The sequence below is a fragment of the Argopecten irradians genome, chromosome 1 (assembly GCF_041381155.1).
Source record: "Argopecten irradians isolate NY chromosome 1, Ai_NY, whole genome shotgun sequence".
NCBI classification, from domain to species: Eukaryota; Metazoa; Mollusca; class Bivalvia; order Pectinida; family Pectinidae; genus Argopecten; species Argopecten irradians.
Genome location: NC_091134.1, coordinates 21,263,617 through 21,327,662, shown reverse-complemented (window position 1 = coordinate 21,327,662; position 64,046 = coordinate 21,263,617). Strand labels below are relative to the sequence as shown.

At 35.3% G+C, this 64,046-nt stretch overlaps 3 protein-coding genes across 3 annotated transcripts; all 3 read right to left on the bottom strand.

The window, feature by feature from the left end:
- Positions 1-21,111: 21,111 nt before the first annotated feature.
- Positions 21,112-23,862, bottom strand: LOC138320588 (uncharacterized). The gene is made up of 5 exons (XM_069263670.1): positions 23,686-23,862; positions 23,388-23,457; positions 23,009-23,141; positions 22,285-22,393; positions 21,112-21,970 (listed from the first exon to the last, which is right to left on the bottom strand). Exons 1-5 carry the CDS (start codon positions 23,824-23,826, stop codon positions 21,845-21,847), a joined length of 579 nt encoding a protein of 192 aa, XP_069119771.1. The 5' UTR covers positions 23,827-23,862; the 3' UTR covers positions 21,112-21,844.
- Positions 23,863-32,238: 8,376 nt separating this feature from the next.
- LOC138320564 (nose resistant to fluoxetine protein 6-like) lies at positions 32,239-46,068 on the bottom strand. The gene is made up of 15 exons (XM_069263622.1): positions 45,588-46,068; positions 45,055-45,227; positions 43,061-43,139; positions 42,018-42,108; positions 41,047-41,249; positions 40,469-40,639; positions 39,713-39,809; positions 39,171-39,260; positions 38,397-38,565; positions 37,774-37,853; positions 36,817-36,939; positions 36,379-36,502; positions 34,922-35,108; positions 33,722-33,864; positions 32,239-32,727 (listed from the first exon to the last, which is right to left on the bottom strand). Exons 1-15 carry the CDS (start codon positions 45,931-45,933, stop codon positions 32,611-32,613), a joined length of 2,193 nt encoding a protein of 730 aa, XP_069119723.1. The 5' UTR covers positions 45,934-46,068; the 3' UTR covers positions 32,239-32,610.
- A 2,098-nt stretch (positions 46,069-48,166) lies between these two features.
- On the bottom strand, positions 48,167-51,946 carry LOC138317512 (DNA ligase 1-like). Its single transcript, XM_069259279.1, has 5 exons — positions 51,547-51,946; positions 49,940-50,419; positions 49,100-49,410; positions 48,523-48,810; positions 48,167-48,298 (listed from the first exon to the last, which is right to left on the bottom strand). Exons 1-5 carry the CDS (start codon positions 51,944-51,946, stop codon positions 48,167-48,169), a joined length of 1,611 nt encoding a protein of 536 aa, XP_069115380.1.
- Between the last annotated feature and the right edge of the window lie 12,100 nt (positions 51,947-64,046).

Genomic DNA, 64,046 nt, shown 5'->3' with positions numbered 1-64,046 from the left:
TTCTGTAGTAGGGTGTACTACCATATCATCCTGTGATAGTTCATACCTAGCAGTAGGTGGTGGTTCTCTAGTTTTTCGTAAGTGTTTCCTGTTTCGTCTGTACTCCCGACCATCCTCCGTACGCACATTATATGAGCGAATATCACACTGATTCTCAACAACTGCTTTCTCCCATTGCTTATGATGTCCATGTGGCTTAATACGGACTGTGTCACCACATTTCAAAGATGGAAGTTCCTTTGAACCTCTGTCAAAGTAGTAAGCTTGTTTAGCCTTATTACGCACTAGCTGATCTCGTACGTTATGTGGAACTTGAGGCTCCAATAGCTGGGAGGCTGTAGGTAGCTGTGTTTTTGTTCTCCTGCTGAACAATCGTTGAACTGGAGAGCTGTTTGTACCTTCTGAAGGTGTGTTTCTCCAGTTTAATAAAGCCAAATATGGATCTCCTTCATCCGCGATGGTTTTAGTCATTATACGTTTTGCCGTATGGACTGCCTTCTCCACTTTTCCATTTGACTGAGGATAAAGCGGGGAGCTGGTTAGGTGCTCAAAACCATATTTCTCTGCGAACATGCTGAATTCAGCTGATCCAAATGGTTGTCCATTATCAGTCATGACAGAATCTGGTATGCCATGTCTTGCCAGGTGAGGTTTTAACTTTCCAATGACTTCTCTCGCAGTTTTATCATGAAGACGATCAACCTCAAAATAGTTGGAAAAATAGTCAACAGTGATAAGAAAATCTCGTTGATTAAGCGTGAAGATATCTATTCCTATCTTTTGCCATGGTCTGTTTGTGATTTCGTGACTAATCAAAGGTTCCTTTTGCTGAGAAGCTCCATGAGAATTACAAATATCACATTTGTTTACAAACTGTTCAATATCATTGTACATTCCTGGCCAGTACAAACATTCGCGTATCCGACGAATACAACCTTGGATACCGATATGGGAATGCGAGGTTTCAATGAGATCCATCCTCTCAGATTCAGGAACGACAACTCTATCGCCCTTGTAGATAAGCCCATTTTGAACAGTTAATTCATCTCGAAACGTGAAGTATGTATGCAAGTACTTTGGTACTTGGTCTCGCTGATCTGGCCATCCTCTCAGAATCACTGTCTTAAGTTCTCGTAGAACATCATCCTGTTCAGTGTAAGCTCTTAGCCGCTTGTACCTAGTTTCTGTGATAGGGAGGATCACATTCACATATTCCAAATTGCTCCTCTGTTACTGATCTGGAATTTTCAATGTAAGCTCGACTAAGCGTGTCAGCCATGTACAGTTGCGTCCCAGGTGTATATACAACTTCAATATCAAACTTCTGAAGTCTTAGAAGCATACGTTGCAGACGTTTTGGAGCAGAGAGAAGATTCTTGCGACAAATTATCTCTAAAGGTTTGTGATCAGATTCTACAACAACTTTCCTACCATATGTATAGGTTTCAAACTTTTCCATTCCAAACACAACAGCTAATAGTTCTTTTTCTATTTGTGCATATCTTTCTTCTGTCTGTGTAAGTGCACGCGATGCATAGCATACAGGGTGTCCTTCCTGTAACAAACACGCTCCCAATCCAGTTTGTGAAGCATCACATTGCAAGACAGTGTCTTTAGTAGGGTCAAAATAGCTAAGTACAGGTGCGTTGGTTAGAAGATGTTTTACCTCCTCAAATGCCTGATCATGTTCCTCATTCCATATGAACTCTACATCCTGTTTGATGAGCTGACGTAGTGGTGTAGTAATACTCGACATCACTGCGAATTTCTGTACGAAATTGACCATACCTAACAGTCGTTTAACTTCAGATTTTGATGTAGGTGTTTTCATTTCAGTGATAGCTCTTGTTCGTTCCGGATCCAATTCCAATCCATTTCTCGTAATGTTATGTCCCATATATGTCACACTGGTCCTTCTCAACTTTAATTTCTCCTTGTTGAGTTTAATGTTCTTTTCCACACATCTCTGTAGAAATGCACGAAGGTTAGCCTCGTGATCCACCAAAGCTTCCTCATCTGTATCTCCAGATCCATATATCAAAATGTCATCATGTATAGCTTTAACACCTTTCAAGCCTTCTAAGCTCTCATCAATACGACGTTGAAACTCTTCCGGAGCAGGTGAGATTCCGAATGGCATTCGTTTCCATTTAAAACGCCCCCATGGTGTACCAAATGTTGTGAGTACGCTACTCTCCTCATCCAAAGACACGTGCCAAAATCCATTTTTAGCATCCGCTACAGTAAATATTTTTGCCTTACTTAGGTCTGGCAATACGTCATCAAGGGTTGGCATAGTGTAGTTGTTTCTCTTCAAAGCCTTATTCAGGGGTTTAGGATCTATACAAAGCCTGATCTTCCCAGATGGCTTGGTCACAACAACCATAGAAGAGATCCAGTCCGTTGGAGTTTTCACCGCTTCTATCACATCCTTACTAATAAGACGTTCCAACTCTTCCTTTACTTTAGGTTTCACAGAAATAGGAAGTTTCCTGACTGGTAACTTCACTGGAGTTACGGAATTATCTGTTTCCAAATGTAGTTTCCCTTCTAGTGAACCTTCTCCTTTGAAAACACCCATTTTCTCCATGTCTGTTAGAGTTATTTCCCTTGTTTCAACAATGTTTATTGTTTCAGTCTCAGCTGTTTTCTCCTGTATGTTTTCAGTTTGTACTCTGATCAAGTCCATTCTTTGAATGTCTGAAGATCCTAAGATAGGGTGTACATCTCCCTTTACAATGACAAACTCCACATCATAAGCCTGGTTTGTCCTAGGATTTTTCACTGTTAGAGTTCTCTTCCCTATGGGTTTACTTTCACTCTTGTTGAACATAATTAGTCTCTTGTTGGTGTGTTGTAACTTCAAGAACTTTCTGTCATAGCATGCACGAGCATACACACTAGCTGGTAATACATTTACAGAAGACCCACAATCTAATTGAAAGTCAATGTTTTTCTTGTGGACTTTCATAACTGCGTTTATACGTTTTGAACCTAAGGAATTTACCTCTTCAACAGAAAACATGAATTCTTCATCTTCAGATGTATCACTGATGTTGTGAACATTTTGTTTTTCTCTGTTTTCCTTTACTAGCTATAGGTTTCCCTTTGGTGTTTTCCTTTCTTTTATGTCTGATGTCTGTTCTGCATTTTTTTTCAAAATGTCCAGTCTTTCCACACTTGTGACATCTTTTACCAACAGCTGGGCATACTTGTTTGTTTCTCTCATGTCTGAGGCCACAAAAGCTACAGTCTATTTCATGATCAGTTTTCCTATCTGAGGGTTTGAACTTCTTCTTAACAAAATGCACTTCCTCTGTGCCTTGTATTTCCTTCATCTGTACAGTTGTTTTCTCATACGTACGACAGATGTCTATACATTTCTTCAAATCAAGTTTTCTTTCCTGTAGAAGTTTCTTTCTTGTATTGTTGTCTACTAGTCCCATAACAATTCTGTCTCTGATAAGTTCGTTTTCCAACGCTCCGTATTTACATGTTTTTGCTAACGATCTTAAGGCAGCAACATACTCATCAATGGTTTCTCCTTTAGCCTGATCTCTTTTGTTGAACATGAAACGCTCATAAATTTCGTTGGTTTGGCCAATGCAGAATACTTTGAATTTCTCCAGGACTTTGTCTATATCCTTCTTATCAACATCTGTATCGAAGGTGAGGCCGTCATATATTTCTAACGCTTCGGAACCGATACATGTTAACAACGTTGCTGTTCTGAGTTCTTTTGGCTTACTCTGTAGGCCTGTAGCCACTTCATAATTTTCCCAAACACGTTCGAACTTTTTTCCAATTGACAGACAGGTTTCCCTTCATGTCTAACTTTGTAGGGAACGGCAAATTGGAAGGAACATGTACCAACATGGGTTGAACTTGTACTTGGGGTGGAGTACTCATGATGATTAAATGTGATAAACAGTTAGTTATCCTCACGTAAATCACTCATCACATAAATTGGCTACACTGGTAAAATGGCGGGAACCGCATGGTCAAAGCATGTTTACACCTCGTCTGGGAAAAAAGTTCATTTTCTTGCCCGTTTGCGTAAATTTACATAATTTCAATGAATGTTTGTGAATTTCAATCTTCTTACCACTCATTGAACCGCTTCTGACACCATGTTACGTGGGTTAATGGCTTCTATAGCACACACAATGCAGCAGCTAGACAACAACCATGTATATCGAACAGCCATGTTTTATTCAACAAGTTACTCAACACAAGCATATCAGTTATACAGTAAGTAGTGCTACTAGTACTTTACACAAGTAAGCGAACCTAACTGATAGATACATTACAATAGCAAACACATATTTTAATGTTTAACAAATTTACTTCATAGGAGGACAATACACAACAAAGACCAAACGTGAGTTGTAGAGCAGGGTCGGGAACCATACAGAGGCTTTGCAGTTGTTTGCCAGAAGTGTTTTCAGATTAAAAGTAGTGTTATTAATAACTAATTAGTGTTGATGCGGTTTCTTCTGTAACATTGTTAGAGTGAATATTAATCTGAAACGAAGACATTTAGGGAGAAAGAGGAAGGTGTTTGAATTTTCATTCAATAATATCTATCTTGCACCGTGTCAACCGATCAAGAGATTTTAGGATGGTGTCTGCACATCTGACGATTTTATCCAATGGTTTAGAACACAATTATCAGAAAATAGTGAAGTCGTTATTACAAGATGTATCCAATACCAACTTCCAACAAATATATATATAATGTTATGTGTTCTGTCTTTTCTGGTTTATGAGAATAAAGTATTGCCATCTTAATTATCGTTGTACTGCTACATAGGCATCCGAAGATACATCATGAAGTTGGACATAACCAAGCCAACGGAAGTACATACACAATGCTAATTGTAAAGGAGGATGCCTCTTTGGGGAGTTCTACGGCCACTCAGTGATAAGCAAAATATTTTGCATGAAAGTAACATATTGCATATTGTATGCTATTCCAAATATTCGATTTTTTTCTAGGCTAATGGTAATTTCATATGTCAAAGGATGAAAATTCACATTAGTCAATAGTATTTTTGCAGATTTTGTCTGCAGATCTTTGGTTTGGGAAGTTTTGTTCAGAAAACTGATGAAATATTGAATAATTTGGTCATTTTTTTTTTTCATAATGTGCTGAAAACATGATTTTTAGCGATTTTATAGCTTGAGATTGATGTTTATTTAATACTGCATGTGGATGTTGACATGACCTGCTTATGATGGTTACATCCTAGAATCACATTGGTTGGGTCACATACACAAATCAGGTCATATTTAATGAATGGTATCATCTGTCCACTAGACATCCTCTATTTTCCTCTGTTTTCCCATGTTTAAAGATAGTTTCAAAAAATATTTAAACTGGTTTTATGAATGAGCTAATGTCAAGCAACACCTTCAATGAAGGTAGGATGTTAGAATTATGTTTGCTGCCCCACTACATGATCGTAGAAGGCAACTTCAGTTGGAATCTTAATTTCTTAGCTACATAGATCAAAATACTTTATTTAATCATTTTAAAGCGTTATAGTGGTGTCAAACACTTTATTTGGATTTGTCACGATCTAGTAAGATGATTTCGTCCTAGGTCACATTTGTTAAGTCACATGCAGAAATTATGTCACATTCAATGAATGGTATAGTCTCTCAACTAAGTATCTTCTGGAATTTTCTATATCTAAAGCAAATATTCAATCTATTTAAGCTTGTTTGATAAGAAAATTTTAGGCATTAACTGCATTGCAAGTATGAGAGATTAGAATTGTGCGTGCTGTCCACTGCATGATCGTAAAAGGCTACTTAATATGGGATATCAATTATAGTGGCTACCTAGATAAAAAAATATATCGGATTTCCGTCTTAGACATCACAGAAAAGATTTCTTTTTCAGGAAGACTTTTCTGTCACTATAAACCAGTTATTTTCAAGATAATATTCTCTCACAGTCAACACTAGATTTTAAATACATGTACATGATATTGTTTGCTAGAGCCAAGGTTCCATATTTAGTCGCCATATACGACCATGCAATGGGCAGCAGGCACAATTTAAACATCATACTTGCAATGTAGATGTTGCTTGAGGTTATTTCATAAAACAAACTTAATTAGCTTTAACACTTGCTTAAAACATGGAAACCCCAGAAGATGCATACTTTGGAAGACGATACCATTCGTTGAATACGACCTAATTCATCCCTGTCACCCAACCAATGTGATCCTTACATGCCATCATTTAAGCCTATCATGGAAAATCCAAATAAGCTCTACACATCACTCTAAAACTATGAAATGGTTGAAAAATTTTCATCGAGGTAGCCACGAAATTAATATTTTAAATTAAGTCGCCTTTTAAAAGCACGCAGTGGGGCAGCAGGCACAATTCTAACATCCTATCTTTAGTGTAGATGTTGCTGATGATTAGCTCATAAAACACACTTTAAAAAGGTAAAAACCTGCTTTAAACATGTGTAAACAGAGGATGCTTAGTGGATAGATGATACCATTTATTAAATAATATTATTATATGACCTAATTTGTGCACGTGACCCAGTCAATGTGACACTAGAATGTAATCATCTTAAGCAAGTTATGTCCAGATCCACATGCAGTACTTAACATCAAACCAAGCTATCAAATCGTTAGAAATAATGTATTCAGCAAAATTAAGAAAGTTTCAATGCTTAAACAGAACAGTTTTAATGCTAAAATCGATTAAATGCTTAACTAGATCACTGTGACCTGCATACAAAGTATGTATTTATCATTATTATTTCCCTCGGTTTTCTTAACTGAACTTCACAAACCCGATATTTATAGGTAAAAACTGCAAAATATTTTTTTTTAATTAATTAAGACTTTAACAATGAAAACGCTAATTTTCACCCTTTGACCTCTAAAAATACCATGAGCCCAAAAAACAGGATGTTCTCAATATAGCATATATTTCTGCCATCGAGTTGTCGACTTACGACTTATAATATTATGGTGGCATATTTATGCCATCGTGTTATATTAGGTCGAGTTATGTAACGTAACTTTGCCGAGATAATTATGTCGACCTGTCGAGTTATATCATGACTTGTTGAGATATTTATGTCGGCAAGTCGACTTACATCACGGAAAGTCGACTTATATCCTGGAAAATTGACTTGCCTTATTACGACGATAGTCAGTCGCGATAGTGTAACGCGACTTTCCAATATGGATATGTGGGCTTGTCGTGTTAAAACTCATCTCACCGACATCAATATCTCAACAAGTCATGTTATGACTCGACTGGTCAACATAAGTATATCAAAAAGTCATGTTATAACTCGACTTGCCGACATAACTATCTGGTCAAAGTTGAGTTACCCTAAGTCGACCTAAACTAACTCGATGGCAGAAATATGCCACCATAACAGTGCTTTATGAAAGGGTGGCCTTTGATTTCCACTTTCAAGACCAGCAGATGTCGACACCAATAACTGACAAGTCGGTGTCATAAACACGATTAATCGCCGAGTTACCGACTTTCTACATAATTATCTTGGAATCATAATGTGGGCAGGCAAGTACAGGCGGTAAGTCGACATATTTTTCTGTTTATGTCGACATCTTCCTGTATTATGTCGACATAATTAATGCATTATTATGGTGGCATATGTCTGCCATCGATTTGCCGATTTACGACTTAATAAGGTCGACATAATTAAGGCATTAAGTCGACATCATATCGGAAAATGTCGACATAAACAGAAGAATATGTCGACTTACCACATGTACATGCCCACATAATGATTCCAAGATATTTATGTAGACAGTCGGTAACTCGGCGATTAATGTGTTTATGCTCGGGTGTGACACCGACTTGTCAGTTATTGATGTCGACATCTAAACTAAAAGATGTCGACATCTGGTCTTGAAAGTGGAAATCAAAGGCCACCCTTTCATAGAGCACTGTGTATATGCAGCAAAAGCCATACAGCAGAGATCGACGTTGATTTTGTTAATTCAAGTTTTTATTTATTTGATTTCAAAATTTAAAAAAAAATGTGATCCTGCACATCCCGGTCATGAAACTGTAGCCTGCGTGTACGTAGCTGTTAGCCCGAGCTAAGGAAGTGTAAAACGAATTATTAATATATATAACCGTGGGTTGAAAATTCGTTTCAAAGCTGTGTGTGTGTTTTGTTGATTGGCATTCGTACCAAGTCCATGTAGTACATACCGTACTATACTATATTCAAAGAATGAATGAAAAAAAAAAAATAAAAAAATAGAATAAAAAAGATTTTTTATGTTGTATTTTCTTGTGAATCCCGAAAAATACCAGTTACATAATTTAAAAGCCAAAAAGGTCACAGTACAGGTACACAATACACATTGGGAAACCAGCTTTACTTGTTAGCTTGGCCTGTCCATATATATACATAAATATTTACATCCCTCGATACACTTTTATAAAGGCACAACGAATATTTGTTACGGTCTTAATGGCCAGATTCAACCTTTGGGCTAAAAATCCTCCAGGGACGCGGATGTATCGCGAGTTGGGAGTTTAAATCTGCATCTATTTTTCGTAGCAAAAACATGCGTTCTTTGTAGTCAAACGTAGTAAAAAAAAGTCACGTGCTTATACCTCATTCATGCCATTGGCCGGAATATACAATTGTGTTATGGGTAACTAGTGATCACGTGATTTTGTGTTTACTTCCAAATATGGTGATAGTTTGCTTGCCATTTCTTCGGAGAAATTGATTTATTTGAAAATATTCAGACTCCAAAATGTTATTAATATTGCATGCATATCATTTTGACTTGCACATATGCACTGTTTTACTATAAATAATGAACTGAATGAGTTGTAAAACTGCCATTTTCACGTTTTGTAAATAAATGATATAATACGAATTGACCAATTCAATAGGTCTAACCGTCTAATCTAAAATCAGCGAAGATCGGCTACTCCCGGCTAAATTCGTAGAATTCTAAATTTATATTTATATATATCATTACCTGCTTTAGGGTTCAGAACATATACATATAACACAGAGAAAATAAGGCCAAATTATGTATAAATACCAGGTCAGATAAATCACTCTATTTGGAAGTAAACACACACTCATGTGATCACTAGTTACCCACTAATACAATTCCATATTTATTTCGGCCAATGGCATGAATGAGGTATAATCACGTGACTTGTTTTACTACGTTTTACTACAAAGAACGCGTGCTCTGTACCATTATGGGAGAAATCCTCCGCGGATCGTGGTTTCATTTCCACCATTTGAAATTGTTAGCAATACTATCATATCATAGTTTATTTTCCATATTATTTCCAAAAAAAATAGTTATAAGTTTCTGCATAGCCCACTTAGCTTTTTGGGAATCTAATACATACATGTATGTACACTTATACTAAGAAACACGGGCTTATGTGCTTACATGGCAGCTTCTGTTCCCGCCTGGTAAATTGGGACCTAGGACCTAACTCATTATGCTTCCGTACGAAAATGTATCATTTTGTTTCTTCATAGATTGAAAGGTCTCAAGGCCGTCTACCAATATTGTGAATTTCATGGCCCTGGGGTCTCGGGAATTTTCCCCAGGGGATAGGGTCTTTACCATAGTTTATATATGGAAACACATTTATGAGCATTATTTGCTCAATTTTCTTAAGAAACAGATGTAATGGAATCAAATACTCTTCATATATTAAAAGGTTAAATGGATATCATCACTGGCTGATTTCATGGGCGTGATAGGCCAATCTATGGTGCTTATATACAGTGTATGTATTTGTTTCATTCTGTATCCGAACTCGGGTGACCAATCAGAAAAAAAAACATGCATGGCTGACAGGTGGCTATGTGTTTTTGTTATTCCTGCTATATAGACTTCATTTTTAGTTTTCCCATGTTATAAAACATTTCCAAGAGGAAAGAAAAAGGTAAAAAATTACAGAAATAGAGAAAAGATCCATCTTTTATTGGCATGATTTACATCAGTCAGTAGTGGGTACCAAGTTCATTAAACTTTTTAAATGTGCAACTGCAGGGGCGTAGGAAGAAAAGGGTCCCCCTGCACATTTTTCGTACTTCATTTTAGAAAATTTTGCCGCTTTGCGGCGCATTTCCTAAAAGTTCAAGCACGTAATGTTCAAACCTTTAATAATAAAAATTCAATACACATGAACTAGACTAAAATGTCCATCAAGGGATTCTACTATTCAAAAAATGTTTCTTAAAATATTAAATTGTTTATATGTCTAAGCAAGACAATTAAATCAATTCATTATTTTTTTTAGTTAAACAACAATGTGCTGATGGTGTGAAGTCGTATGTTCAGATCGAGCAGGGTTGCATAATGATATGACGACATTCACAATTATAATTTCTAAATGCAGGTAAATGTAAATCGAAAAATTACCACGTTAAGAACGCATTAAAATCCTCAAAATACACCGTAAAACTCATCTTGGCCATTCCAAATCGTAATATTTTTCGCGGGGGAGACCCCCGGACCGCCAGAACACCAAAGTCTCGCGCGCATTCGGCGCTCGCAAAATCATCAAAATCGTAATTTTTTCCGGGGGAGATCCCCGGACCCCCAAAACACCAAAATCTCGCGCATTCGGCGTTCGCAAAATCATCAAAATACATCGTAAAAATTATCTCAGCCATTCTAAATCGTAATAATTTTTTTCCGGGAGAGACCCCCGGACCCCCGGACCTCCAAACACCAAAATCTCGACCCTTCGACGCTCGCACGCCATTTTGCATATTCATTAATTTCCTGTTAGCGTCGCCATTGATATGGATGTGTACAAGGATTATATGTAATGATTTATGAGAAAAAGTATATAAAGTATATATGATTGTGTGTTGAATTAATCTCCTCCTGTGTGACCTATTGCAATTGTCTTTTGGCCGGCATCATCCAGTGTCTGTTGTAAACAATTTACAATCTTCTTAATAACCAAGAACCTCATACATGGACATGTTATTGGGCCATAGCATGCTGGGATGAAGGGATACAAAGTTTGTTCAAATCAATGATCTTGACCTATGTGCCAAGTCACAGGGCTGAGACATTCATTTGTTTGTTTAAAAGCAAAACATTATTTATAACTGTGCATATCGGAATTCAGGTGACTGTTAGACATATATATCCTTATTGCCTTCTGCTCATTCTCAACTCTCATCCATTTGTAAACAATTCAAATTTTAACAAACTTCTTCTCCACAACACTGTTTTTCTCATTTTACAGCAAGTACAAAAACAACAACAATCAAATAACAATCATGAATTTTTCAGCAAAACAAACATGTTTCAAATTAAATTAATACACATATTTGATTAATATATTTGATCTGCATTCATTATTGAATTTTTAAAAAAAAAATGAAAAAAAAATATTATATCATAGCAAAGGTACATGGTTTGTCATTTTAATCAAGGGAGATAAATCCGTTTTGAAGGATTTTCCACAAAGTGGAAAAGTTAAGATTAATTCACTTCCCATGCATTATTCAACCAAATTTAGACTGGTACATTTCCTGGTCAACATCAATTATAATTTCAACACAAATTTATTAGATGATGTTTCAAGTAATTGTCGAGTATATATACATGAACTTTCACATCTGCCATGGCACAACATGTAATCTTCAATTTATCAATGTTTCACAATCAAAGTCTACTCTAAGCCTTCTGTTTCAAATGCTGGAAATGAAATCACGATCCGCGGGGGATTTTCCCAATAATGGTACAAAACACGCGTTCTTTGTAGTCAAACGTAGTAAAACAAGTCACGTGATTTTACCTCATTCATGCCATTGGCCGAAATAAATATGGAATTGTATTATGGGTAACTAGTGATCACAAGAGTGTGTGTTTACTTCCAAATAGAGTGATTTCTCTGACCTGGTATTTATACATAATTAGGCCTTTTGAAGAAGATCTTATTTTCGCTGTGTTATATGTATATGTTCTGAACCCTAAAGCAGATAATAATATATATAAATTTAGAATTCTACGAATTTAGCCGGGAGTAGCCGATCTTCGCTGATCTTAGATTAAACGGTTAGACCTATTGAATTGATCGATTAGCATTATATCATTTATTTACAAAACGTGGAAATGACAGTTTTATAACTCATTTCAGTTCATTATTTATAGTAAAATAATACATATGTGCAAGTCAAAATGATACGCATGCAATATTAATAACATTTTGGAGTCTAAATATTTTCAAATAAATCAATTTCTCCGAAGAAATGGCAAGCAAACTATCACCATATTTGGAAGTAAACACACAATCACGTGATCACTAGTTACCCATAATGCAATTGTATATTCCGGCCAATGGCATGAATGAGGTATAAGCACGTGACTTTTTTTTACTACGTTTTTACTACAAAAAATAGATGCAGATATATCCCGAGTTTGGAGCTAAAACCGCGTCCCGCGGGAGGATTTTTAGCCCAAAGGTTGAATCTGGCCATTAAGGCCGTAACAAAAAAATCGTTGTGCTTTAGTTAAGTGTATCGAGGGATGTAAATATTTATGTATATATATGGACAGGGCAAGCTTGTGGTGCTCTATACAGCTCCATCTCACCAGGCCAACATAAAATTGCCGTTAATTACTGGAAATCATTCGTACTGTAATGTTTATTTAAATTGGTACATGTTTTTAAGAATTAAGTAAAAAGTGTCGAGACATATTATCATACAATTTAATGTATAAATGAGGACGTTTAGTAGATCGGCGACAAAAGTAATAAAAGAAAGTTAACTGTGTGCAGGTTGTTACGGTAATTAAACCACGTACTGGTTATGTCTCATCAATGGATAGTTCAAATCCGCATTTTCCCAGTAAAAACTATATTTCTTAGTCAGTGATATATAGTTTCAGCATTGAAATTCTATATAATAAATCCTACTTTAAATATTTCGAACCAGGGACGTAGATGGAATTCTTGTTCGATCACATCAAGTGATGAACTTACGTGAAGTTCAGTAAGATTTTCAGTGTTGGCAAATCGTCGCCCAAGAGATATTTTGACAAGCAAAATATTTTGATTAAAAAGAATGTATTGACGGACATAAAAGCAAGGACATATAAACATAAACAGATTAAGTCCTTCATAAAATGTTTAAGTATATATGTATGGGATATAGTTTTCAAAACGACAAGGTGCGCGAAATAGTTTTAAGCCCTGTTAAACGTATACGTTTGGAATCTGGTGGGTTGCAAAGCATTGGAAAAATGAGAAATCGTCCATAGAAGTTAAAAGTCGGCATTAAAAACAACATTTTATTGTGTCAACCGATTCAGAACCTGTAGTATCAACGCTGGTCAAAGGACCGGTCGCTCAACTGTAGGCCACATGCATGCCTGGTAATAAATTAAACAGCCGGAGTTAAAATAAATTCGCAATTATTTTAATTTTAGAAACCCTTGACAATCTGACAGTATCCGATTCTGACCTTCTTTTACAAACCGCACGAGTTAAAATATAATCTTTAGAATATACTTTCAAAAACAGTTTCGTGGATGCTTCAAGGCTTTAATTATATTTTATTATTAAAAGGGAATTCGTTCAATTTAGAAATGTCCATTGTCAGAAACAAAAGCACTGACTTATTAAGCCATATTAATTGTGAATTTTGCATTTGTCTTGAACGTTCAAATAGTATCTATGTGTATAATGTGGTAACAAAATGTGTGATCCATACATTGTACATGGACATGTAGTACGTGCAATGTACAGTATATTGTAAAGTATGCCTGCTCGAAAGGTAACCACTAGTCTATGACTGCAGTTACCATGGTCACTCGGACTTCATACTGTTCCATTATGTATACATTTGTACACTGGGTATGATAATGTGATAACATGATTAATATATAAGAGATACACCCATTTAAATGACCTAACATTGGTCTGACTGAGGGGCCTGGGGCCTTCATTGGGCCCTTCAACATGTTCAGTCAGGTGTATCACAGCTAACAGCACCTTATCCCAAACCCAGGAGGTCCATTTATAGCATGTTGTACTATATACATTGTACTCATTACACACATACGTACAGTTATACAACAATGCTAGTCATAAGGAATATGTATTTTAACTGGTTTTCGCATTTAATTTATTTGATAATGAAGCTTTATACAATAATTTATATTGTATATATGTATATTAAAATATATATATACCCGCTTAAACACCAATTATTGTTCACAAATGATGTACATCATTTATACTCTGTCGGCGGTGGAGCATCTGTAAACAAGGATTTATAAATGACACTGGTTTTATACATTTATCAGAAACCTTATTATTCTGACTAAAATAACCTATCTTAATGTTGAATAAGTACCTTATCTAAATTAATTTTGATCATTTATATAACAGATTTAAATAGTAATATTTAAGGATTAACTTGAATAGTTTTTTTATGTTATGGAGATATAACACAAAAATCTGAGTGTACTCTAAATAAACCGCGAAGCGGTTTATGATGAGAGTACACTCAGATTTTTGTGTTATATCTCCATAACATAAAAAATCTATTCAAATTAATCCTTATAATTCATTTTACTAAAGATAATCTCTTCAACATTTAAAATTCATTTTGGGATTCTTTTGTCTATGAAATTATTACGCCGTCATCTCAGCCAATCAGAAGCGACGTTACAAACGGCGACGCCATTTTTTCCTTTATGGGCTGATAAAGTAAATTTTTAAGCCAATGAAAATGCTCGTAACAAGCAAAATTGAATTATTACTATTTAAATCACTGTTTATATATATGTGTGCATTATTGGTAGATTAACGCATAGTACAGCTCCCGTCAGCTCCACTTCACGACTGCCTATCATGACAATAATTGAGGTGTATTCAACATCACTATGTTTTAATCGCCAGCTAGTTTTTACCTTATCCCGATCTACCCCAGGTACTCGACGGTGTACATGTTAACCCAGTCTCTCCTAGATGCATGTACATGTAACTAATAAGAATGATATTAATGTGTTTCAAATTTATAAACCTATATGATTTTTAACCGGTAAAGTATTTGTTTGTCCTAACAAACTTCCATTGAAACAATTTTAAAATCACATGTACAAAGATACTGCCCCCATTCTCATAAATTCGTGCAAACACAGAAGACAACGATTCTGCCCTCTGTCCATCTATCGATGGTCACCTTGAGGTACAGGTATAGCTGGATACTGTGGATTACCTGTATGTTTGACAAGTTATGATTAATGGACCATGACGCAATATACGGTCAAGATAACTTGCGGGTTGGGATCATAAACATATTGTGTTTACCGGTAAATAAGAATAAAAACAAGCGGAATTGGGTACTTAGGTAGACTAAAACGGAAGTGGAAGACCTCACATAGTTTGATGTGGATTTGATTCTGCATGATCTTTGACATTCAGTTTTTAATAAAGGATGCGTAATCTAGATAGTTTTACGGACACTACTTTTAGAACTTAAATAGCAAAGAAAAATAGTATACAAGTGTATATATTTTAATGAAAAACAATCGCTAGATAACTGATCGATATGCATCAATTTTTATGTTTTGCCCGGTATATGATTGTATTTCTGATAGCTTATTATAAAATATGTCCCAAAAGTACCATATGTCTAGTTTTTACTGCAATTCAAAGTTCGTTTTTGACTTGTTAAAATGCTTGCATTTCATGTAAATGATATATATTTAACGCAATCTATGGACTTTTGAAAACGTAATATATTCTAGGTATGAATTGGCAACTAATGATATAGAATAAAATACACATATACTTAATGAATATAAATTAATCTTTGTTACTTTTGCAGTGAAAAGGTATTATGTAAAAAAAAGGTATATATGTAGCAATGATGTATTTACTAAGAAAATATCGTATAGTTATATACTGTACGCTGAATTGTAGATGTTGTAATTAAATATATAAACACTAAAGAATTATAATTATGTATTATTTCAAAGTGGAGAATGTATTCTTCCCCTGATCCCTAGCTGTAACACATCACCTTGTCTGTCTAGGTCTGAATGTACCTGGACACCATGTCCATCTGTAGTGGACACCGTGTTCACACGTAGTGCACTCCCTGTCTGCCTGTAGTATAAATCTTGTGCACTCCGTGTCTACCTGTAGCTAAATCTTGTGCACTCCGTGTCTATCTGTAATCTAAACGTAGTGCACTCCGTGTGCACAAGGTTGTAACCTTTAGTCTACTACCAACTTGCCCAACTGTATATGGACAGGGCAAGCTAACAAGTAAAGCTGGTTTCCCAATGTGTATTGTGTACCTGTACCTTTATGGCTTTTAAATTACGTAACATTTTTCACTCATTCTTTTAATATATTTATAGTACGGTATGTATTACATGGACTTGGTACGAATGCCAATCCACAAAACACACACACAGCTTTTAAAGATGCTCCACCGCCGACAGAGCATAAATGATATTCATCATTTGAACAATAATTGGTATTTAATCGTGTGTATATATATATAATTAACACAAAAAATAATATAAAATAATCAGTACTTCATTCCATATAGGATATAGTGCCATGGAATTTTTTCGGGATGCAATTAATTATTTTTCATATTTTTAACTTGAAGTAAAATTAGAAGCTCAAACTTTTCAATCGTGGTAACTGAAGAAAAATACTAAATCGTCTGCTCCTGTTTTTAATAGTGAAAAAATCCCATTTGTCAGCGGTGGAGCATCTTTAAACGAATTTTTCAACCCACGATTATATATATTAATAAATGATTATGGACAAAAGGATGGAAATTCGTTTGCACCCTTAACTTCCTCAGCTCGGACTAACAGCTACGTAGAAGCAGGCTACAGCTGCATGGCCGGGGTGTACAGGATCACAATTTTTAATTTTTAAATCAAATAAATAAAAATCTGAATGAACAAAATCAACGTCGATCTCTGCTGTATGGTGCCTTACTGCATATACACAGTGCGTCATGAAAGAGTGGCCTTTGATTTCCGCTTTCAAGACCAGATGTCATCTTTTAGTTTAGTATAATGATACAATATGCAGCTGATCGCAAATGATAATTTTCTTATCATTAAGTGGCCGTAAAACGGAACAAGCTGATTCCCCTCCTTTCTTATGTGACCTTACCTCAAATTTAATGCAAACGAATATTTTGTGTGGTCAACGTCAGTACTTTTACAGAGTAACGAAATGGGTCCAGTTTCACAAACAAATTTTGAAATTCTCCACAGGAAATCATTACAGAAGTTAAGGAGGAACCTTACGTTGTTTACTATAGGGGTCTTCCATAAAATATGCAATGCTTTCCTAAAGATGCTCCACCGCCGACAGAGCATAAATGATATTCATCATTTGAACAATTATTGGTGTTTAATCGTGTATATATATGTCTAAGTAACACAAAAAATAAAATAAAAACGATTATTTTGCCTTTGGTGCATGCGCAATCAGTACTTCATTCCATACAGGATATAGTGCCATGAAATTGTTTCGGGATGCAATTAATTATTTTTCATATCTTTAACTTGAAGTAAAATTAGAAGCTGAAACTTCTTAATGTTGGTAATGGTGTAAAGTAAGTAGCTTTTGTAACTGAAGAAAAATACTAAATCGTTTGCTACTGTTTTTGATAGTGAAAAAACACTATTTGTCGGCGGTGGAGCATCTTAAGGAACAAGGAATGTTCGTGAAACTGGGACCAGATATCATCATCATTTTCTGGTACGCATGCTGCAGTTCTAGTACACATGCAAGTACAGCTAGTGTACATGTACATATGAAAGTGAATAATTTGTACATAATTTGCGTATATGTCCATTATTAATGCAACTTCTCATCTTATATAAAAATATAAGTTACATTATCATTCAAAATCAAAAACAATGATTCGTGTCAATTCTGTACAGGTTTAGGACATTGCCGAAATGTTTCATGACGAGCCATCTCGCTTGGAATAAAAAAATAACAGATTTTACTTACCTTTTAAATGCTTCGACGCATATTTTAAAATGTCTTGAAATAACTCGTCACTTGTTACATCTTGTTCTACATGCATTGACTATTTCAAAGTTCTTGTTCACAGTCCTCGATAGATGCAAAACTCTCCGCCCTAGAAGAAGTCTGGACGCCCTGAACGAGGAATATTTTGGTTTTTTTCCCTTCTCTTAGTAAATTGGTTATCAATGAACTGAATAATTTTACATCAAAAACAACTATGGCCTGCGTCCCAGGTTAATTGTCGAAGCAGACGACAAAGTGACGTCATCGCAAGCACGTGCCATGCAGATTACAGTGTTCGTTTCAAAATAGAAATCGGTATGGAATGCATGACGAAACCAAAATACCAAGAAAATCGGGGTTTTCAAACGAAGTGGTGCTGCATATAGATCTAGTAACGCATTTTATTATAGGGCGAATTAATCAAAAGATTTTCAATAATTTTGTAAATGTTTAGTAACTATCTGACACAAACTTTTTCTTTCACGTTTATATCTTTTTCAATTGCAACGCTGGAAACGGCAATAATACAAGCATATCGCCAGAAGATTGTTTTTTTTTTTACATTTATATAGACATATTTGGTGTTATTCCACTGTCCCATGTATCATCTAATGAATTCGAAATCATTCATTGAAATCCTATATTAAGATATAGAGGAATCGTTGTAGTTTTGTTTTTATGAACAGCTTTGACGTTTGAAATTTTGACAAAAATTCTAGTCGTATTTTGACCCCGCTCTACGTGTTGTATATTTACATCAGTTTCGCTTTTATGAACCTCAGAGTTTCTCGTGTTTTCCAGAGTTTACAAACGGATCGAAGGTAAAGTGATTGTGTCAAATATATATGGAATGGCAACCTCGATAATCTAGTGGTTACTATCAATGGATTATCTCAAAGTAAAACTGGAGGCAGTTCAGGAGAAAACAACTGACCAATCACAGGCCTGCAGAGATTTTCTTTGAAGATTACAGAGACGACGACACCCAACTTCAAAGCAACACACTTTAATGGACAGTGTATCGTCATTCTATTCTTTTGATGTACATCAGAAGAAGACATTACATGTGTGTTCTGTTGCCTTCAATTTTGCTATGAGTGATAATGACATGTTCCAGGGGTGGATATAACGTCAGTGATAGAAACCCCTTGAGTATCGATGATGATGGAATGAATACTGAATACAATATATATGATAATCAATCATACCTTCGTCACTTGTGCATACGATCCTCTACCAATATCTGTATGGAATAGAGAATGTTTCAAGAGATACATGTATATCATCAGTGAAAAGGTGTGCCGATGATCCAACCTCCTCGATGCTCCATGGGTTACTTTCACTGTTTTTATATATTACAGGGGGATGATCAAAGTTTTTTTTCAATAATGATAAAGATGATTAAAAGAAGGGGAGCAAGAATTAAGCCTTGGGGAATTCATGTCTTGCTTTTTTAATAAATATTTTTGCTAAAAATAACCCGATATACCACAAAATCATAACTTGGAAAGAAGACTTTTGTGCAGACTTTTTCATATCTTAATATCTTTAAATACCTTTTTGATAATAAGAAAGTAGATGTGTAACCATCCTTGATACAGCAGGGGTTCTTATCACATACGATCTCTACACCCCTGGACTATCTCATAGTAAAACTGGAGGCAACCGAACAGAACAGGTAATTTAGTCCTTTGATGCACATAAAAAAAGCAGTATAACAGTACACTGTGGTTGACTGTGTGGCTTTGAAGTTGGGGGTCGCTCTCTCTGTAGTCTTCAAAGGAAATCTTTGCAGGCCTGTGATTGGTCGGATATTTTTTTCTTAACTGTCTTCAGTTTTACTATAAGATATATAACGTCAGTTATGGTAACCCCTGGAGTATCGAGGATGACGTGTAGCTAAAACAGCAGTTTTAAAAAAATCCAAAGAAATATGGTTATTTCCAGTTAAAAATATTGAGAGTTAGCCCCAGTTGAATCAATTTGATCGCATGGAAACAAATTTTTATTACCAGTAATTCTGACCTTGACTTTTGACCTTCAGACCAGTAACACAATTCCAAGCAAATGTGGAATATGATCAGACAAGAGGAACTGATTAACAATTTCTTCTTTTTAGTAACACTGACGATGACCTTTTAACTTAGCTCATTTACCCTTGAAATGCTAAAATGGACTTTTCCAAAATTACTTGGAACTAGAAAAATCTAAATGTGTTGGCAGACGGTAACCCAAAATCAGCACTTTCCCTAAGAAATGTGTTCATAAAGTTGAACAAAACAAGTATCTTGAGTTATCTCACAAAAACATTTTTTTTTAGTTTTAGCGATGGTGACCTGGATAGCAATCTCAAGCAAGCACAATTTCAATGAAAATGTCCATGAAATTCGAGTGCAATCAACCAAATTTATGAATGACGCCTACATCCTTGTCTACACAGCTTTACATTTATGTCACCTTTGCCTTACAAAAAGGAAAAGAAAAAATAAAGTCAAAATATACTTTATATTTTAACAGTTTAATTTCTTTAGAGCACAAAAACAAACATGTCAGGTATATCAACACATTATAAATATTTTAAAAACAAGCAAATTCGTGGAATTTATATTCCCTGCTTTTGTTAATTAAAGGCCCATAACTCTGCCAAATCTTACTTGGCCAAGGCCATGAGACATTTAACCATGTTACCAAATTTCAAGAAAATCTGTTAATATTTGCGAGAGTTATTGATATTGTTAATCAAAGGGCCATCACTCTGCCAAATAGGGTCCAATCAAAGTCCTTATCGAGTTTAGCCAAGGCCCTGAGACAATGAACTACCCGGTATGTTACTAAGTTTAAAAAAAATCTGGTAATATTTGGGTTATTGAATAAAAATGGCGCATTTCGTCATTCAAAGGGCCATAACTCCACCAAATAAGGTCCAATGAATGTGGCGAGCGAATCATCCGAACCCTTGGCACATTTAACTGTTACAAAATATTTGTGGCAGTTTTTGCACGGAAACCAAGCATTACAGACAGACAGACGGATAAAGAGATTAACCCCCCCCCCCCCCCCTTTGTAAAAAAATAATTGAAGAGCGGGAACCTAATAATTTCTAAGCCAGAGCACATCATCTCAAAAATCTAAATCCATTTATCAATAAAATGCATATGGCTACTTATGTTAACTTAGGTATGAATGTGATTTGTTAAGAGTAGTTGACAGCGCAGAATTCTTTCTTTGATATGAAGAAGCTTGAGCTTCATTCCAATTTTCATCTACAGTGCACCACTTCCATCAGCATCAGTTCTCCCTGTATATCTTGGCCAATTGACCTAACTTGGCCCAGAACATGTGTTTGAAAGAGACATGAATCAGTTAGAATTTCTAAGCGACTTAGCCTAGTGTGAGGAGCTACTGTTCACTTAGCCATTTATGCTGAATCACTGCTGTTCAGTTAGTAAGTTATGCTGAATCACTGCTGTTCAGTAAGTTCTGCTGAATCACTGCTGTTCAGTCTGTAACTCAAACTGAATCACTGCTGTTCAGTAAGTCATGCTGAATCACTGCTGTTCAGTAAGTCATGCTGAATTAATGCTGTTCAGTCTGTAACTCATACTGAACCACTGCTGTTCAGTAAGTCATGCTGAATCACTGCTGTTCAGTAGGTCATGCTGAATCAATGCTGTTCAGTCTGTAACTCATACTGAACCACTGCTGTTAAGTCAGTAAGTCATGCTGAATCACCGCTGTTCAGTAAGTCATGCTGAATCACTGCTGTTCAGTAATTCATGCTGAATTACTGCTGCCCTATCCTCGAGTCGTGATGGTACAATGATCCCATGCTGCCTCTCATCTGACACAGGTACTGGAAATTGGCTTGTAGTGTAGACAGGACACTGTTCAACTCGGATAATATTGTATCCTGTGAATGAAAATTGGTGATTATTCCTAAAGTTTAAAAATCATATTAATATGTTATCAATGAAGGAACAGTGTTTCATCTTTGTCTGAGAGTTAACTACTGATGAAATATTACCTAAATGTACATCAAAACAAATATTTTATTAAAACTTCTGCATTTAACATTTTGGTCAATATACATGAATATATGTACAGCAAACTTCTTCTGGTAAGTATGCATTTATATGAAGGTTTCTGCTAAAATTCAACTTACTGAGTTAACTTTTATCTTTGCTTGTCACAAAATATTAATTTTGAATAAAAGTTTTAGATTACCAGTTTCCTGTCCGAGAATGTGAGTGATTTTGCCCAAGAGATGTTCTCCAGATGTGTGTTGAGGTCTGCTAACAGAGGGGCTATCTGTGGGAACAGGGACGCAGCAAATCTGGCAATAATCACAAATATGCAATCAATTTAATGCATTCATGCCTAAAATTTCATAATGTATAGGTCTAGTCTTTGATTTAGAAGAGTCTATGTGCGTCTTCAGGGGTGAATGAGTTAGAATTAAATACATGTACACAGATAGAAATATTTTGCTTTCAAAAAAAAAAAAAAAAAGACAGAAAGAAATACATTTGATAAATATTTCTGTAAAAGTAGTATATTTATGCTGAAACTTTGAGCATTGAGCAAACAACTTAAAACTTGATCAAACCATTCAGTGTCGCATGCACTGTCACTGTAAATTTAACCAACTGCCTTTTGTGTGAGATTTATTTTTGTGAATTTTGTGATCAAGATACATAAATTTGTGAAAATTTATCTCCGCAAAATTAATATATTCATAAATTCTTCCATAAGAAAATTGAAAGTTATTTTCCATTCAATTTTAAATCATTGAAACTTAAATTCTACAAAACGGGAATTGTGAAATTTAGCGGCAGTGAAAGAAAGTTGGTCAGCAGCATATATTGGACTATATATATCAATATGTCAATGTACATCATGTGCTACTCGCATCTGTATATTACACTGTGAAAGACCAGTGTTTACATACTTGTGATACTGAGCCTCCAGTTTGATGAAGTCCCCGACAAATGGCTGCTGCAATCTCACCAATAACTCAGACTTACACTCAATGATAGACTCAATGTGCGAGTTCAGGCCTTTCACTACTTTGATTTTGTTCTCTGGTGGAGAAAAATTAAAAATTATTGCTTATTTACAATTTTACTACATACATTAACAGTACTTAATGTGATCATATCTTGAAATATATAAATAAGAGCATGCCTCAACATTTTTTGAGCAGCTTTCCGAGAAGGTTTTTACTACAGGGGTATAGGTACAAATGTGAAAAACTCCACTGATATACAGATAACAAATTGTACTGTTTGCATTTTTCATTGGCCGTGTCATGATCATGTTATAGTTACCTAAACTGTTAAAGTGCGTTATGTCCTGTGTTTCTTTGTCTTGCATTCGTTGTTGGATTTCCAATTGAGCCTGTGAAAAATAAATTCAAGTTATATGCTAGTTTTTTTTTTCCATTTTGATGAATTGCATTACATTGTTTTAGTTAATATTGTTATAAATGTTTTTCATTAGTTAATGTCACAGACACTGAACATTTTCAATGTTTTGTCAACTTGAACTCAGATAATAAATACCAGTTAGACTGGAGAATTTTGATCATGATTATTTTTTTTAATTATTTTAAAAACTTTTAAATACCTTGTTTAGGTCTTTCCTTGCTGCTGTAGTTTCCCTTAATAATTTTATAAGACGACATGACGGCATCTTTTCTTTCACTTCATCCTGGAGGTTTTCATCATCATAATCACTTCTCTGAAATAGAAATACAGGTAAGATCATGAGTAAGACTGAAAGTTAAAATCTATAGTTTCAATTTCCATTTGATGCAAAAAATATTTTACCATTATTCATACACGTAGTATAGATGTGATTCGAATTCAGAATTTAGAATTCAATTATTGACAAGCAGCTAATATATCACTATTTAAGGTAGTAAAATAATTCAAAGATATGTACAGTACTAACATAATTGTGCATTAATAGAAGAAGAAACGAGAACTGCCTTAGTGTTCAGTACTCAAGCAATGTTTGAGGTATAGCACGACGGGACACTTTTGATCATTACATTGTGTTGATACTGCCCATCAGAAGTTTCTCAATATCGACGCCTATTATTAGGGTGGGCTCACATCGTCCGACCAGGTCCAATTATGTGAGGATACAAACTTGGTTTCTGAACAGACTAAAGTCTGTGAAATTTTTAATGATTATTTTGTTAACATTGCCACGGACATTGGAAAAAATATATCTATACCTATAGGGCAAGATCATCCAAGTGTCGCGGCTATAAAGGAGCAATATAGAGAACCTTCAGAGTCCTTGAGTTTTACTGAAATAAACGAGGAATCTGTTCGATCTTACATTAAGAGAGTTGGCCTTAAAAAAGCAACAGGCCTAGACAACATCTCTCCAAAGTTACTGCATATATGACCAAAGATATAATGACTAGGCCCATCTTAAACTTAGTATATTGTATGTTACTCATTGGATCTTTTCCTGATGAACTCAAGGCTGCGAGAGTTACACCTATTTTTAAGAAGGAAGATCCGCAAAATAAAAAGAAATATGTTGCGGCCATATTGATGGACCTGTCCAAGGCGTTCTATTGCGTCCCTCCCAAACTCTTGCTGGAAAAGATGGGGGCTTATGGGGTTGGAGATGGTGCCATAAATCTTATTGAAAGCTACTTAACAAATCCAAAAAAATGTGTTAAATTAGGAAATAGTAAAAGTTCAATGCAAACACTGGTGAAAGGGGTCCCTCAAGGGTCAATTTTAGGTCTGACAATTTTTAATATTTTCATAAATGACATCTTTCTCTTCACAAAACATGCTAAACTATACAATTATGCAGATGATAACACTCTGCCGGCCATTCATGATACAAAATCTGTTGTTGGGGATATATTGGAAAAGAAAGCGAAATACTCATAAATTGGTTCACTCAAAATCAAATGAAAGCAAATCCAGACAAATTTCAGGCCATAGCAATAGGGAAAAAAATCTTTCAATGAAATTACATCATTCAAATTGGTGACATCACAATAGAATGTGAAGAAGCTGTAAAATTGCTTGGTGTTACTATCGATTCATAACACTAAATTTTGACAAACATGTTAAGATTTTATGTATGAAGGCATCCAGGCAAATAAATGTACTTGCTCGCTTGGGACGTTTTCTTACTCTTGAGGGCCGCCGAGCGATATATCATGCCTTCATTATGTCAAATTTAATTTTTTACCTTTTATTTGGCATTTTTGCTCCAAAAGCAACAACAAGAAACTAGAACAAGTCCACTACAGGGCTCTAAATGTGTATATCAAGATTTTAACTCTACATAATACATATGAAGAACTCCTTGAAAAGAGTGGCACAACCACTCTACTTATAAGTAGGCTACGCACAGTAGCTTTAGAAACTTTTAAAATCTATCATGGGCATGGTCCTTGCTACCTCCAAAATTTTATACATTTTAAACAATCTTCGTACTCCTTCAGATATGGTAATGTTTTAGACTTACTAAGAACTAGAACAGTAACATATGTATGGGACACATAACTTTTAGAGTTCTGTCCGCCACAGTATGGAATTCCCTACTAGTGCAGACCAGAACAACCACATTTTTAATCATTTTAAACAAATTATTGGAAGCTGGAATGGTTTCAACTGCAAGTGTTCCCTATGCCGCAAATAACAGATTTTTACCTTGTACTACCATTCTTATATTTTTATAGTAATTTTTACTTCCTAAATTTCGTAATTATTTTGGAGCCTGGTCAACTGCGCCGATATAGCCAACTGGAAGTGGATAGAGTTGATATGACCAATACCGAAACTTGGCTCTTTGTACATTTGATCAGGCTGCAGGAAATCGGGTAATCACTAGTCAATTAAAGGGACAATTCAGGCTAAAAGAACATTAAAATTTGTACATATATCGGAAAAAACCCAGTTCTAATGGAAATTAGATCAGTCGGTTTTACTGTGATATGCCAGAAAAGCCCATGGTGGCGAAATGCGTGTGGAGTGTTGAAACTCGCTTGCTGTCCGCCATTACACATTGTGGTCGAACATCTTGTATGCCGAACCCCGTCCCTTGCTTGTAGAGTTATATAATGCTACTTTTGTCTAGAAGTGCTCAAATCGCTCTGATAGTAATGTGTTTACCTTATTAGGTGAATTGATTCGTCTAAAAAAATCATTTTATCACCTCCTCAGTGGTTATGCAGTTCATTTGTTTAATGTGCGCGACGTTGGCTAGGGTATAGATACAGCGTACATATTTTACCTGCTGAATTGTATTGATCAACAATTTATAATTACAACGGTATAGATTAAAATACTTAACAATGACGTGGAATTTGTCAATATTTTATGTTATATGTTTCATAAGAAATGTAGAACAATACATTTATGCCATATTTTGCTTCTTGGTTATGTAAAAGAATTAGCCTGAGTAAATTGTCCCTTTAAAAATAGAATGTTTATTTTAATGTTCAATGTTTTATGTCCTAAGCTTGTATAAATATCTGTGATCTGAAACTTGCCTTCTCTATAACACCTGTGATAATTTTCTTCTTAGAGGATATATTTTTCTCATAATCCTGCTTAAGCCTATTTTTATCTCTGCTTATAGTGTTTTTTATTTGTGTATTACACTGTACATGTCTTGCATGCTGTGCTTTACCTTATGTTTTCCTTTTTTATTCTTGTCAGATAGTCGGTTGTAAAAGCCCACATGGGCTTGTGTTGTCATGTGTTTTAAACTATGTAACGGCTATATAAATAAAATTTACTCGACTTAACTATTATTGGATTAGGTGTTCAGCGGGGTGTGTCGGGAATTTTCGTACCGAAACATTTTCGTACCGGAGACATTTTCGTACCGGGGAATTTTTCGTCCGGGTATTTTCGTACCGAAAATTTTTATTTCGTTTTTAGTGTTCCATTTAATTTTATTGATGATTAGTCTTGTCAACAACATTATTTTGATTATTTCAGGCGATTATGATCTTACAGGGCACTTACACTTTTAATGTATTTGAAAAGTATTTCGTTTTTACAGACATGGGATGTATAAACATAGGTATCACACAAAATGATCTTCATTAGTAACTGATTGCTTGCACCAATTTCTTACTGTAATTTTTGTTTTATCAAAAGTAAATTCATATACAATGTAATCAAATACAAATGTATGATAAATTATAGTGTACACGTTAATCATTTTAAAGCTGATTTTCCCTTTTTTTGGATGTCCTTGTAAAAAGTATAGATCGTCATTTTTTAATTAAAGGAGGATGTTAATGATTGCTCCACCGCCGACAGAGCATAAATGATATTTAATTCACTTGAACAATAATTGGTGTTTATTGTGTCTATATATTGTCTAATTAACACGATAAGTAATAGTAAAATAATTTATTTTGACCTTAGTGCATGTGCAATCAGTACTTAATTTCTATATTTGGATAAGTTTGTCATTTGTACAGCGGTGGAGCATCTTTCAATATAACCAAGGACTTGTAAATCCTTGAATAACCGAAAACCCTATACATAACGAAGATGTATAGTATCACAAAATTACTTTCTTAGTAGTAACCAGGGGGTTTGCTTGTGCCAAAGCCTTTCTAACTTTTTGTTAAAACAGGTCTGGTAACCCCTAGAAAGTAACTTTCGAACAGAAGTTCATTAGAGAGACAATGAGATTGAGAATAAACGGATTGCGTCAATTAACACATTAGAAAAAATATAATTTAATGGCGCATATTTCAACTTGCGAGGTACTGTGAAAAAACAGGGATGACCATAGCTATATATAAATTCAACATACTTATATATGTAACGTATCAAAAAACAGTTGATTGTAGAAACACAGTTTTAATACTGACGTGCTCCCGTGCACGTGGCCTGTTCCTTTGATCAATCAGTCAGTCAGGTATAATGTGTACAGGCACGTGAAGTGTATGACTCCTCCCCCCATTGAATATCATGGGCTGGCGAGCTTCGTCACCACACGTGTCAGTCAATATAATATTACAGGTGATTGACAAGGCGGTTTCCTCAACCGACCGGTGACTCAGCTACGTATATATACCTTTTCTTTAAGACATGTTTCTAAAATAAATGGCATTTTGTATGATTTTTAAATCATGGTTCACCAGAAAATCTACTTGGTTCAGCAGATAATCTACCACTTGAATTTGTGTCAAACTAAGTACTGTTAGATACGTCATGTAATATATGTTACTACCAAGCACTGACTGCCGCGATGTCTGAAAAGCTAAATACTGTACGCAAAAGAAATCGTCCATTGTAATTCATAGAGTAACTCAATACATCCACAGCATTAATAACACAACATTATATCATGTAAGTATATCAATAGTTTTGCGGTACGAAATTTCCCCGGTACGAAAATTCTCCGGTACGAAAATTCCCGGTACGAAAATTCTCCGGTACGAAAATTCCCGTATTCGTCTGCATGTGTCACCGCGCCGATAATACAATAAGATGTTGTTCTTCACATATATCAACACTAACCTGCTCATAACCCCATCACAATAAGTTTAATCCCAAGTCATTTTGAAAAGTAGCAGATTTTCGCGGCCACTTTGTTTTGTTTCCTAATCCATGCGCTGACGTCACAAGATGGGATGGGACATCCTAAAATCATGATTGGGCCTGAATCTAAATCAAAAGTACCAAACTGGGCTTTTTGGATTAAAATATTCATATAACTGTGACATTTATACTCATTCCTATAAAATACATAATGACATCAGACATATCACGAATATATTCATTTTTAAACTCATTTAATTTCCGTTCGTGTCAGATTCTGGCTCAATCAGTTCATTAGGATGTTCCATTTAGAGTGCTCTCCCTTGTTTAAACCTTTAAAATCACGCAAAATATATACGATATGTACAAGCATGGATATTTTATGAGAGTTTACAGTTAAATAATTGGATTATAAGATAATTAAATTTCGTTTGTGCGGAACTGTTTTTATGTAGAATATATAGGTCCTACTATATATTATTGACAGAACTTCAAACTCCTGTGGTAAAATCTATATTTGGAGCAATAGGCACTTAGCATGATTTTCGAACCTATGTTTTTTTAAACATCTCGTATTTATTCTTTTTTTTTAATCGTATGCTATAGGCACATGTAAGTTGTCCTTGCTTAAACCAGAAACATATATATATTTCTGCTTAAACATGACCATATTTAGCTTAATGCCATCGAGACAATAATGCGTTTGTGATTCGTATAACCTGGATGTGTAACGGTGTTGTTATTAAGATAAATTCAACACAGTTCTCTTTTAATTAGTGTTATATAGTTAGTCATCGAAGTATCTACAATAGCCCAGAACAACACAATTTTAACATCACCAAAAGTCTTTATTTGACAAAAATAATAGAATGTGTATCAATGTTACATTTACGTTTTGGTTCTAAGATTTTACCATGGGCCTGATCCTATTTTACGGAAATCACCGACGTTTGCCGAGCATGATACGTTAAGATGTAGAATACAAATTTATCACTATCCCTATCTCACAGAGTCACTGGCCTTGAATCAGACCATCAGATTTTTACAATGAGATAATGTATCCTTTGTCTATGCCTATATCAACTACAGATAGGAGCGTAGGGAGTGATGACAAGGCAGAGTTAGTTTTCTGTGCTGCTGAGATAGGTATGATATACGACAACAAAGAATACTAGATAAATTTTAAAAATAAAATATCTTAAAAACCAAGCAAAAAATATATTCTATAATCCCTAATCACAGAATCACAGTGTATTACGCGGATTCAGATTTAAAATAAGTATTAGTAGTTTTTTATAGGGTTTATAGTGTTTCTATATTTCAAATATATCTAAGATAAACTACTAAGAATTATATTCACATTTTCTCATGTGTCATACTGCCCCAAGCCCCTGTGTCATTCAGTGTGTATTCAGTGTTATATTAGGCATTATCTCTTTCCCTGTTATTATCTATCACTATTCTATTTATCTGTATATGTAACTCAAATATTTTATGTGTTTATTCATCAAATGGATATAGTGTTGTTTGGTTCTTTTAAAATAAACAGTATAGTCTTATTTTTCAATATTAAGTGTTTAAGACTGGTCAGGAATAGGTAATAGATTCAAGCTGTAGGTCGGTGGTTTTCATTTGGGTACTCTGGGTTCATCCAAGTACAATTGACACATCCTTAAATGGCCATTAAACCTAATCGATCTATATAAAACACTTTGTTTTTATGTTCATTAATCAGCTACTTTAACTCATTCATTTTAGTCATTTAATCATTTTTCATTTCTTCTGTTTCAGCCGAGCTTTGAACATGGTACCTTTTGGGCCGACCAGTTTAACAGCTTATTCCTGACTTGAAGACAGCGCCAAGGGGAGTTAACTCATTTCATAAAAATACAAGACAGAGTTACCTTTCCATAAATGACCTGAGTATTTATTTGTGAGTATAATTTGTCTTTTTTTCTCTATATATTTACTCATATACCTCTTTGGTTCAATTATCAGTGTTACTTCGAGATGGATAGTCGAGTGAAATTCGAGTTATCTCCCTTCCATTGTCTGTAGGTCTCTGGTAAACGGGGTCATTTAGCAGTCAGATGGTGCAAATTAAGAGGTGCATTGTGTAATTCTTTCACTTCCAGATCTTGTAACTGACTTGTATACATAAATATGTGAGCGAAGGATAAAATTTATTCTATTTTTCAAAATCATTTTCTTTCTAATAATAGCCACGATTCTTTAGTTCTGTCCAGTTTTTCGGGTTCAAATGTTGCTCTAGATTTGGTTTTATCTGTCCTTGGAATCCTTCAGAGGTTAATAATTCCCTTTTCACATCAATTGGTATACATTTGTAATTTTATAATCATCTCATCATAGTATCGAGTCTGTTCTGTTCTGGAACTTTGCTTTTCTAGAACTTAAAAGAAACAAAAATAGATTTTTGGAAAAAGTTCTTTATCTAGGGAATGGGTTTGTCCTAAATTAGGAAAAAATGGGGGGTCCGTTGCAGATTTGAATATTTGTTAATTAATTCCAAATTACTTTTTAAAGTGACACATCACGCATTAAATGGTAGTAAAGATTTACATTTGTAAAAATACTTTAGTAATTTAAGCATCTTTTGACTCTATCAAAGCGAAAAAAGGGCACATAGTGGACCATTTCTTAAAAATCCCTGAGTCAAATGTAATCTGGAACTTTGCTTTGCTTAACTTCTTTTCTTTGTCGAGTTCTGGATACATTTTTTGCTAGCTAGATATTTCCAAAAATGGGGGGGGGGGGTTAAGGAGTTATCTCCCCCCGATCTTCAAGAATATGAGTTATCTCCCGTGACACGTCACAGAAAGTGATCTTCAAGTTTATAATTCAGTTGTTCATATCATCCTGTAGTACACCTAAAGCTATACTATAGTAAATATAGTAAAAGTCAAGAGTCTAGGTTCAAATTTCATTGAAATATTTAAATTTTTATTTCTAAACTTTCAATTTTCATATTTTTTCTTACAAGAATCCCATCATCGTCGATACGAGTACATAGCTTGCAGTACCAGACCAACCAATGCAGCGAGCAAACTCCCATTTTGGAATCAGACCTTATGGACATGTAGCTTTCCAAAAATGGTAAATTTGAAAAATATGTAAAATGCTATTAGTGATCTTACCACATTGTGCAGTGGACAGAATTTCTAGCTACATGTAGTTAATAATAGTAGAGTGGAAATCAACGTTATCAAATGGTAGCGTACACGGCAATATGGCAGGCTTCAGGTAAAACAATTTGCTGTGATAAACGTTGAACTGTACCGACTGTTTTGCGTTTTTGGTACACTGTACCCGCAATTGCATTCTTTATATTCCCTGAAAGCGTGCTTTTTTACAGCTGTTCGGCCTTCTTGGTTATTATGGATGATCTCGTAGAGTAAGGTACGCATCAAAACTGATAATAACTGCAAGGATCATTGTATCGAAGATGGCCAACATACCACACTGTTTTGGAAGAAACCGGCTTTCATGAATATATAGGATTTTATTGCACCACAATGAAACATTTACTGAAGCGCGTACGGTACCATTTCATAAAGTGCCTTTCTCAGACTGAGTATTTTAATGAGATAATTATTAAATTATTTAAAAATGATGTGCAAATTAATTTAATGACACAAACAATATATTTATGACTGAGACAGAGAGAAACTGAAATACATAGGACTCGGTAACTTCAGTAATAACAACACAAGCCAACTGCTCTTAAAACTTCATAAGCGTAACGTACTGTTAGTGCTACTGTTGTTTTTATATTTTATTTAGTTTCCCGTAGGTGAAACCACGATTCACTCATACGATCCATTGAAACGATTGTAAAAAATAATACTGCATTTCTAAACAATGTCTTGTGCAATCTATCATTGCCATGAAAAGACAATCCGGTTAAAGCCACATCAATTCACGGTAGATGACCAAGTCACCCCATATTTAGAACCTATTAGGGCGTCAAGAGATTAGTTTATCACCGTTTCCTTCGGAACACAACTTTTTCCAGTCCCATCATAGGGGACTCAAACGCTAGTGAAACCACGAAGGATGCAAGGAATGTTAACACCAGTATACCCAGGAAGAATACAACCTGAAATCATGAAATTAACAAATATATAAACATTTACAAATATTTCCTTCATAGTTACATCACTGTTAAAGTTATATGTGCCGTAAATGGCCGAAAATTTGGACATGTTATTTTTTCTTCAATTATCTATTTAAAACCATAAGTTTTAATGAATAAAGCTGTGAAAATCATTCAAATGGACAGACAAACATATACAATGCCTTATAAACCTTAGTTAGAACACATTGGTTATGTACTGTAAAATTCTTGTTTTTTATGCCTTATACATGTTTAGATGGAAACATACCTTCGGAAATCACTTTACAATTACTAATAATACTGTAAAAATGTGCAATGAAATCGGGGACAAGAATATGGCTTCATGGTCTGACCGTATGTACTCATTTCATTACACTGAAGATGTTAATATAATGATTTTTGACAGTACTGCCAAAAATCATTTTGAGCTCTTTTTTGTAGTTGTATAATTAAAACCTATACATTGAAAGTATTGTAATTCTCAAAATGTTGGTAACTGTTGGTGCTGAATAACATATTAAAAGCTCTTCTTGATTCGTGAGTATGAAAACTACGGCACATATAGCTTTAACACTTTAACGGCTAACTGATTTGATGATTTCATTTCCGTATTTCAGCTTTCAGATAATTCCTCCATGGCAGCAATAAATAACAAATCTTTATACTGCGTGCTAGGAAATGGTCTCACTACGTCACTTAATATAACCTGTAATAATGGTATGTGCTTTATACAATACACAGCAAATAAACTATGAATTAACAGGTCATGGTTTGGTATCTAGTAACAGGTCATGGTTTGGTATCTAGTAACAGGTCATGGTTAGGTATCTAGTAACAGGTCATGGTTTGGTATCTAGGAATCATCCATTAGTTGGTAGGCTCGATCAAGGACTTTCCGTCCTCAAACGACCCTTGCTACTGAAGAACTTAGATATGAATATATCTTAATTGATCTGAATCCATACATATATCTCACCTGGTTTATAATTGTTGAATAAATTGGGTATTGTGCCGTGCTGTTTATAACACTTATAAACACTAGATGTATGAGATATGCTGCGTACGACAGACGGCTGAGTGGAACAAACGCCTTCCAAGACAACAGAGTATTCACAAAACCTGAAACAAAATTATAAATTATCATTTAACAGAGATATGATCAGTAAAGGAAAGGTTAAGATTTTTTTGTAATAGATTGTAAATTAGTGTAACCAGTATTGCATAGGTATACAAATAAACACAGACAAAAAATTAAAAAAGAAAACTGGGGTGATCAGATGGTGTATAGGTTAACACACTCGTCTTTCACCAAGCTGGCCGGCGACCGAACCCCTGCCGTGAAATGTCCGGGCTACCTGCCCGATCACGTCGGTTTTCTCCAGGCAATGATTTGTATAAGTTGTATAAATTATTTCGCAATCGATATGAAATAAATAAAGTTTATATTTTAATAAAAATGATTTCCCTTAAAAACAATATTTTGACAATTCATAAATTTCATGCAACTTCATTTATGAATCATAGTCGTCAATCAAAATATTTGGATTTCTTTACTAGGAGATTTCTACTTAGTCCGCTAAACCTGGCTATATTATCAGGCTTTTTAAATTTATTTTTTGCCTGATATATAGTCAGCTCGCGGTACCTCTTTAAAATGTAAAATCGTAGGACAAATTTGGCCTACGCTACATCAGCGGCATATTTCTAATATATCGTCCTTGCAATGCCGAGATAACGTACACATACCTATATATTGGGATCTTATGTACTTCACTGCCCCCATGCTACATCCCATTTATGAAATCAAACAACTCTATACAATGAAATATATTAGGGAAAAAACTAATAATATAAGCAGGTTAAGCGGACTTATTTCTACTTTAAGAAATGATAACAATTAATAATACAGGATATGTCTGTAGGCGAAGTAAGCTTTTGTTTTTCTCATTTAACTTTATTTATCTCCGTTAAAAAATGTCTAAAAATGGACATGTTATATTTTTCGCTATTGATAAATCAATCGAAATAATGCAAAATAATGCAAAAAATGAAATATAAAGTGAAGGAAAATGACTCATACAACGAACGAAATTTGTGATATAGATACCGAATGTACAATGTCAAACACCTAGAAATGTAAAATATGCAATATGAAATCATTGCATAAGAGACTTACCCCCATTTCCGGTCGCGCATGCGAATATGACCCAACATACGCACGCTCCCCAAGCTGCCCTATTAACAGTGTTGTAAAATGAAGCTACCGGTACACTAATAGTAGAACCGGTCATTACTCCGTATAACCCGTAAAGAACTGAACAAGCAACACCAGCGGCGATCAGCCAACACAGCAGGTTCAACCACTATAACGATTAAAAAAATTCCACATATGTTATTAATTAGTGGGAATAAACAATGGGAAAAAATCAGATAACCGAAAAGATATAATTATTCTACTTAGCGTCTTCTGAGCGCAAGGATTTACGCATGTTCCATAGTACATAGATACGATACTAGGAAATATTGATATGAAATGTTTTGATTTCATGAATTGCAACTGCATACTTAAAAAAAATACCACAAAACCAAAAAAAACAACTAAAACTGAAGAAGAAATTACAACAAACTCACATATAAGCGAAAGGTTATATGAACGACTGAAATGAGAGTTTACAAGCGTTTTAGAATAAATGACGTGAATTATAGTAAATTTAGGTACTGAACGACTTAATTAAAGAAATGCGAATGATAAACACTGACAACGAAATGGAAGTAGTAACATCAGCTTTAAGATGAATTATATAAATATTATTTATCTAGATTATGTTTCAGGAACCACATGTTTGATAGCTAACTTACAATTCCTACAAATGTACATGCATTTGCTCATCTCCGACACTCCATTGGTTACTTTTAATGCCTTTATATCCTCCCATGGACTATTTCCTAGTACAACTTAAGGCAGTATGAGAGAAAAATTGACCATTCACATGCACGCAGAAGTTTTATTTGAACATTACAGAGAGAGCGACGCCAAACTAATTTTATTATTCGATATTCATTATTATTATTTTAAAAGAACATAACTACCTAGATTTTTTTCATGTACATTAAAGGACTTCACTCCCTGGTCATTTGTTGTCAAAACACCGAACCGTTTATTTTGCTATGATATAGTCCAATGGTGGATATGACGACATGAATTTCAACCCCTGGAACACCGAGGACGACATTTTTGATAACTTCATACAAAAATAATTAATATTCCTTTGCTTTCATACTAAATCTGGCTTTCTAATTTTCCGTTTTTTTGCGATGACGACATTTGAAAAATTAATTATACAAAAATAATTAATATTCCTTTGCTTTCATACTAAATCTGGCTTTCTAAATCCGAGAATGGCGCGAAAATCTGGCATTATTGTGACGTCACAATAGGGAAATTGACGTCGTATATACATTTGGCAAATCATGTATTGAAAAACCAATAGAATCGTGCATTAAAACGTGTTTTATGTATTACCTACGCGGATTCAAACGGTTTGCAAACAAATTTTTTTTTCATACCCCGATGATATTAAGCATTACTGACATCAATGCTTACTTATTAAGTTGTCTACAATACAACCATACCTTGTTGATTTTGAATTTACATTCACACTCTTGGAGAGCGAATCCAGTCATTATACCGATAATGTATGGACTGATCCTGCACCAGGGTTTGGAGTAATACCCATCTTGATAGGACATAGTCTCGCTACAAAACCAAAAATATGTCAGGTTCTGCCATTGCGGGTCTGTATTGACGAACAGACCAATACAAACTGCCTTATCATAGTAGTATGTCATTCATTTGTAAACATTATGGCGTTGTTTGCAAATCAACTGCTTAATATTGAACAAAATGTTCATTATGGTTAAAGTAAAGAATAATGTGATGAATGTGAGATCATTTTCCACTAATTTATCTTTACTATTTTAGATATGATCTGTATTACTGTTTGACAAATATCCGAATATTTAAGCGTAAAAAGAAGTACATATTTTTGAGTTGCAAAGAATGTAGCTCACTCCATAGAAGTCCCAGGTAAAAAAGTTGTGACAATCCACTTGTTATGGGTGCTGAGAATTCCTGTAGTTAGAAGTGATGCAAATAACGCTACTACACAAACCGCTAAACCAGCGAATTTTTTACTGAAAAAAATAAAACACCAAACATCAAACGCCAGGGAAATTGATTAATTAAAATGACTCACCTATCGGCATTAAGGCAAAATAAAATGGATTTACAATGAAGGAAATATATAAATTAATTAAAGGAAATTTACAACCGGAACAAAATATCAAGTGACTATCGTCTAAGTTGAGGAGGTCAAGAGATATGGTTGCCTGTATAGACCGAAGTCAGGTAAATCAGGTAATTACAGCTTTTCGTGATTTATAATATTACATCGGAAGAAAAAATTATCTCTCTTTCCCGTATTATTTAATTATTTTATACTAAAACATGACAACATTAAGAAACTACTTTACAAGTTAAACCAATGGTAGTAACCTGGCTAATTCTATTGCAAAAAATGTAAGTTGACAATGGTCTATATTGAGACAGATTATATTCCCAACCAGTCTAGGTTAAAAGGATGGTATTGGCGTAAAGTCCTATTACACGTGTATCTCATCATATTTACCTTATGGCCATATGGCATGGATAAACGTGTCAGTTATGTGTATATAAGTATATTTCCAATGAGTTTCATTTCGATACCCCAAAACTGTTTTAAACGAAGAAATAAATCATTAACAAATCTCATAATTAATTGGAAAAATCTGTTAATAATATGTAAGTAGGATGAATATAAGTATTCTTTATTTGCATATTAATTCTTTCCTTGAAGATAGCTACTGATTGTTAGGTCATGCTCAATGAGTGTTAAGTCATATTTTCCAATGATGCACTTTTTGCTCATAACGTAATGACGGCACAATCGATACCTACCCGCAAGGTAGATAACGCAAAGGAATACAAACCGATAGAGAGGTACAAGTAGTAGCGGACTGATGACGAAAAACTGCATATCATTGGACAGGTACCAAGACCAGGCCATACACTGAAACATAATTACATAAAATGTTATTAGAATAAATATCATCTCAGACGCTGACAAGGTCAACTTGGTTGTGACCAATGAGAGGCTTAAGCTATATCGTCAATTGGTAATAGGGAAGTTGTGAACGTTCTCATATATGACCTTGGTATATATAGATTTATTTAAACTAAATCCGAATCTAAAATGGAGCAGAAACCAGATGTTATTATGGTGTCACAATAAAAACATCGACATTGCGTATTGATATGGAAAACACATTCCCTTGCTTGGAAAATCAATGAAATCGTACACATAAACGTTTTCTATTTTATCAGTAGTCTAAAAGTTGTTTCAAGGCATTGATGCCACTTTTTCCTGATTTTGTCGGGCTTTGAAAAACAATATTCTTTCAAGCAATATTTTTCATTGGTGTATGGAAAAAAACGGTCGCAAAAATATTCATCATACCCCGACGAAACTAAAAGATAGTGACATCAATACTTACAATACACATCAATCAAACGATATCAATAAACAAAATAAGATTATGAAACTTTTCTGTACCATTTTTTCCATGGAGAACAGATTGTTTATATATAGGAGGTTCGTCCACCACCGTGTCTCACAGTAACTCTCGATTCCATCTTTAGGCCAGGCTGGTCCACCATCTCCTCCCATGTATTTAGTGAGATTAGCATCTATCATTAGCACCAGCATGTAAATCGGGGTCAACCTGGGTCAAGGAGAAGACAATGTCATACTCAAACTTTACGGTAAAAACTGTCTATAAAGGACACCAAAGAAGAAAAAAATATCCTTAATGTACATATAAAAGTTGTTCGCTTTGTAGAAGTGTTCTTTTTAACAAGTTTGACTCTGGAGATTTGGGTCAACATAAGTCAACAAAGTTTGCCAAGTTGAAAGGTCAACCATACAAATAAGATCCAGGTCAACATAGTTCAAACATCAGTATTTATATCGGAGTCAACTGTAATAGATAGAAGGAAGTGGCTAGAATCCCCTAGAGTTCATTGCTGTTCCCCGATTTCACATCAGTAAACGCATATTTTCATAATATGATTACAGCAATCAATATTAAACCAAACAATATACTTTTCTGTATATGCTAGATCTATTCATAACAAAATTGTCACGATTTTAATACGACGTTGACCATTATTCAAACAAATCACTGTGACGTAATCTACAAATGCTAAACAATCGTCGTGACGCCATATGTTATGAACTGAGATCAACAGACGGTTAGCCCGTAATCTGTTGACAGGAGTTAATGAAAGATGGGTGAGTGTAGATACATGTATCTGATCATGAATTTACCTCCAGAATCTGTGAAAATAAAATAAGGGCCAATTCATTTTCCCGTTTTTCTTTATGTCTTTCATGAATAGGTAGGCTAGCAAAAGACCACTGAAAAAAGGAAAGAAGATTATGTTTGATGAAATATTACCTTATAGTTTTGTAGAGTAATATTGTATGAAGTCAATTTCTAAATTTGTTTGTAACTTATTATTTTGTATTTCTTCTAAGCCTTTTATGGTATTATGTTAAAGAAACCATTTCAGACATATTCTTAAAATTTCACAACCATATTGTTTGTTCACAGAATGTCACTGTAAGACTTAAATAATACACCCACTAATAGGGTTTTCATTCATTGAGATTAAAAATTAATGTTGTCAATTGATATCACAATCGTTTAACAAACAAAAGCAGGCATTACCAAGAGATTAATATTCTGGTTAAGGTAATAGAAAAAACCACAAAAAATAAACTTGCTGATTTCACTGTAGCAGAAGCCATAATAAGCGTAAATATGACAGGATCCCAAATGAGCTGTCAATGTCTTTTAAGATACATACCTCATTGTAAAAAACGTGTCGACGGAAACGAAAGCATTTGCTATAGCTTGAAATGTCCATAAATGATAAACTTTATCTGAGTAGCGAAGTGGATTGACTGTAATCAATTACAGATAGTTGAGGTTAGGGTTAGAAAGTAAGTAGATTACCAAGTAATAAGCATATCAATATTAATATTAATAATAACATTTCATACCTATGGTTTATTTACTTTATAGGCGTATGATGAAACGAAAGAAACCAGTTGACAGTTCATCAAATGACTGTAATGTTTCATCATTATGCGATCTGCAACTTTTGGTGGTGAAGAATGTCATCACGAGGTATAAATAAATGTTTATTTTTACAACGCGGGTCGTTTTATGTTTCCAGTCATCGTCCTAATTACCGCACGAAATATTACACTACCAGATGGCAAAACAGCGAAAAGATCTTGACTGTTAACATAGTTTACGAAGGAAATCTTTTTTGTTTGCTGTTGTAACTTCCTCTTAGGCCATTGATATATATTTCCGTATGTTATTATTGTTTGTAAGGAAAAACAATTTCGGAAAGGTAGTGGGTCTTTAACTATATTTCCTTAAACGTAAGAAGATCCTGCTAATAGCAGAAATTGTATATTATATATAGTAATCATACATTTAAGATTCAAATCATCATCACAAAATATGAACACTGGAGTTTAAAGAACCCTGTAGGCAATGCGAGTGTGAATATAACGCTATAATCTATGACTACGAGTAAAACAGCTCTTACTTGTAGGCGAAATGAGACCGAACAGGAAACAATGTCCGATTATGACCCAGGAGATACTGAGGAACCTCATGCCATTTAGAGCGGTCAGACTGCCCTGGGCCTGGGCTGTACTCAGGATCCTTTCACCGTTACTCATCACAGAGAAGGACATCAGCACTTTGACAAGAGTTCCTGGAAAACATGATAATTGTAATTACAGGAGTACTTGAGGGCCCGTTTGAATGAGCGGCATAAGTCAGGGAGTAAGCTAACTTTGGCCAAGTTAATCCGGAAGTTAGCCCGTTTAGTGAAACGCCGAGTTAGACCCACATTTAACAATTGTCATTTTCTATAAGCATCAGTTATATAATTGTCTCCGTCATTTATACTAAATGAATTATGTTCATCTTTCTAAATTTGGAATTGATGTTGCAAAATTGTACCAAATGTATATGCAATATAATGATGACCAATATAATAGATAGACAATAATAGCAATACTATCAGTTTAAGATATTATATCAATTGATTGTGTTATTATTACAGGAAAATATGCCTTTAACCGCAAACTTCCAATTATATTTATAACTTTTACCTACCCTGATCTTTCTCCTTAACTTTAATAGTTTTCGCCTTGTTTAGTAGACTGGTACTTTCGTTGAGGGAATCCCCTGTGTTATCCACTTTCGTAACGACATTAGGACTGACTTTATTTTCCCCTTTAAATTGTCGCCCTCTTAAGACGATGACGTCATATCCGGTTCCAATTACCATCATGAGGCCAATAATACTGCAGATCAATCTGGTGACAAAGAGAGAATATTTTTTTTCAATATACTGCTTTAACAGTTTTCGATCACAAATATATTCGTTTTGGTCTTGACAAGGAAACTTTATGAAGTATTCATGTAGATGTGAAAAGCCAAAGTACACGACAAAATAACATCGACACAAAGTCAGTAAGGGCCAAGTGTCTTACTCAATTATCAAACTCTCGGAACAGAGGAAAGAACTAGTTTAAGATTGTCGGGCACATTTACATTTGGATACCGCGAGCCCTTAAAATGGAATTAAATTTCTGGATAATATGGTTTTTCTCCACGACGCACTCTAAGATTTTATCCCGTTTCCTCTGAATTAATGATATTTCTAACATTGTGTATGGTTTTCCATAGACTCTGGACGTTGTGGTAAAATTCATTGTGCAATCTAAAGTTGCTCGGGTTTCCAGTATTGTGTTTGGTATGATTTTATTGGACAAGAGTCATGTTTGGTAATGTGATTAATTCACGTACTGCCACGTGAAACCTGATCATGTTTATAAGGGGCTATTGTTTCTTTTAGGTGATGGAATGTCACTAAGACATGATATCCCGCACTAACGTCATTTCAGCGGTAACGTTTCATCACCAACGGATATACAAGTCTTGCAAAACCGTTATCAGGTATCACGTGGTACATAGCTTTGTCCCTTAATTGTTAAAGAAAAATATGTTTCACTCCCGTGAAGACAAAATAAGGACCTCCAATATGTAAATAACAGGCTAATAAAATATTTTGTTTTGCTTACAAGCTGACGATGGCCTTCGTGTCGTATTCCGTTTCCACTTCAGGACAAACCATGCCATTGATCCGTAATGTATTGGAGAACACAGAAAAAGCTGGAAGAGAAACCGGTGATTATCTTCTGTACATTATTTGTCAATTGTGTATGTATTTATCTTGTGTATTCAGGTAAAAAAGATATAGCTTTTGTAAAACGTCATTGAAATAAGAGTTATAATGGTTGTCATGACTTGTAAATAAGAGTTCTGTTGGTTTTTATGACTTGTAAGTAAGAGTTCTATTGGTTTTTATGACTTGTAAATAAGAGTTCTATTGGTTGTTATGACTTGTAAGTAAGAGTTCTATTGGTTTTTATGACTTGTAAGTAAGAGTTCTATTGGTTTTTATGACTTGTAAGTAGGAGTTCTATTGGTTTTTATGACTTGTAAGTAGGAGTTCTATTGGTTTTTATGACTTGTAAATAAGAGTTCTATTGGTTGTTATGACTTGTAAGTAAGAGTTCTATTGGTTTTTATGACTTGTAAGTAAGAGTTCTATTAGTTTTTATGACTTGTAAATAAGAGTTCTATTAGTTTTTATGACTTGTGTAAATGATATTGAAGTAAGAGTTCTTTTGGTTGTTATGACTTGTGTAAATGATATTGAAGTAAGAGTTCTATTGGTTGTTATGACTTGTGGTAATGATATTGAAGTAAGAGTTCTATTGGTTGTTATGACTTGTGCAAAACGACATCGGGATGATAATATTTGACTTGCATGTCATGACTTGCATTTAAAGCCATTCAAGTAATAGTTCTATTGGCTGATATGACTTATGTTAAACGACATTGTTGTTGTAAAGTTTGACTTATTCAGTGTATGATAATATATCTTATGCGAATTATTCCAATTTATTGTTAGACTTAGAATTGGATTACGTTTGATAAGTCGAACTTTCCCAATTGTAACCGTTCCTATTCAGTTTGATAAAGATACTTTGGTTTCGGGTTATATTATCAAGACATTTCAATTTCTTAAATCAGTCCTTGGGTATCTACCATACCTTACCTGTGTTAACAAGTCTATCCGCATCCTCCACACTACATCGTTTTGGTATACAGAATCCCAGTTGTAGTCCTAGTTTTCCCTTTCAAATTAAAACATTCGTGAAAACGTATTTACTTGAAACGTAATAAGTTGATTATTTAGTAATAAATCGCTGTCATAAAAAAGAATCTTACGTGAAGATCTTGAATATTAATTAAGCTATTTAGCGAAAAGGAAAAAAAACCTTAAATACATTATTTTTATTATCTGTCACTACAACCGTTTTTAAAGATGCTCCACCGCCGTCAGACCCTAAATGATACTCATCATTTGAACAACAATTGGTGTTTAATCGTGTATACATATGTCTAATAAACACAAAAAAAAATAAAAAAAATATTTTGCTTTTGGTGCATGCGCAGTCAGAACTTCATTCTATATAGAACATAGTGCCACGGATTTTTTTCGGGATGCAATTAATTATTTCTAATATTTTTATCTTGTAGTAAAATTAGAAGCTCAAACTTTTCAATGGTGGTAATGGTGTAAAGTAAGTAACTTTTCTAACTGAGAAAAATACCAAATCGTCTGATCCTGTTTTTGATAGTGAAAAAATACCATTCGTCAGCGGTGGAGCATCTTTAAGCATTAACGAATTATAAAAAGTTAAAAAGCTTGAATTTAATGCATATTCATTAGATATTTCATTTATTTGCTTGCTGTTTTATTGTTGTTATCCTGCCGTTATTTATTCAGATTCCGAGATATTTTATAGATTCTGAGATATTTTATAGATTCCGAGATATTTCACAGATTCCGAGATATTTTAAAGATTTTCAGAGATAGGATATAAACCTATATCCTAATAAACTAGGGGATCTTCAATTTAGCTAGCAGCTCAGAAATGGATATTAACTGACTAGTGTGAGAACACAGTGCTTGAAACAGATATGATATTAGGGGTGCTGCTTTTAACACATGGTTGGTAGAGATGTATTTAAACCTTTCCCCCTGTTTTATCACTTTTTGATCAGCTTTGTCATATTTGATATAATTCTTAATTATTAACCCTTGGCTATAAGCTTGTTTCTGAAAGATAAATTTATATTAATTTGATAATAATGTTTATTCAAACCATATATTTATGGATCTGGAGTGTGTAACTGATTAATCTGAACTTAGTATAATGTGACTAGGTGTGGTGTGCTGCTCGTTATCTTCTGTAGGATGGTTGATGAGTCAGCACTATCTGATAAACAATTATTTTATACTATGAAAAGGAGGCACGAACGGACGCAAAGACACAGCTTACAAAACGTGTGTCTCTCATCTCGTATAGTAAAGACCCGGCTAACAAAACGTATGTCTCTCATCTCACATTGTGAAGACGCAGCTAACAAAACGTATGTCTCTCATCTCACATAGTAAAGATACAGTTAACAAAACGTGTCTCTCTCATCTCACATAGTTAAGACTCAGCAAACAAATCGTATGTCTCTCATCTCACATTGTGAAGACACAGCTAACAAAACGTATGTCTCTCATCTCACATAGTAAAGATACAGTTAACAAAACGTGTCTCTCTTATCTCACATAGTAAAGATACAGTTAACAAAACGTGTCTCTCATCTCACATAGTTAAGACTCAGCAAACAAATCGTATGTCTCTCATCTCACATTGTGAAGACACAGCTAACAAAACGTATGTCTCTTATCTCACATAGTAAAGATACAGTTAACAAAACGTGTCTTTTATCTCACATAGTAAAGATACAGTTAACAAAACGTGTCTCTTATCTCACACAGTAAAGATACAGTTAACAAAACGTGTCTCTCATCTCACATAGTTAAGACTCAGCAAACAAATCGTATGTCTCTCATCTCACATTGTGAAGACACAGCTAACAAAACGTATGTCTCTCATCTCACATAGTAAAGACGTCCTAAAAGCACTTGACATTACTTTTTTCAAATACTTAAAATCAAAAGATAAATAAACAGAATAAAGGCCTTACCAGCTGTAGTGAACCTAGACATTGTCTGGCGTGTATCTGGTACTGCGGTCCAGTATCACTGGTAATATTTACATACACCGTCCCCTCCACCGCTAAACACTCCTCGTAACCTCCGGTCCAGTATATGTTACCGCTCAGGATGTCACTAGGAGGCTTGGCCATGGCGTCAAGCACTGGATAAAAATACAAGTTTGTGAAAAGTAACTTCAAACTCTTTTCAAATGTTTAAAAAGATCGATCGCTTTTGTTCGTTTAAATTATGCAAATTATGTTTCCGAGACTACTTAGCATTTTCATCACGAGACTATTAGGCGTATTTCGATAACTAACTTTGTTGCAGATTCTAATTACAAAGATGTTGAGCATATCTTAAAAATCATGACATTTTCGATTCAATCAAAGCAACGTATACGATGACACTATTAATCTAAAATATTTTCATTCTTTCTTTTACAAAGCTAGAATCTATTTGCGAATCATTATTGTTTTTTAGAATAAAACCTTTTTTTAAACAAATACCATGTCATACTTACTTTGCATGGCCCAGTACTCTCTCCTCTCTAATCCAATTATTACTTGTTTAGCATCATCCAAACACTCCTGAGAAACGTTGAAATTCTCTCTCGCCACTTCATCCCTCTCCACGAAAAGAACTTCTTTGAATCTGTCGATGTAAGGTTGTGATCTCCCAACAATACCTTCAAATAATTCAGTGATTAAAGTTGTTCTTGTCATTCTGATATGCTCTCGGTCAGTCAATGTTTTTAGAGTCTTCATGGCCTTGCTGTAGTCTAGAGTTCCACCTGCGTCGGCACTGAATGATTGTGTCAATATACCTATAAACATTAGGTATAGTATATTCCACGTACGCGCATTCATTTTACTTTTGAAAACGGTCTCTTGCAGTATTAGAATATGACCCTACACTGTTTATTTTTCTATAGTATCAGTACCATTCAGCGCTTTTCGTTACTAATTTTCATTCCAGCACTCATGACAGTATCGAACACGTGTAAAGGATGTTGCACAATCCACGTTAGCCTTAAATAGGACGGCGATACATATCAATGATCTTCATTTGTTATCAAGTAAATAAACAGAATATGTCATATCTATATTTGGAGTCATAGGCACGTGGTACGAGAATCCAACCTTTGCTGTTTAATTATATATGATTAATGTTTATGCTTTAAACATTGTCTTTTTTCTATCGGTTTTGGTAATGTATGGAATCTTCACTATCTGTATAACCATAAACATATATTATGTTTGATAAAGCAACGACTTTTTGACCAAAGTCAGCAACATTTGAGAGGCTTATTGGATTCCTCATCAAAATGTATATTATATAAGCATATTGTGAATCATTTTACTATACAATACTATTTGACCAAATATATACCTCCTAATTACCGAATTGTTTTATCTAAATTTCGTCTATCTGCTCATAATTTGGCCATTGAAACAGGCAGATATACCGATACTGCTAGAGAACAAAGATTGTGCCCTGGTTGCAATTTAGATGTGGAAGACGAATATTATTTTATTTAAATATGTATTAATTATCATGATTTAAGAAAGAAATATGTAAAACCTTTTTATTGGCGTAAACCATCTATGTACAAGTTGATACAATTATTATGTTGCGAAAATATAAGTGATCTACGTAAATTAGCAAAATTTATATTTGAGGCCATGAAAATACGATCCCGCCTCCAATAATTTCAGTATAGTTATTTTAGTGTTGTATACTTAACCTGTAAGTTATGTGGCCTTTATATAATACACATTTTGATTTCAATGTATAGTACATTTGTAACTTGTCTATGATATTGTACACGGTACCCATATAATACTTGGACGGAGAGTGTTCTCTTGTTTGTATTCAATTTTCCGTACATGACCCAACATGCACCATTTACTAGTCCATCTTGAATGTTTAGATTAGCCGTAATTTCATATGGCATTCCAACAGCTATGTGGTACAACATTCATAAGTCCAGCAGTATTGGTTGTACTGACATTTTGGAGTGCTTGTATTAGCCGGTCTTTTTGACATTTGCCCGGTATATCACCGACGACACTATCAAGAGATGGTACAGTCACTTTTTGTAGTTTGAGGCAAGGTCAAATACATCTTTGTTGAAATTATCAACTTGTTTTGTTTGTTGTGAATAGATGTGGTGCATCTCTTGGATAATGTGCATCACTAGAATTAATAATTCTTGTTTTCAGAGTTGTGAGATCTTCATTTGAAATGTGTGCTATTTTCCAGCGAACGCAATCCTATTAAGGAGTTCAGCAAATATCTTTGTCATCTTTCTGACGCATGTATCTCACTTAATTCATGCATTGTAAACAAAGATGTCCAAAGGTTGGTTGCAAGAGGACCCATGTGCTCTTCTAAGTCTGCAAAAAATCCATTTGTATTCCATAACAGGTTTCAATTGATATAAATCACCTATCAGCACTACACTGACCTCCGCCAAATAACTGACTCTGATTTCCTTTGATTTTTGAAGACAGACACTCATTTATAAGTGACAGCATCTTATTTCCCACCATAGACACTTCATCAATAATAACAACAGACAGATCTCTGTATTTGACTCTGAGGGTATTTAGTGTGTCAGAATCTACATGTAGTTTTGGTAACCACGATTCGGTAGGATTTTGAAGGGCCGCATGTATGGTAGTGCCATTGATATTATGAGCAGCTTTTCCTGTAGGAGCACATAGAAGAACTTTTACAGTTGTCAGGGTTTTCACCTTCTACTGAACAAAGACACCGACCTTTTTAATGCCTGATATAATGCCTGATAACAACAGATTTTCCTACTCCAGACACCACCTGTTAGGAAAGCATATAAAGGATCATCTCTTGTTTTAAAAAAACCCAGTGTAGAACATGTAAGAAAAATTCTTTTTGCTTCAAGTTAAGCTGTCTCACAAGTTGAAGATATTCCTCATTTGGTAAGAGAGTTGGTGAATGTTCTACATGTGCAGCTGTTTGTGATATACCCAGGTCAACACCCTATATCATATTCTTGATGAGCAGCAGTTTCTGGGCCTATAGTATATAAATTGTTTACTTCCATGCGAACCTTCCTGTTCATCTTGCTGCTCGGTATGCTGAGTTAATGGCGCTTATCTGGTCAAATTCATCATTGAGATCATCATGTGCTCTTTGTAAGGCACTATCAATTTCATCAGTATGATGTTCATATTCAGCACACTTGTTTATCTACAACATGTTTTACATACAGATAATGATCCTCATATGTTTGAAATTGCCCCTAACAAATCGGTTGTTTCATTTCGCCATGGAAAGAATAACAAGAGTTTCTCTCTGTAATGATTTTCACTATCAGTTTTTACACTGTACCTAACATAGCGAATAACTTTACGATGCTTTCTTCGGCGGATACTGGTACCGTTTGGTAACGTTATTTCAGTCCAGTTATCTACATTGTCTGCATCATCTTCATCTTCAGAATCAGATTTACTTAGATCATCATCATTGACTTCTTCAGGTGATGACATTTTCTTTGGATAACTTATATCAAGTTCAGCAACATAATCAGCAAGACACATTTTTCGTAATTGCTTTGGACGCTTTGCATATCTTTTCACAATGTTATCACTTTCTATGTCAGTAGAATCTTGAGGAAGTTTTTCCAGCACATCTTTTTGCTTAAGAAGAAACGTTCGGTTGTGAGGCTCGGATGTGTTGATAAACACTACATCTCTTGATGACTTTGTCAGAAGGAAGTTGCAAAGTTAGGTAGGCTGCTTCTTGTGCACTGACTTCTACACTGTTAAGGAATTTGTTTCCAATATGACGTACTTGTCTCTTTATATCCATATTGCCACTTCGTGCCTCTTTACATGCTTCATCAAGAAGTAAGCTCATTCCCCTTTGAGATTTACTAATGTAAGCTACGATATATACCGCGCATGCATATGGGTTCCAAGAACAAATTGAAGATCATGATTTGCATTCCATGCCTCTAACAAAAGAAGTCATGTAAGGATTAATTCGTACTTCACAGGGTTGTCTTTTCAAAAACACTTTTGGAGATTTAAGGGACGCCCTTATGCACAAAATGTATTCTTCCTCTGTTATACCAGCTACATCAGTAAGGAAAATCTTCAATGTTAAATTTTCTGTTTCAGCTAATTTTGTGATTTTCTCTTGAATTTCAGAATATTTCTTTTTCAACATTTCATTGTCTTCATCTAAAGGTTCTAAAATCATTGTCCTTAAGACATTGGGGGGATAGTGGAAACCCAAATCTGCAAACAGCTTTTCCCCCTTTTTTCTACAAGTTTTTGAGTGTTTATGGGTCTGTATGTCTACAAGTGATTTCAAGTTATCATGAACATTTGACTGACATGATGTATAATGTTCAACATATTCAGCTATCTCGTCATTTGAATCTTCCTTGTATTTTGGAGCATCCTTTATCCACATAAGCATACGTATATGAGGTGAACCTCTATGTTGAAATTCAACACGAATAAAAGTAGTCAGTCAATGTTCCAAGAGGAGCATGGTCTGATTTCAAAACTGTATTGATAAATTGTTGAACACGGTGGTCAAAATACCTAGTGCAGGTAATTGGATCTTTTTGTACCAGAAGTAGTTTTGTTGATCCACGTCATATTGTTTATCTGCTGGTTTGTATATGATATGTTATCATTTAACTCCCCCTAGAATTCTCAAGAGGTCATGCCATCTTGTATCACCTGCAGACAGTGATCCAAACCATGTTGGTAGTCCAAGTTGCCGAATCATTGCAAAAACATCTTTCTTTCTCTTTTCTAAGTAGGGCGGGGAGTTTCTAAGAGTTCTGAATATGTAGAAACCTTCATCAAGGTTTACCCAACTTGTCCATGCGTGTCTGATTAAGGGCTTCAGCAGCAGTGACATTTTTGTCTTTACTTTTGCATCTTCTGAGTGCCAAATAAACTTTGTCTGATATCTGCTTCATCTGTATCTTTTTCATTTTGAAGAAGAGATTTGGTACAGAATTAGCTGCTCGTCTATCAATATTTCGGAGTTCCCATTTTACAACATCACTGTAATTAACCTTTATTTCTCTTTGGGTATTCGGTATGCGACGTTTGCCACAAAATATGGAAGGAAATGATAACTCTTCCGCATCTTTGTCAGAGTATAAACTCAAAGGACGCTGTCCTTCGCCAGGAGCAAATGTGTATATCGAGTCATTCTGTGGACATACAGGATCTATCAATGTATCAGCGTTACCTATCACCCTGTCTTCATCTGCTATTTCACTGAATGTGTCAGAGTCCTGACCTTCATCATCAGACTGCTCTTCATTTTGGTTTGAGGAAGATGCTATGAATGTGTTAAAAGATTTCTTTGGCACTTTGATCCACCTTTGAAAACCACTCTTCATCTATTTCAAACACCAGATTCTTTATAAAGTTCACCATTGTTAAAAAGCCAATGTAAAGCAGCCAAAACATGCATTGGTCGAACGTTTTCAGTAAACTCACACTTTTTTATAAGACAGTTTTCTTTTAATTCTCACCGGAATGGTAGTTTGTTCGAACTGTCTTGGCAACGCTTTAATGGTTGGTTGTATATCAACTGGAACATTTACAACATTTCCATGAATACTTAATTGACCACCTCGGGGAAGTTCACGCATTTGCATAAAAGGTATTCTCAATGCAACTAACCTTTCTTCAAGCTGATGCAAATTCAGTTCTGCTGGTTTATCAGGAAATTGACATTTGATTTGCAAGTGATAATGTTGGCATTTTCCCACTTTTCAATGATGAAGAACAAGTTCTACAAATCCATTCCTTATCATTCTTTGATATGTAATTAGTAGTACATCTAGTAAAAAGAGAACTATGGTCAACGTTTCTATTTACTTCTGTTACAGAGTGTTTAAACCATGTTTTGGTGACAACTTGTACAGACATACACTGGACCTTCTGCTATTGTTTTGTGAAATTTTTGAGACAACATCATTCAAATACATTCCTCGTTTACAGTGCAACTCTTTCAGTTTGAATATAGGGTCATTTCTCTGCAACCTTTTTGTTCTTTTGGCAGCCTTTCTTTCTTTATTGTTTGTTGAATTTTTTCTTGAAATCTGTTTTACAATTCGTTCTTTTTCTTGGTAATATTTAGACAGACGAGCCTTCCTTTTACTAATAAGTTCTCTTACTCTTTCCTGATTACGATAAAATTCATGAGTTCTAACTTTCTGTTTCATTTTTGCTTCGTTATGTTTATAATCTACATTTTCTCTTGCTTTTCGCTTGATTTTCTTTTCTTTTGTTCTTTCAGATGTTCTGTATTCATCATCTGCTCTTGCTCTCTGTTTACTTTTCCTTTCTTTTGTTTCTGTATTCACCATCTGTTCTTGCTCTCCGTTTACTTTCCTTTTCTTTTATTCTTTCAGATGCTCTGTATTCATCATCTAATCTTACTTTCTGTTTAACTCTAACTTCTTTTAATCTTTTCACATGCTCGATAGTCATCATCTGTTCTTGCTCTCTGTTTACTTTTCTTTTCTTTTGTTCTTTCAGATGTTCTGTATTCATCATCTGCTCTTGCTCTCTGTTTACTTTTCCTTTCTTTTGTTCTATATTCACCGTCTGTTCTTGCTCTCCGTTTACTTTCCTTTTCTTTTATTCTTTCAGATGCTCTGTATTCATCATCTAATCTTACTTTCTGTTTAACTCTAACTTCTTTTAATCTTTCACATGCTCGATAGTCATCATCTTGTTCTTGCTCTCTGTTTACTTTTCTTTTCTTTTGTTCTTTCAGATGTTCTGTATTCATCATCTGTTCTTGCTCTCTGGTTACTTTTCTTTTCTTTTGTTCTTTCAGAAGCTCTGTATTCATCATCTGTTCTTGCTTTCTGTTTTCTTTTCTGTTCTTTCATTCTTTCAGATGCTCGATATTTGTCATTTGTTCTTGCTTTCTGCTTGCTTGTGTAGCCTTGCTTTCTTTCTCTATTTCTGTAGTTTTCATTTAATCTTTGGTTTTGCTTGTATTTCTTATAATAGTTTCTTCTATTTATCTTTGTATTTTCTGTTTCCATCTTTTTCTGGACAGTGCTCTTATCTGTATTATTGAGATCATTTCCTGTAGTTAAGTCAGAGGTCTCTTTTTTTTGCTTGATTGAAATACTTTTGATCTTCAAAATATTTATTGAGAAGTTCAAACCTGTTAGAATGTTTTCTTTTTTCCACTAACGTGAGTGTGTGGCATTTTGGTTGCGTCACAGCATCAGTATGTATCACCAGAGGCTGTATTTCAAACTGTTCATCTGCAGACAAATTCAAGCTTGCATAATACTTTTTCATATATCCAACAAGGTCAGTGATGTTTGGAAAAGTGCAAAGAATAGCTTTCCCTCCTTGTGCATCTAATAGATCATTACCATGGGGGTGCGAATCAAAAAAAGTGAAAGTATCCATCACGTGTTTTCCAAAATGCTGATGTAATTGACCCTATTGTTATCAATCCCATATTGTCTTGTTCAAACATTGAACATACAGATGAATGCAGGGATAACAAATTGGAATTGTTTATGGTTATTGACAATTCCAACAAACATGTTCCGTTTTTCTATATGGCATTTATAACATGAAGTATGAATGTCGGAGGGGAGTTCCTCAAATTGCAGCAAATAAGACCTAAAGTTTCCACTCGCTCGAAGATCAGATATGACAGTGTGATAGAGCTCGTCTCCTTTGTGTAGGACTTCATCAAGAACATCAGTAGTAAATGACTTGCAGTGTCTGGCATAAAGAAGCATCATTAGCGAATTACAAGTACATTGACGACCTCTTGATATACTTGGAAATGTACTATCTGACTGGGAATAACTTGCAAATATGCAATGCGTTTGGTTGGATAGTTGCGATATTCTCTTCTGTATCTGAATTGACATGTCTTTAGTAATAATGACATCTTCAGAATTTTCATTCTTTTGTTTTTTCACATTCTTATCGTCAATGTTATGTCTGGGACTTTCTTTTGTTTGTGTTTTTTGCTGAAGTGTATTTCTGTGATTTGGTGCAAAAGTACCCACAGATTCACCATTGGCAAGTTCAACAGGGAAAACTTCCTCCTTAGAGTTCATATCATTTTCACCGTTAACATCTTTCCTTGCACCTTTTTTAGTTAATTTTGAATTTCTTTTGAACCTACAGCTTTCTTCATTTCCGGAGTTTTTTCTTGTTTTTTTCTTTTTTGTCAGTCGTTTAAGAGGATCACTTGCACTAGACTTTGCTCTTTCATCAGGTTTTATTTTCATGTTTCTTGTTTTAACCCTTCTTCCATTCGAAGAATGAAAATCACATGAAAACCTTAATTTTGATGTGCGTCTGTATATTTTGTGCTTGTCTGGTTTGGATACAATTTCATTCAGGTGTTTTTGTTTCTTTAATGGCACCACTTTCCTATTCAATTTCGCAGTAGCAATCATGATATTGTAAATCAGGCTTTTTAACACGTTTCCTTACTGGTTTCTTCACTGGAATCTTTTTCCTGTCCAATTTGTCAGTTATCAGCATTATGTTATACAGTGGCTTCTTCTTTTGATGGTCATTGCTGAATTGACTAGTTTTTCTCCCAAGATTCATGAACAACATCTGTAGTGTTATTAGAGGCAGCATTCTTGGAAGTTAATTTAGATTCACAACTATCACTTTGAGACACATTCAAGTTCTTGGCAACTTTGTGGAGGGGCATTTCATTCACACCTCCAATTTCAGCATGTTTTTGTTTACTTTGTTGTATACTCTGCTGCAAGTCATCCTTACCTTTAACCAAAGCTTCATCTGGCATTTTATTTTTCGCAATTCTTTTGGCAATCTCATCATGCAAACTTCATTTGGCAATCTCATCATGCAAACTTCATTTGGCAATTGATTTTGAGTTTGATTGTAAAGTTCATTGGCGCTCTTGCGAGCTTCATTGGCAAGTTCATTGGCAAGTTCATTAGCAAATTCATTGGCAAGTTCATAAGCAAATTCTTTGGCAAGTTCATAAGCGCTCTTACGAGCTTGGTCACTTGGCTGTGTTTTTACCGAGGCCACTTCCTCAGTCACGTCACTCGTCAGGTCAATTGGCTGTGTTTTTAACGAGGCCACTTCCTCAGTCAAGTCTATGTCAATTGGCTGTGTTTTTAATGAGGCCACTTCCTCAGTTGGGTCCGTCAGTCTCTTCTCGAGAGATCTCCACATCATCTCTCTCTCACCAAACACTTCTTCTTTCTTCGAGGCATCTACAAAATACAAGCAAGATTTTAATTGAAACATTATTCCAAATTGTTTTAAGATGCTTTACCGCCGACAAATGGTATTTTTTCACTATTAAAAACAGGAGCAGAATGAAGTACTGATTGTACATGCACCAAAGGCGAAATAAATTATTTTTTATATTGTTTTTTTGTGTTAGACATATATATACACGATTAAAACACCAATTACTGTTCAAATGATGAATATCATTATGGTCCGACGGCATTTGGAGCATCTTCAACGCATTTACTTTCCCTTATATGATAATATAAGATTTTGCGGATGGTAAAAGTTGAAGAAATGGTTTAAGTATGTCTGTAATTCTTGCAATAAGATGAAAATAATTCTTCGCATCGGCATGTTTTATTGAACATAATCTGGAGCTTAATTAGTTATTCCTGCTAAATAAGCAGTAGTTATAAATATGCTTTCATTAAGATTTTCTGTTTACCGTGTATATATAATATATATACTGCATATACCATTATTTGTGATCGCTTGTCAAAGACCAATCACTGTGATGGTAAAAATAATGTTCATCTACTTTTTTATGGCATTATACTACAGGATAGTGAGGATACTAAATTTGACTGGCGGCCATCTTGTTCACCGATTGGTCCAAAAAATGCAATATGCACAACTAGGGCCCTAGGGGAACCTACATATTAAATATGAGAAAGACCCCTTCAGCACTCTTTGAGAAATAGCAATATCAAACCTTAACTATCAAAATCAAAGATGGCTGCCTGGCGGCCATCTTGTTTATCCGATCAGCCTCAAAATCTGTATGGCACAACTAGGGACCAAGGGTAACCTCCATGTGAAGTTTGAACAAAATCCCTTCCGTAGTTCTCAAGAAATATCGATAACACACTTCAAACTGCCAAAATCAAAGATGGCTGCCTGGCGGCCATCTTGTTTTTCCAATAAGCCTCAAAATCTCAAAATCTAAAAAGCACAACTAGGGACCAAGAGTAGGAACAAGATAACCTCCATGTGAAGTTTGAACAAAATCCCTGCAGCAGTTTTTAAGAAATGGCATTGTTTACGGACGGACGACGGACAGCGGACGACGGACCACGGACGCAGGGCGATTTGAATAGCCCACCATCTGATGATGGTGGGCTAAAAATTGACCATTTGACACTAACCGATTTTTTTCCGATCATCAATGTTGAAATCTTAACCGTTTCCCAAATTATTGCTAAATTAATTAGTTTTCAATTATCAGTTATAGCATTAATTTTCAGATGTTGAAAGGGAAACACATGAAAAAACTTATATTGTTAACTAACAAGGACTATTGCGCAATTTGTATACTGACTATCCAGATTACTATTATTTCAATAGTTTGATTTTAGTTTTATTATAAATTAGATTATTCCTAATTTGCCAGAGTTATCTGCACTTAAGGGGTGGTGTTGATTGTGACGTCATGTGTTTGCGAGCCCTTTTCGGAGAAAACCGTGAATTGCGCTCCAAAATAAAGACGTAACCTACCCGCCCCTGTAATATGCAAAAACCCCTATTAACAGCCAGGGTCATTTAAGGATGTGCCAGACTTGTTGGTGGAGGAAAAACCCCCTGCAGGAGAAAAACCACCGACCAGAGGTCAGTATCTGGCAAGGCCCATATGGGATTCTAACTCCCCCCCCCCCCCCCCCCCCCCCCCCCCCCCCCCCCCCAGAGTCAAGAGCTTGTGGTAATGTCTGGACACCATAATTACTTGGCCATCGCAGCCCCAATTCAATAGAAGATATTCCTGGAATTTTTATGTTTATTTTGTTAACATCAGCATTTTAATATACGAGACTCTGGGTGCCACAGCGGCATAAATTCTAAAAGAAGAAATTCCTGTAACTTTTTATGTTTATTTTTGTTTACATCAGCATTATTAGCTGATTCAAGCTAGTGACAGCAACATGTTTACATTAACATTGAATCTTTAATGTGTATATGTTAAACAATGGGATTCATGAGCATGATATGAACATGTCACAGGTGCAATTATCAATTAATTTTTGGTTGTAAATGAATTAATATACATTACATGTACTTGTCAGTGTGGTGTTATAATGTGGAAAGCACCTTGTCTAATTTTAATGACAGGGTGTTATATACATGTAGTCTGTACCGTGCATGTCTTTATTTGGTGTTGTTTACAAGTTATATGTTAAGTGTAAGGTCAGTGTGAAACTGAAAGCAAGCAAAAGGGAGAGCGAGTGTGTAAAACCACAGTAGTATCACGACCACTCCACAGGACGCATTCTCAGGGGTCCGGAATGACAGACAGTAGCTATTTTTACCAGACTTAGTACTAGTCATAATTGGAAGATAAATATTTATTTCTACAGTATGTCTAAGTATGTATAAGGCTTAAAGCTTAAATATAACTAATTATACGGCTTTGACAGTTCTGTTTGGACTATAGATATGCGACAATTACCAAATATTAATTTGTAAGCTACGTATGTATATGTATCAGTTTACTATTGTTTGTTTCATTTATGTCAGAATGTCTCGTGTCAATAAATTTCTCACCAACCAACAGCTGAGTAATATATATATTGCCAAATATTTCGGCAAATGCACTATGCAGTAAATTTAATTTGTATTTAAATATAATATTTCATATGTGTGCTCTCATTATATCTATGTGGTATTAAATACTCAATGTTAACATGGGTTTTAATATCAGGCTGTACCCAGTACTTTTTGCTGGTATTGCCTGATTTGGGCTAAATTACATTAGATAGCATATAGTATAGAAAAGTAGCCCTTGAAATTCCAATCGCCATACCACCTCTCTTGAAAGAGAATCCCCTTTTTTATTCTGATGACATCTAACACTAATGAAATGAAGAGTTGACTATTTACTTCATAGGATTATAAATCCTTTAGGGTATATTTCCTGTGTCAGTCAAATATGTCTTATTTCACTGCTATTTTAAGTTAATATATATAAAAAAACAACAACAACAACAAATTAATTGGTCAATTGATATGACTATCATTTTAGACATTCTTTACAACAGTCATTGCCAAATATTTTCCTTCCATATTGTCTGTACAGTACCGAACACTGCAGGGTCTACTGACTGAACTGTAGCAAGCTACTGCTGTACTGCATTTTACACATCGATAGTAAAATGACTGTGGACTGCAAAATGCTTTATAATCAGATAAACATCAAGCTCATACCCAATTCTATAAAATGTCACATCACTAAACACTTAAAAAGGTTAAGAAGTATCATTTACGATAGATATTTCAACAGAAGACCAAAATGGCGTCCATTTTCCTCACCTTGCAAATGTTGTATAATAGGCACATCTGGGTCACTTAAAAGCTTAACAAAGCACTTCCGTTTCAAACACAGTAGAGACCAAGATGCTAGGTAGCAAATCACAGTGATTAAAGAACACAGTAGATTTGGACAATTTATGAAAGAAAGGCACAATCTAAATATAGCTTAGTCATTAAACTGTACAAACCATATGTACAAAAGTATATTTATAATTCATCCGTACAACTTTAGCAATATTATATTTATATAAAGATTTGTCAAGTGTCTGAGCTTCTTCATGCATGTGAATACCATGGTTATTGAAAAATACAGGAAAATTGTAAAATATCATGATTTTTTGCTCAAAATTGAAGGGGGGGGGGGGGGTTGAGAGCCAAGATTAAGGGGTCAGAGCCAAGATTTATACAAACTCTGTTCCCCTTCCCCCAAGGATGCTTCAGGCCAAATTTAGTTACATTAAATGCAGAACTCAATGACTAGTAGCAATTTATAGGATTTACCTCTATTTACCCTATTGGGCCCCGCCCCTCCTGTCCCAGGTAGGTCAGAGCCAAGATTTATACAAACTCTGTTCCCCTTCCCCCAAGGATGCTTCAGGCCAAATTTGGTTACATTAAATGCAGAACTCTATGACTAGTAGCGATTTATAGGATTTACCTCTATTTACCCTATTGGGCCCCGCCCCTCCTGCCCCAGGTGGGTCAGAGCCAAGATTTATACAAACTCTGTTCCCCTCCCCCCAGGGATGTTTGTGGTTTTATTTGGTTACAATCCATGCAGAACTCTATGACTAGTAGCGATTTAAAGGATTTGCCTCTATTTCCCCTATTGGGCCCCGCCCCTCCTGCCCCAGGGGGGTCAGAGCCAAGATTTATACAAACTCTGTTCCCCTTCCCCCAAGGATGTTTGTGGCCTTATTTGGTTACGATCCATGCAGAACTCTATGACTAGTAGCGATTTAAAGGATTTGCCTCTATTTCCCCTATTGGGCCCCGCCCCTCCTGCCCCAGGAGGGTCAGAGCCAAGATTTATACAAACTCTGTTCCCCTTCCCCAAAGGATGCTTCAGGCCAAATTTGGTTACATTAAATGCAGAACTCTATGACTAGTAGCGATTTATAGGATTTACCTCTATTTACCCTATTGGGCCCCGCCCCTCCTGCCCCAGGTGGGTCAGAGCCAAGATTTATACAAACTCTGTTCCCCTCCCCCCAAGGATGTTTGTGGCCAAATTTGGTTACAATCCATGCAGAACTCTATGACTAGTAGCGATTTAAAGGAAATGTTGACGGACAGACGGACGGACGGACGGACGACGGACGGACGGACGACGGACGACGGACGACGGACGCCGCGCCATGACATAAGCTCACCGGCCCTTCGGGCCAGGTGAGCTAAAAAGTGTATTCCTATGGAAGTGATATGCGAAAATGGCGACGTCAGTTTTAACCGAGAAACAGTACTACACAAATGGGGAAACGAATTCTCCAAGCTACTTAACCCATATGATGATCATCACGTGGAAGTGCATACAACGCAACGTACATCCGACGTACCACGTGAATATTCCGATATTTCTGTGTTTAATAATGAAATCAACAACGATGAGGTGAAGAGGGCTATACGGGCAGCCAAAGTTGGTAAAGCCTGTGGATACGAGGAAATCCCTGTGGAAGTTCTAAAAATTCAACATGTTGTGAAATTTCTATGTGATATGTGTTTCATGTCGGGTTCTATCCTGCAATTTGGGAAATTATGTATCATCACTCCCGTATCTAAGTCATCAACTTCGGACCCCCGGGAGCCTATGGGGTACAGGGGAATTACGCTTGTCTCGTCTACATACAAGCTATAATGTTCTGTTCTAAATAATCGACTGGAGAAGTGGTTTGAGGTAAATGCTCGCTTACATGATGAACAAAACAGGTTTCGGAAGGGGAGGTCAACAGTCGACCAACGAGTGGTTAAGATGTCCCGACATATTACCACAAGCCCTCCACCTCTGGGATGCGGGTTCGAATCCCATGTGGGGCAGTTGCCAGGTACTGACCGCTGGCCGGTGGTTTTTCTCCGGGTACTCCGGCTTTCCTCCACCAACAAACCTGGCACGTCCTTACATGACCCTGGCTGTTAATAGGACGTAAAACTAAACAAACCAAACCAAAATCGTCTTTAACGAGTCTAATTGAAAATAGAAAACTAAAGAAAAAGAGCACCTTCGCCTCGTTTATCGACTTTAGGAAGGCATACGACAGCATTTACAGGCCAAGTCTTTTCAACAAACTAAGCGACATAGGTATTGAAGGGAGGCTACTCGATGCCATTCAATCACTATACAAAAATGTTAAGTGTTGCGTTCGTATCAACGGTCTATGCACTGATTGGTTCAAAGTGTCATGTGGTCTAAAGCCAATCTGATTAAAGGACGAAATAGTTTGAAAAAAATTGTCAGACTTAATTTGGTTTATGTAGTCATCTCGCCCAGAGAGCACAACAAAGCTAATTGTATATGTATACTGGGACGAAAACTCGTTTTCAATTGATGTGACAAGTGTAGAAATATGAACGTGACCCCTATGGGATATTGTCAGATCCTTTATTTAAGGAAGTGGTTATAAGGATCTGCATTTTAATCAGATTGGTCTAAAGCAAGGATGTAGTCTTTCGCCGATTTTGTTCGATCTCTACATTAATTATCTAATATCCTCCTTAAAAAACTTTAAATGTTGGTCTAGAAATTGGGAGCGACGTAAATGTGCTCTTTTATACGCTGATGACCTAGTATTACTTGCGGAAAATGAAAAAGACCTACAGGTTCTGCTCGATGGACTAAATACATGGAGTCAAATGAATAGACTATACATCAATCCAGATAAATCGGCAGTCATTCATTTTCGGTTATCATCCTCTCCCATAAAGTTTTTACTTGTGTTGATACGATCATAAACATTTGCCCTAGTTACAGATATCCGGCTTTAACTATTACCGAACATCTAGATTTCCATATCATTGCTCAATTAGTAGCCAAGTCAGCAAGTAGAGCCCTCGGTCTTCTAATAGCTAATTCCAAGTTATTTGGTGGACTTCCGTTCAACACTTTTACTAAACTACATGACAGTACCGTAGCACCTGTAATAAACTGTGGCGCGGCGATATGAGGCATAAGGCAATATTCCTGCTCGAGATCATACAAAACTTTGATAATATGTCTACTTTGGATAAACTTACTGTGGTTCTAGCTGATAACAGACTTTGTAAATTAACAGCTAAAACCTGTCCTGAGATTTTGAAAAAACGCCGTGAATGTATATATAAGTAATACTGTCTACCTATGCAACTACGTTATTCTATTTGATACTTGTAAAATGAAACTGACATTATTTTGTACATACTGTGCCTGTTTTACTATATGATTCTGAACGTAACGAATTTTTTTGCATTTTATTAACTGATGTGTAATATATTAATACACTATATATTGACTTTGGTGTGGGCTAAGCGAATTGTACTTCAATTGATTTTATTTTTTCAGTTTATGACCTGTATTACACTTCTTTTCAGGAATTATTTGTCTTAGGATATAATTTTGTTCATTTGTTCATTTCGAAAATGGCAACCGGAGGCCCAGGCACCAAAACTGAGGCATCTGAGCCCGAGGTGGATCCTATGAAGGAATTCTTTGATAAACTCGGCGTGAAACCAAAGGTTGCAAACAAGGATGAACTCCAAGCATGGATGGTAAGCTATCTTGAGCAGCAAGGGGTACTGTCCACCCTCACCAGAGCGACCAGCCACCGGTGGAGGGGGAGGGATATGATGATGAGGGTGACGATGATGATAATGATGACTCAGTCGATGAGAATCCCGCTGTTCAGGTGCACCTTAATCGGAAACCTTAGATTTCTAAATTCAGTGGTTCGGACAAGGACACTTACACGGTTTGAAGGCATAATTGAATTTGAGTCATCACTTACTAATTTGGTAATGAACATCCTTATACATTGTACAATAGGTAAATATTTACTCCTAATTACGGAATATTCAAAGTTGATAATTTTCCATTATGTGCAGAGTAAACATTTTCAAATATCTTATTTTAAACATCATTTATTCATATATCGATATATGTACGTACAAAAACAAAAAATTGAATGCGTGGGATTAAAAAGCAAGCTCAAAGCATTATTTTTCAATGCGTGGTCGTGAAATGTGTTTTTATGAAATATCATATGCTTGAAACAAACATGTGATTGATACTAAATGGTCAGTGTATGGTACTTGGTGATGGAGTCATCATTTAGTAACACTCCTAATAAGAATTTGAAGCGTACGTGATGTTAGGGCGGGGCCCATGGTACGCATAACACTTAATATGGAGACATTGTTTTAATTCTATACACTAATATTGTATACGTTTTCGTTCTTGATTGTGAACAGATATGAGAAAGAATGGAACAAACATGTTATCAAGTCTTGATCTTTCTTTAGGACAATTCAATACAGATCACCTACTTCAGGCAGTAAGCAAAAAAATACAGCTACATGGATCAAATGATCGCATTGAAGAAGAACCAGATGAGACTGAAATAACAAATCAATCAATTACTTAGTCTGGTACAGGAGAACCACAAGGCTCAGGAAATCAAGGTAAGGCTGCTAGCGTGATTGCCAGGCTTAGGACTGGGGCTTCTGTAACAGACATACTTAAGAAGGCGAATAGTATCTTCGGTGAGGTCGACAACGAGTCCGATCTCCTCGCGGAGTTCTATGGGGCCAGACAGCTCAAGGACGAGTCTGTGGCTAATTGGGGATGTAGACTCGAGAGTGTGCTGGACTCCGTACAGAAGCAGTGTACCCTACCTCACTCACCCAATAAGATGTTACGTAATATGCTGTGGACAGGACTACGACAGGATCTTAAGGATATATCTGGGTACCTTGTTGACCAGATATCTAACTTTGATGATTTACGCATAGCCCTGCGGCTTATTGAGAAGCAACATAAGCCTCCGAGTGATACGCCCAAGGAATCAGACGGCAATAAGCCTACACCGGTGAAGTCAGCTCAAGAGGACGACATTAAGAAGCAGGAGGGGATGGTACAGCAGCTGACTATTGATATGACAGAGTTGAAGAAGGGAACTTTCAAGCCTAAGCAGGATAAGAGTAAACCTCAAGGCAATCAACATCAAAATGCCCAGCCTAATAGGCAAATCATGTGCTCTGTTACAGCAGAATGGCTCGTCTTGTCGAAACCATTAATAATTCTAAACACTTGGATCAGGCCCAAAAGTTTCAGTCTTTCCGTATTATGTGTTTCACGGAGTCCATGCACTTGTTTTGATGCACGCCTTTGTACATTTTCTAACTCAATTGTATCCTTTTTCAGAATTGGGTTCCAAACTGTTACTGAGTATTTCCTGTTGTGGTCGTATTGGAGACTTATAGAGTGGAAGAAACATATCCTTGTCAATGTGAATGTCGTGAAAGATCGCTCTATCATTCCAATAAGCCTATTGACCTTTTCGCACAATTTGCTACATGTAGATTAAACTTAAGTTCTGTGTCGAAAGTAACTCCAAGGTCTTTCTCATATTTGTCGCAAGAAATTTGTTGTAAGGGTCCATCTTCTTCTCGCATGACATACTCAAAGTTTGGATTTCTTTGTCCAAAATGTAGTGTTTTACACTTAGATGAATTAAACTTCAATTGCCATAGTGTTGACCATTCACTTAATTTGTTCAAATCACTTTGAATTTTTTCGGAATCTTCAAGTTGGTTACATGATCCGTAAATTTTCGTATCATCCGCAAATAGCTTTGATTTTCCAAGTATAGCTTTTAGCAGGTCATTAATATAAACGATGAAGAGGATAGGTCCCAGAACACTACCTTGTGGAACTCCACTATCTACTTCTACCCAGTCAGAATGTACTTTGACGTCTCCCTTCTAAGAATTTGGATATCCATATCATAATTTTTCCTCGTACTCCAACAGCTCTTTTTATCAGACGCGTATACGGCACTGTGTCAAAAGCTTTTTTAAAGTCCAAATATATCATATCCTAATTTCCACCCTTGTCCAGCTTTTTAGTTATTTCATCATGGACTTTCAGAAGTTGAAGTTTTCTAGATTTTCCTTTGATGAAGCCAAAATTCTCGTCCACTATAATATTATTCCTATCTAGATACCCCATCATATTGTCTCTAATAATAGTTTCCAAACATTTTACAATGATGCTAGTCAAACTAACTGGTCTGTAGTTTTCTGCTTTCCTTTTATTTCCTTTTTCAAAAAAAAAAAAGGTGTTATATTTGCCTCCTTCCATTCTGATGATAGAACTCCTTCTTGTAGTGATTAATTAATGATTATTGATAAGAGGAGAC

What these genes read in the sequence shown, in the direction of transcription:
- LOC138320588 (XM_069263670.1), bottom strand. Translation starts at nt 23,826, where the DNA reads ATGATCTTACCTGTATTTCTATTTCAGAGAAGTGATTATGATGATGAA. An exon ending in CAAGGAAAGACCTAAACAAG is followed by an intron (nt 23,458 to 23,685) that starts GTATTTAAAAGT and finishes TATTTTTCACAG; the next exon opens with GCTCAATTGGAAATCCAACA. An exon ending in CTGGAGGCTCAGTATCACAA is followed by an intron (nt 22,394 to 23,008) that starts GTATGTAAACAC and finishes GATTATTGCCAG; the next exon opens with ATTTGCTGCGTCCCTGTTCC.
- LOC138320564 (XM_069263622.1), bottom strand. Translation starts at nt 45,933, where the DNA reads ATGAATGCGCGTACGTGGAATATACTATACCTAATGTTTATAGGTATA. An exon ending in TGTTCTCCATGGAAAAAATG is followed by an intron (nt 37,854 to 38,396) that starts GTACAGAAAAGT and finishes ATTATGTTTCAG; the next exon opens with TGTATGGCCTGGTCTTGGTA. An exon ending in ATGCGCGACCGGAAATGGGG is followed by an intron (nt 33,865 to 34,921) that starts GTAAGTCTCTTA and finishes ATTTTGTTTCAG; the next exon opens with GTTTTGTGAATACTCTGTTG.
- LOC138317512 (XM_069259279.1), bottom strand. Translation starts at nt 51,946, where the DNA reads ATGAATACAGAGCTTCTGAAAGAACAAAAGAAAAGAAAAGTAACCAGA. An exon ending in ATGTGAAAAGATTAAAAGAA is followed by an intron (nt 50,420 to 51,546) that starts GTTAGAGTTAAA and finishes ACACATTCATAG; the next exon opens with CATCTTCCTCAAACCAAAAT. An exon ending in ATGAAGATGATGCAGACAAT is followed by an intron (nt 48,299 to 48,522) that starts GTAGATAACTGG and finishes AACATGTTGTAG; the next exon opens with ATAAACAAGTGTGCTGAATA.